Below are 72,089 nucleotides of genomic sequence, written 5' to 3' on the forward strand. Positions count from 1 at the left end.
GAGGTGCCTCCAGTCGAGAGCGCAACTCCCATCCCCAGACTAGGAAAGGCTTCCTGAAACCTGCAGGCCCAAAAAATGATATTTACTGTACAGTCCTGACCTGAAGGCTGTTACTCCTGTCCAAGCAGCTATGAAGAGATTTGAAGTATTCCTGCTCACACAGGCAAGTATCAGTAACTTTCACAATTAAATATCTAACAGATACCACTTGCAACCCTACTCACCTCCCTTATCCCGCCCGTGGATGAGGTTTATACTAAGGTCTCCTACCCACCTGCCCATTGCGCCCATGTGATGTCCTAAAGATCGCAATGGCCCTAAAAAATAGCAGACATTTGCTGCCTCAAGAGCCTTAACTAGCTGATTAATTAAAGGGGGGGGGGCGCACGTCTCAGAACATCGCAAGCCCGCCTACCTAAATATCGCGATGGCGCGCAGTCACAGCGCATCATTTTACACGTCACAGTGCAGGGCCTGCCCCTGCATGCAAATGAGAAAATTCTGGCCTTAAAAAAAAAATGCCCTCTGAACAAGAGCAAGTAGGGATGGGTAATAAATGCTGGCCTAGCCAGCAACGCCCACATCCCATGGATGAATAATAAAAAAAAAATTGAAAATGCCTAATCATTTTCTGCGTAAGGCCAGGATTTTCCCATCACCAACACATAAAATGACACGCAGTGATGTTGGGTGGAACTCCCAACATCACCCCGCCCCATTTAAATTTTCAGGTAGGTGGAGGCTTAGCAAAATCAGCTGTGCGCCCGCTGACCTGTCAATGAACAACTGAGGTCATTGACAGAGTCATTTAAGTAATTATTGGACCTGCCCGTCCAACCTTAAGGTCGGTGGGCAGGCCAGGATCCCTGGCGGGCATTAGAAAAAGCATAAAGCCTCATCCACAGGCGGGATGAGGTTTCTTGTAGGTTTTTAAAAATTTAATTAAAGTGTTTTTAGAAATTAAGGATATGTCCCAACTCATGTGTCAGTATCACATGAAGGGACATGCCGGGGAATTTTTTTCCTCTATTTTTAATATTTTTGACTGTAGAGGCGATCTCCCTGAGGCAGCACTTAGCCTCAGAGGGATGAGTACGCTCTTTTCTGTGCATGTGCGAAAGAGCGCATTCTCTGGTTTAGGGATTCCCCCTCCCACCCCCACAGGGAGCGCACAGCACTTCCCTGTGGATGTCACACTAGGCAGGCCTTAACTGACCCATCCATATAAAATGGCGGTGCGCCCAGTGTCTTTTACTGATCTTTAATTAATGAAACAAAGTCTTGTATTTATATAATGCCTTTCACAACCTTAGGAAGCCCCAAAATGCTTTACAGCTAATGAAGTATTTTTGAAGTGTAGTCACTGTTATATTATAGGAAACGATTGATTGCACAAATTAAATTATTAGAAGATTATAATTTCTGTCCATTTGCCTAGAAATTTGTTTGCATCTGTCTCAATGGGTATATCCAAGGTGCCCCTGATATTGGACCACATTTAAATGAGATGTGTGAGCTGTGGACGCCTGTTGGGCACTCTGAAGAGACCAGGGATTTCAGATTGCTGCATCGACAGCTGTAGCTTCAAGTAAGTGAAGGGAAAGGAAGGCAAATGGGAAGGCAGGCAATCAAGAGGGGAACAATCTAGAATGAAGGATAATAAGAGAGAGGTTATGGGGAGGCAATTGGGGGGTGGGGGGGCAACAATGTTCTGTGGGACTAGAGTAGAGCTGGGAGAAGCATTCCCGTAACTTCCACTCTAGAGGCAGGTACGTATTTTTTTATAAAGGTACCTTTTTAGTGGGATTTCCCAGTGGTCCTTTTAAGGTTTTCCTGAAAGCAGCTGGCCCCATGTTATTTGCATTCAGAGCAACCCAATTTTGCACAGGGAGCTTCAAACAGGTGTAAGACCCTCTAGTTACATCTGCAAAGGATTTATTGCCCATTTCAGGCAGAGACCCTTAATCCTATTCTTTTGCTTATATTCATAATCAACATGAGTTTTCCATATTAGAAGTTTAAGATTAGCGCCTGAAGCTAGCCAATAGACGCTGTACTCAATTGTGTGCCAGTAACTTGGTGTTGGTCTTCGTGGCTAGTTTAATGGGGGAATGTGGAAATTTTTGCCAAGGGCTCTTTGTGTGTAGGCCAGATCAGAAAGGAATGCCAGGTTGATTAGGGAATGAAAACAAAAAAACTGCAGATGCTGGAAATCCAAAACAAAAACAGGATTACCTGGAAAAACTCAGCAGTTCTGGCAGCATCGGTGGAGAAGAAAAGAGTTGACGTTTCGAGTCCTCATGACCCTTCGACAGAACGAGTTGTGTTTCAACTTTAACCCAGCAGCTTTCCTAATTGCTTTCTGGTACTACCAGAAGTTAATGCTGATATTTAGTAAAGTTTCCAAAAAGCTGACATGTTTCTTCACCACAAACTATGGTGCAAATTGATGTTGGGAAATTCCAGGCATTGACACAACAATGATGAAGGAATAATGATATAATTCAAAGTTAGGATAATGTGTGCTTTGGGGGGGAATTAAAAGGTGAAAGTGTTCTAATAACATTGCAATTTTGTCCTTTTTGCTCATAGAGGTCACAAGAAACTGAGATAATGTTGAAGTAATTTTGGTGAGTTGCTGCACCATGTTGTGTGGATCAGAAGTATTGCAGCCATAGTATATTGACAATGGAGGGAATGGGTATTGAGTCCAGCAATCTAATCTGTCCTTGGTAGTGATAAGCTTCTTGATCATTTTCATGGCAAATGATGATAAGTCCATCACACTCCTAACAAGCCTTAAAAATGGTGACACAAAAGCAAAATACCGTGGATGCTGGAAATCTGAAATAAAAACGTAAATACTCAGTAGGTTGGGCAACATCTGTGGAAAGAGAAACAGAGTTAACATTTCAGGTCTGTAGCCATTCATCAGAACTTGAAGATGGTGAAGCGGTTTTGCACTCAGGTGATGAGCTACTCCACAGATTACCCAAGCTTCTGCTCTACCCTTGTGGACACAGTATGATCATTGTCCAGTTAAGCTTCTCCTCCCCTACCTCCAATTATCCTCTTTAAATTCCTTCATCTAAAAACCACACTTTATATTGACTTCCTGTTCAAAATCACAGAGTTAGACCATAAAATATTAAAAGTCATAGGATCATAGAGTGATGCCATTTGGCCCAACTTGCCAGTGCCAACTTTTTAAATGAGCTATCCAAATAGTCCCGCTTCCTGCAAAGCCCTTCAATTTTCCTCTCTTCAAGTATTTATCAAATTCATATTGAAAGTCGTTATTGAATCAGCTTCCACCACCTTACAGGCAATATATTACAGATTTTGGCAACTAACTGCTTGAAAAATAGATCTTCATCTTGCCTCTGGGTTTTTTAGTATAGTTATAGAGTTATAGAGTTATACATCACAGAAACAGGACCTTCAGCCCATCATCTCTGTGCCGGCCATCAGGCACATATCTATTCTATTCCTGTTTTCCAGCACTTGGCCCTTAGCCCTGTATGCTGTGACATTTCAAGTGCTCATCTAAATACTTCTTAAATGTTGTGAGGGTTCCTGCCTCTACCACCCCCTCAGGCAGTGTGTTCCAGATTCCAACCACCCTCTGGGTGAAAAGATTTTTCCTCAAATCCCCTCTAAACCTCCTGCCCCTTACCTTAAATCTATGCCCCTGGTTATTGACACCTCTGCTAAGGGGAAAAGTTTCTTCCTATCTCCATATCTATGCCCCTCATAATTTTGTATACTCTATCAAGTCCCCCCTCAGCCTTCTCTACTCTAAGGAAAACAACCCTAGCCTATCCAGTCTCTCTTCACAGCTGAAACACTCCAGCCCAGGCAACATCCTGGTGAATGTCCTCTGCACCATCTCCAGTGCAATCATACCTTTCCTATAGTGTGGCGACCAGAACTGCACACAGTACTCCAGCTAGCATTTAATAACATAACCTCCCTGCTCTTTTATTCTATGCCTCAGCTAATAAAGGCAAGTATCCCATATGTCTTCTTAACCACCTTATCTACTTGTGCTGCTGCCTTCAGGGATCTATGGACATGTACACCCAGGTTTCTCTGATCCTCTGTACTTCCAAGGGTCCTACCATTCATTGTGTATTCCCTTGCCATTTTAGTCTTCCCAAAATGCATCATCTCACACTTCTCAAGATTAAATTCCATTTGTCACTGCTCTGCCCATCTTACCAGTCCATCTATATCGTCCTGTAATCTAAGGCTTTCCTCCTCACTATTGAGGAACCTTCAAAGAAAGCATCCCACCTTACTGCAGTAATTGCTTCCTTGATCAATAGTGCAATGCCACCTCTTCTTTTATACCCATTCACCTCCCCTGTCACACCTGAAGATTCTATACCCAAGAATAATGAGCAGCCAGTCCTGCCCTTCCCTCAACCATGTCTCTGTGACAGCAACAATATTATATTCCCATGTGTTAATCAACGTCCTCAATTCATCTGCTTACTTGTAAGACTCCTTGCATTAAAATAGATGCAATCAACCCTTGCATTATTCCCTTGTGCCTTAACAGGTCAATACTTGCTCTGCCTTCCAGACTAACTTAGTTTCTCTTCTATATTTGGCTGTGCATCACCCCCTACTGTACTTCCACTCTGTATCCCATCCCATTGCCAAATTAGTTTAAACCTCACCCCCAACTCAGCGGCACTAGCAAACCTTCCCGCAAGGATGTTGGTCCCATGCTGGTTCAGGTGCAACCCATCCGACTTGTACCTGTTTCGCCAGAAAAAGACACAGTGATCCAGGAAACTAAAGCCCTCCCTCCTGCACATCTCTTCAGCCACACATTCATCCACTCTATTCTCCTATTCCTACACTCACCAGTACGTGGCACAAGAAGTAATCTAGAGATTACAACCTTTGAGGTCCTGCTTTTTAATCTGCTAGCTGGCTCCCTAAATTCTTGTTGCAGGACCTGATTCTTCTTTCTACCTATGTCGTTAGTACTAATGTGAACCATGACCTTTCACTGTTCGCCCTCTTCCTTCAGAATGCCCTGCTGCCGTTCTGTGACATCTTGACCCTGGCACCAGAGAGGCAACACACCATCCTGGAGTCACGTCTACAGCCGCAAAAGCAGCTGTCAGCACCCCTCACTATTGAGTCTCCTACCACTATAGCTCTTGCACTCTTACTCCTCCCCACTTGTGCAGCTTAGCCACCCACAGTGCCACGAGATTGGCTCTGGCTGCAGTCTCCAGAGGAACCTTCACCCTCACAGTTTTCCAACACACAAAAATGATTCTTGAGTGAGATGCACTCTGGGGCTTTTCTGACTACCTGCCTGCCTCCCTTCTTCTGAATGATGGTCACCCATTCCCTCTCTGACTGCACCTCTGTACGCTGCAAAGTGACCACATCTAAAAACGCACTATCCACGTAACTCTCAGCCTCACGGAGGCACCACTGTGTCTCCAGCTGTTGCTCAAGTTCCAAAACCCGTTTCTCAGGCTGGTCAAGCCGGTGGCACTTTCTGCACATGTGGTCATCCAGGCTGCAAGGATTGTCTGAGAATTCCACATGCTGCAGGCCATACAACACACAGGACTGAGCTCCCTTGCAATACTTTTTGTTTGTTTTTAATTAAAAGACTGTTTCCTTAAATCTAAGCCAAGTAGAAAATTATTTAGATTTTCTTAAAAAAAACAAATGAGATTCTTACCTTCTGTAATGTCACTTTAAAGTGAGAAAAAAACAACTTACTCACTACCTACCAATCAGCTCTCTCCCTTGTCCTGATATCACTCCTTTTGAATTCCAGCACCACCGAATGTCTGGGTGAGAACCAGCTCCCTCACACATAAACTCCTGCTCTTTATACTGCCGCTCCGCTCCCGCTCCACCTCTTCTTAAACCTGTATCCTCTGGATACCAATTCTTCTACCACTGGAAACAGTTTCTCCTTATTTACTCTATCAAAACTGTTCATTATCTTGAACAACTCTATAAAGTTTCTCCTTAACATTCCTTAATCTAAGGAAAACAACTCCAGCTTCTCTAGTTTCTCTGCAACCTCTCCAAAACCTTGGCATCCTTCCCAAAATGTGATCCCCACTGGTGGGGAGGTGTAATTAAAATGTAAGTTTCCATAGCAACTTACAAGTAGAAAAATGGACAAAAGGAATTTTAATGGAAAACTTATTATAATGAAACAATGAAGAAACTAAACAATGTCTGCCTACTCCAGTTATAATTGTCCTGCATTCTCAAAATCCCACTTCATCTAAAGTACATACTTGGTCTTGCCTCCCTTGTGCAATGTCACTTAAGAATGTGAAGGCATTAGAAAGGCTACAGGAATGATCCACAAGAATAATTCTGGGATGAGTAGCTTCAGTTACATAGATAGCTTGGAGAACCTGGGGCAGTTGTCCTTGCAAAAGAAAAGATTTAGAGGAGATTTGATAGAGGTGTTCAAAATCATGAGGGTTCTGGACAGAATAGATAGGGAGAAGCTGTTCCCATTGGACATTGATTGAAGGAAGTTGGAAAGTCGTGGAGGCACAAAGTGCCCTAATTGACTACATCTGCAGGAAGTGTCACGAGCTGCAGAAACTTGAGCTCCGAGTTGTGGAGCTTGAGTGGTGGCTGGAGTCACTATGGTGCATTCACAAGGCTGAGGATTACGTGGATAGCATGTTTAGAGAGATGGTCAGACTGTGGCTAAGAAGTACACAGGTAGAGGGGGATTGGGTGACTGCCAGAGTATCTAAGAGAAAAAGGCAGGTAGTGCAGGAATCCCCTGAGGCTATCTCACTGTCTAACTGCTTTTCCATTTTGGAAACTGGTGAGCGAGATAGTTCCTCAGAGGACTGTAGCAAGAGCCAAGTTCCTGGCACCACAGATGGCTCAGCTGCATAGGAGGGGAGGAGGAAGAGTGGAAGTGCTATAGTGTTAGGAGATTCCATAGTTCAGGGAACAGGCAGATGTTTCTGTAGCCGTAGACGTGACTCCAGGATGGTATGTTGCCTCCTTGGTGCCAGGGTCAAGGATGTCACAGAGCGGCTGCAGGACATTCTTTTTGGGAAGGGTGAACAGCCAAGGTCGATGTCCACATTGGACCAATGACATAGGTAGGAAAAGGGGTGAAGTCCTGGAAGCAGATTTTAGGGAGTTAGGGAGGGAATTAAAAAGCAGGACTTCAAGAGCAGTAATCTCAGGATTACTCCCACTGCCATGTGTTAGGGAACGTAAGAATAGGAAGATTCAGCAGTTTAACAAGTGGCTGGAGAAATGGAGTAGAAGGGAGGGTTTTAGACTCCTGAGGCATTGGGGTCTGTTCTGGGGCAGGTGGGCCCTGTACAAGAAGGACTGGTTACACTTTAACAGGACTGGGACTAATGTCCTTGCGGGGAGGTTTGCTTGTGCAGTTGGGGAAGGTTTAAGTTAGATTGGCAGGTGTATTGGAACCTGAGGGGAAATCCAGAGTGCAGAGGAGAAAAACTGGCAGTGGGAAGTAGAGAAGTATCAACTGATAATGAGAATATATCAGAGAGTTCCATCAAGGTAGATAGAATACTTGAAGAGTTTAATAGAATTAGAGTAGGCAACACTAAGGCATTAGATGGGTTCAGAATAAGTGGGAAAGTAAAGCCTAAATCAGGGCTAATGTGCATCTAAGTGAATGCAAGGAGTGTAATTAATAAGATTGGTGAACTGCAGGCACAGGTTGACAAACGGAATTGTGATAATATTGCTATAACAGAGATCTGGCTCAAAGAAGGCCAGGAATGGGCATTAAATATTACTGGATACAAGGTATTTGGGAGAGACAGGAAAGGAAGAAAGTGTTGGGGGCTGGGGGGGCGGTGGTTGGAGACAGGGTGGCAATATTGGTTAAAGAGGGCATGACAGTACTGGAGAGAGAGGATGTTCCGGGGGGGTCAAGGACAGAATCTTTCTGGCTAGAGATAAGGAATGGAAAATGTGCAATAACATTGATTGGTGTAGTATATAGACCATCAACTAGTGGAAGGTTTTTGGAGAAACAAATTTGCAAAGAAATTACGGAGAGGTGCAAGAATTACCGAGAAATCATAATGGGGGACTTCAATTATCCAAATAGACTGAGATAGGAATAGTACAAAAAGACAAGAAGGGTGAGAGTTCCTGGAATGTGTTCAAGATAATTTTTTGCAGCAGTATATTTCCAGAGAGGACATGCACTTTTGGACCTGGTTCTGGGGAATGAGTTAATGTAAGTGGATCAAGTATCAATGGGAGAGCCTCTAGGGGACAGTGACCATTGTATCATAAGGTTTAGGTTAATCATGGTAAAGAAAAGAGAACAATACAGAGCAGGGATAATTAATTGGGGGAAAGCCAACTTCAATGGGATGAGAATGCATCTGAATCGAGTGAGTTGGAATCAAATGTTGGCAGAAAAGACAGTGGCTGAACAATGGGCCACCTTCAAAGAAAAAGTCAATGTCAAAATATATTCCCTTGAAGGGGAAAGGTAGGACAAACAAATCCAGAGCACCCTGGATGACGAGAGAGAGAGAGGTAAACATGAAAAGGAAGAAGTGTGCATACGACAGATGTTAGGCAGAAAATATTATGGACAATCAGGCTGAATATAGAAGGACAAGAGGGGAAATGAAGAAACTAATGAGAAAAGCAAGGGGAGAGCATGAAAAGAAGCTGGCAGCGAACATAAAAGGGAATCCCAAGGTCTTCTATAAGCATGTAAATAATAAAAGGGTGGTAAAAGAAAGAGTAGGGCTGATTAGGGACAAAAAAGGGTTCTTGCATGTGGAGGCTGGAGAAATAGCGGAGGTGTTGAACGGGTACTTTGCATCTGTCTTTACAAAGGAAGAACTTGCTACTCGGGCTGAGGTGAGAGAGGAGGTAACTGGTACACTCGAAGAACTTACAGTTGAGAGGAAGGAGGTGTTGGAAAGGCTATCCTTACTTAAAATAGATAAAGTGCCAGGGTGGATGAGATGCATCCAAGGGTACTGAGGGAAGTGAGAGTGGAAATTGCAGGGGCACTAATGATAATCTTCCAATCTTCCTTTGACACAGGGGAGGCACTAGACGACTGGGGAACTGCAAATGTCACACCCTTGTTCTAAAAGGTTTGCAAGGGTAAAGCTGGCAACTACAGGACAGTCAGTTTGACCTCAGCGCTAGGCAAACTTCTGGCAACTAAAGCACAGGATAAAATCAATAATCACTTAGACAAGTGTAGGATAATTAAGGAAATTCAGCATGGATTCATCAAGGGAAAATCATGTCAAACTAACTTGCTGGAGTTATTTGAGGAGATAACAGAGAAGGTTGATAAAGGAAACGTTGTTAATGTGGTGTATATGGATTTTCAAAAGGCATTTGATACTGTGCCACACAACAGACTTGTGAGCAAAATTCCAGGTCATGGAATAAAAGGGAAAGTAAGCGCTTGGATAAGAAATTGGCTGAATGACAGGAAACAGGGAGTGTTTTTCAGATTGGAGGAAGATTTGTGGTGGAGTTCCTCAGGGGTCAGTGTTGGGACCCTTGCTCTTCCTGATATATATTAATGACCTAGACGGTAGTGTGCATAGAATGATTTTAAAATTTGCAGATGACACGAAGATTGGAAATGTTGTCAACTGTGATAGGGATAGTCTTGAACTTCAAAAGGAAATAGACATATTGGTGGATTAGACAGATGAAGTTCAATGCAAAGAAGTGAGAGGTGATTCGTTTTGGCAGGAAAGATTTAGTGAGATGGTGTAAAATAAAGGGAAACCCCCTAAAGGAGGTGCAGGAACAGAGAGACCTTGTCGTATTGGTCATTGAAGATGCCAAGGCATGTTGAAAGAGCAGTTAATAAAGCATATAGTACCAAAGGCTTTATTATTAGGGACATTGAGTACAAGAGTAAGGAGGTCATGTTGGAACTTCTATAAAACACAAGTTAGGCCTCATCTGGAGTACTGCATCCAGTTCTGGGTGCCATACTTGAGGAAGGATGTGAAGGCATTGGAGATAGTACAGAGGAGATTCAACAAGAACAATTCCTGGGATGAAGAACTGTAGCTATGAGGATAGATTGGATAAGTTGGGATTGTTCTCCTTGGAGAAAAGAAGGCTGAAAGGAGACTTGACAGAGATATTCAAGATCCTGAAGGGTATGGACAGGGTAAATACTGAGAATCTGTTCTGACTCAAGAGAACATCAAGAACTAGCGGGCACAGATTCAAAATGATTGGCAAAAGGAAAAAATGTGATGATGAAAAAAATTTTCACCCAGAGTGTGGTTGGAGTCTGGAACAAATTTCCTGAAAGGGTGGTGGAGGCAATTCGAGCGAGGTATTCAAAAGGGAATTGGATTGCTACCTGAAAAGAGAGAATGTGCAAAGTTATGGGGATATGGCAGGAGAGCGGGACAAGGTGGAATGCTCTTTCAGAGGACCAGTGCAGACTAGATACGCCTAATGGCTTCATTCTGCACTGTAAAGATACTGTGATAGTGTGAGGTTGGCAAAGGAGGAAATTGTGACAAGAGGAAAATCTTTTTTACACAGCCAATAGCTAGGATCTGGAATGGACTGCCTACGAGTGTGATGGAGGCAAATTGAGTCTAGGCCTTCAAAGGAGAATTGGATAATTATCTGAAGAGAAAAAGAAGAGGGCTACGTGGAAAAGGTGGCGAGTGAGGCCACCTCAGCTGCTTTTGTGGAGAACTGGAACTGACACAACCGACCGAATGGCCTCCTGCGCTGTAACCATTCCACGAGTCCAACTGTTGCCAATGCTGGTTATAACAGTCTATTGATATTTTCACTTCTCCATTTTCTGCACGAAAAGAGAGCTGACGTGATACGTTGTCAGATTTTAAATTCACCCTAAAAAGTTAGCAGAGGGAAGTTGCTCTGAACCATCGGTAACTGGTTCCCCAGGCGCGCACACATAGAAACTTAAGTCTGGCACTGATCCTATCCGACAGCGGGATGGAATGGCGAAGGCGCGGGGGCGAGCCGCGCGGGCCGGGGGCGCGCATGGGCGCGCGCCGGGGGGCGGGGGCGCACGGGCACAGGCGCGGGCCGGCCCCTTTGCTGATTGGCTTTTGCTGAGCCGGCGGCGGCTGCGTGAGGTGAAGGGGAAGCTGCTCTGCCGTCAGTCGAGGCGGTTAGAATGGCTGCAGCAGCGGGTCAGTAATTCGGCCTTTCGCCATTTATTGTTTCAGAGGCGCGGGGAGGGGGACAGTGGCGGTCGCCGGTAATACCGTACCGTTAAAGCCCGGTTTGGAAGGCCTCTGTGAGCGGCTGGGTGCCGAAGGGCAGCCCTGAGAGGGAGGGAGGGAGGGAGGGAGAGAGGGAGTGGAGCAGAGCAGCCCTGGAAACAATGGGCCGCCGCTTAGGGAGGGGGTAGTTCAGGGTTAGGGGGAAGCTTGGTAGGCCCAGTGCCTGGGGGAACTGCCCTCTGCTGTTGCTCATTCTTGGCAACTTCTACCTTTTGTATTCTCTGTCCCTTCGAGGGGAGTTTGTTTTTTTGCTTTTGTTTGATCCTTCCCCCTGAGGTTTAGGTGAAGAGGATCTCTTCCTTGTCATGGTCTAAACAATTGTGATTGCTCGACTTTAAAACTCGTTCATTTAATTCCAAGAAAGAAGTAATTTCTTAGTGAACCGCAATAGCGTGATACTTTCAATATGCCTTCAGAAATGAAGAGGAATATGTTTTAATTGATTTGATTAGCTAACTACGAATACGAACAAAGGCTTTGATACGAGTATTTGTGGTTAAGATGTGTTCGACTACCTTATGAGGTTAAATTGGGTACTTTTGCTTGGGATAGTACTAAAGGCACTTTCCCATGGAATGTGTTTCTTAATTGCTGTGCTCTATATCTGTGTTTTTAAAATGAGGTTAAACATTTGGGGGGTACTTAATTGAAATGTAACAATGTAATTTCATGCATATTGTTGGGAAGACCAAGGAGTAATTTGAAAGGATCAGACTGATGTTTTCACTTGTATGAAATTTGAGAAGCAAGTTGTAGCTTTACTGTACTGTAGTCTAGATCATCAGTTTTTGGGACATCCACTTTAATTGATTTTTGGCAACCTAGCTGAATTCAAGATGTGTATTTTAACTCTAAGATTGGAGTTGGCTAGTTTGACCAGTTGTGAGACTAACTGAGCAAACTTTTCTTGAGCATTTGCTCATCTTATTTGCCATGTGTTGGATAGCATAAGATAAGAACTAGAAGCAGGAATAGGCCATTTGGCCTATTGAGCTTGCTCCACCATTCAGTAAGATCATGGCTGATCTGATTGTAGCTTTAACTCCACTTTCTTGTCTGCCCCATAACCCTTGATCCATGAGAGGAAACGTCTTCCCAGTACCTACCCTATCAAGCCCCCTCAGAATTTTGTATGTTTCAACAAGATCTCTCAATTTTTCTAAACTCCAATGAGTATAGACCCAACTTGCTCAACCTTTCCTTATAAGAAAACTCTTTAATCCCAGGAATCAGCCCAGTGAACCTTCACTGAACTGCTTCCAATACAAATATATCCTTAAGGAGACCAAAACTGTACATGGCACTCCAGGTGTGGTCTCAACAAAGTCATGGACGGTTGTAGCAAGACGTCCTGACTGCAATAAATGCCAATATTCTATTTGCCTTCCAATTACTCGCTGTACCTGCATGTTAACTTTGTGATTCATGTACCAGGACACTGAGATCCCTCTGTACTGGGCATTCTGCAATCTCCCACAATTTAAATAATCTGCTTTTCTGTTTTCCTTCCAAAGTGGACGTTCTCACATTTTCTCACATTATATGTCATCTGACACATTTTTGCTCTGTATCCCTTTGCAGACTCTTTGTACCCTCCTCACAACTTGCTTTTCTACCTATCTTTATATTATCAGCAAACTTGGCAACAATACACTCTGTCCCTTCATCCATATCATTAATATAGATTATAAATAGTTGAGGCCCCAGCACTGACCCCTATGGCACTTCACTAGTTACAGTTTGCCAGCCTGAAAATGATTAATTTATTTAGGGACTCTCTTTCCTGTTAGTTAACCAATCATCTTTGCATGCTAAAATATCACCCACAACACCTTGAGCTCTTCTCTTCTGTAGGCTTTTACGTGGCACTTCATAAATGCCTTTTGGAAATCCAAATACACATCGACTGGTTCTCCGTTATCCCTCTGCTTGTTACATCGTCATGGTGCTCTAATAATTTTTTCAATACTATTTCTCTTTCACAAAATGATGTTGACTGCATCATTGTATTGTGATTTTCTAAACATCCTCCTTAATAATAGATTCTGGCATTTTCCTATTTTTCTTTGTAAAGGGTAGTGTTGAGTGCTTGTTTCAGGCATTTTGGAAAGAATTGGGGTTTTCTTTGTAAAGCTGGAGAATATGTCTGCTGTCTAGTGCCTTCTATTTGTTGTCATTACTATTTGGCTATCTGATGGGAATTGCAACACTGAAGTAGGCTAACACAACCAGTTTTTGCTGGTTTTTATCTCATTTGCCTTTATCTCTATCTTCAAGCACTTAACTAATCTACTCTTAAATGTCTGTTACTGGGCTAGTAATCCAGAGGCTTGCACTAATGATCTGGAGACATGCATTCAAATCCCACTATGGCAGCTGAGGCATTTAACCCAGTTAATTAGACAAATCAGGAATAAAAAGTTGTTGTTAATACTAATGATCATAAAACTATTGGATTGTCATTAAAAAAGACTCATCAGGTTTACTAATATCCATTAGGGAATGAAGTCTGTCGCCCTTGCTTAATCTGGTTGACATGTAACTCCAGATCCACAGCAATATAGTTAACTCTTAACTGCCCTCTAATGAGGATAAAACTGGATGGACCACCTGGCATCTGTCTAGCAAAGTGGAAAATTTGTGCATGTTATGTTTTATCCACCAAAAGTGGATAAATCCAATCCAGCCTTTTACCACACCATCAGCAGCAAAGTGATGGAAGCTGCCACTGGCAGTGCTGTCATATGGCACTTACTAATAACTTTACTCGCTAATGTTCAGTTTGCATTTTGTCATGATCAGTCTGTTTCAGACCTCATTAGAGCCTTGGTCCAAATATGGTCAAATAAGCTAAACACCAGGTGAGACTGCCCTTGACATCAAGGCAGCATTTGACTCTGTGGCCTAAAATGGAAGTCAGTGGAAATCTTGGTAAAACTCCCCACTGGCTGGAGTAATATCTATCATAAAGCAGCAGTGTGTACCATCTACAAGATGCACTGTGGAAACTCTTCAAGGCTCCTTAGGCAGCACCTTCCAAGCCCACAGCTACCGTCTAGAAGGATAAGGGCAGCAGACACATGGGAATACCACCACCTGAAAGTTCCCCTTCAGGCCTCTCACCATCCTGACTTGGAAATATATCACCATTCCTTCACTGTCACTGGGTCAAAATCCTAGAACTCTCCCCCCTCTCCCCAGCACTCTAGCACCTACACCACAGGGACTGCAGCTGTTCAGGAAGGCAACTCACCACCACCTTCTCAAGGGCAAGATGGGCAATAGATGCTGGCCTAGCCAGCCACATCCCATAAATGAATAAAGAAAAAGGAAGTTGTGGTAGCTGAATACCAGTCATCCTGGGACATCGCTGCAGGAGTTCCTCAGAGTAGTGTCCTAGGCAGTAATCTTAACTTCTTCATCAATGACCTTCCATTTATCAGAAGTGGGGAAATTTGCTAATGATTACACTGTTCCATTCCATTTGCAAGTCTACAAAGAATGAAGCAGGAGCTTTGGGCTGCTAAGTGGTAAGTAACATTTGTGTCATACAGTGCCTGGCAATGACCAACCGTCTCCAACAAAAGGGTCTTAACCACTCCCATTACCATTGCTGAATTCCACCACCTCCCCTTGCGCATGCTCCCCCCATCAACATCCTGGGGTTATTGTTGACCAGAAACTTAATTGAACTAACCACATGAAAACTGTGACTGCAAAAGCAGGTTAAATGTTGAGAATCTTGCAGTGAGTGACTCCGCAAAGCCTTTCCATCATCAATAAGTCAGGAGCCTGGTGGAAAACTCTCAATTTGCTTGGATGAATGCTGCTCCAATGACACTAGCTCAACGCCATCCACGATAAAGCAGTCCGCATGATTGCACCCATCATCTACCTTCAGCATTCACTCCCTGCACCGAAAGTGCACAATGGCAGCAGTGCATACCTAGTACCAGATGCAGTGCAGCAACTCACCTTCGCTTCTTCAACAGCTCCTCCCAAACCTGCGGCTTCTACCATCTAGAAGTACAAGGGCAGGCACATGGGAAGCCCAACAGCTGCAAGTTCCCCTCAAAATTACACACCATCGTGACTTGGGAGTATATTGCCTTTTACTTCACTGTTGGGGAGTCAAAATCCAGGAACCCTTACCTAGCACCACTGAGAGTACCTACATCACACAGATTGAAAGGGTTCAAGAAAGCTACTCACCACCTCCTCAATAAATGCTGGCCTTGGCAACAATGTCCGCATTCCATGAAAAACGTTTCTGCTTCAGTTGCTAACTCAAATACTGCATCACATAGCTTTAAACAGGCTTGTGAAAGCTAAGTTTGGTTCTCCTGAAATCTTACACTTCATGTTGTATCAGGCTGTCCATTCCAAACTCCTCAGCTGCTGGAGTTCGCCTTTTTATCTATGCAGTTCATTCCTTTTTAATTCTATAATTTCTATTACTTCTCCCCATAATCTCTAGTGAACAGTCCCATTTCTTTCAAGTTTCCTGTTGTACATGTATTTCTACACTACTGTCTATGGCCTTAGCATGCTTCCTATAGAGAGCTGCACAAAAATTCAGTATTCAAATATGGGATTCTAGCTTTGAAAATCTCCAGGCTATTTTTTAGAAAAAAAATAGAAGTCATTACCTCAATGGTTCATTTCATATTAATATCTGGGATTTCTGGTTGTGAAGCCAACATTGATTTGTGCACAGTTCTTCAAGACAATAAGAGGTGAAAAGGATGCTTCAACCTTTCCTATCTTAATTAACTACAAGGTCCCAATGCAGGTCAATTGGGCATTAGCATGGAAGGTATGTAGTTTATAGCTTGAACTACTCAGCCCACAACAGAAGGGCTTCATTTGGCTCTTGAAATCCAGGGTCAAATTGTGGGGTGAATTTTTGGCAAGATGGTTGTGGAAAAGAAAGGCTTATCTCTCTGCATTCATTTGGGGGGAGTTGGCCTCATGGTTGGCACATCCTTGCCCAAACCTCTACATGAGCAAATGGTAATAAGCATGTTAGTGTGCAATGTTGAACTTGCTATGTCCAGGGTATTAAGATGACTAGAATTTCATAAACTGTCTTGAATATATTCTTTCACAAATGTAAAAGCATATGCTGTAGTCAAAGGTTTGAGATGAAGTTGCTGGAAATCGATGCCTAAAGGTCAAATGACTGCACACCACCATTATATTCAGTGCCTGTCTTGATTAAGATGCATAGAGTTGCTGATCAACACATCCACCTGCTGTTACAATCTCTTTAGAGACTGATAACTTTGAGGGGAAAAAATGATTTGAGCTTCCCGTTAATAGCTGAAAAGGATAATATGGCAAGATTTCACGTTTTATGACTTTTACTGTAACAAATGATTAAAACACTGTTGACTAAATACCCTTTTTGTAGGCAGCTTATACTTACAAATACAGAAAGGACTGTTCTCCTTTTATACTTGGCACACATTGCACACTCTATGGAATTACTGTCCTTATAGCAAACAGTCCACAGTCAATCCCAGCTAACAATGGGTTCGTGTTTCCATGTTTCGCCAAGTAGTAACTTTGGATGACCATCTGCAGGCACTTAGTTTTTGGTGAGTTTCCTAAATCTACTACCAGCAGTAAAGCCTGTTGCGATGATTCTTTCCCTCTGGCCACACCAGGTTGAATTTCCTGGCATCCTTACATGGCTGTAGGATGCATCTCTTTGAATAAAGATGGTCTTCCTCCCTCATCTGGCTGTGGTAGCTTGCAAAGCCAAGCATCCTCTTCTCCCTACTGACCACATGACTGCTGTCTGTCTGTGATATTCATTGATTTGTTGGGAAGTCTGTAACCTGATCTCAAAAGTGACATCCTCTGCACTCTTCGCTATGCAATGTGAAATGCATTAGCCTTGCATTCAGGCAGAAATGCTGAGTAGCTATGCTTGACCCCAACACCCTTTCATCTTAAGTGGACAGCTTACAGCACAATGGTTTACAACCCAATACTTTTAGCACCTTTCTGGGACTTTGGGAGACTGAGTCTCCACTCTTAACACACAGGCCACTGCCATCGTCTCCAAGCAAACACCCTGCATCTTCTTCCCAAGATAAAACAATCTAAGCCTTCCTTTGATCTCTACCAATCAAACAACCCAGGCTTACTGCCAGGCAGACTGCAGAGCAGATCACATGACACCTGACAACAACACCCCCCCCCCTTTCATTTTACCCTAACTATAAAAATACTGTCCCAAAACATCACCTTCAACTTTCATAATTGTAATGGTCCAATGTAGAGAGGGTGCATGTCACCTGAGGACCAGACATAGTATGGTGCAATTTGTTTCCATTCTGCTGCCATCCGTATTTTTAAAAACATTTAGGCCCCACCATAACCAAATTTTCTTTCTCACCCTGAAGGTACTGTTAAGATCATGTTTTTGGGGGCTTTCAACTGTCTAAGATTTCACTGAATTAGTTATTCATATTTGCATTTACAGTCAGTAACCGTAGCTAGTGGTAGTCCAATCCAGTCCCCATGTACAGTGCATATTCATGAATCGCTGCAACCCAGGTTGATTATTTTTTAACCTATGTAGCCAGATGAATCGAGTCCAAAAGAAACCAAGAACTTGCGTTTATGTAGTGCCTCTCATGATTGTGGGATGTCTCAAAGGAGTTTATAGCTGATAGATGTTGCATCCTTGTCTCTTGTGTGGCTGATACTGCCTAACCCAGCACAAGGGCCAGCACTGTGATTTTCCTTATCTGTACAACCTGTTAACACACTGACCACAAGTATACTTTAGGCTTAATGTAATTGATTTAAAATTTTGCAAAATTAATTTGATAACAAAGGACACTTCCTAGATTAACAAGAGACCAGTGCATCTTGTAAAATCCCATTAATTAAAACTTCTTTCCAACTCAAAATCAGTCCCCCATGAAATTGGTGCTTTGAATTTTAATGTTGATATAGATTATTGAGGTTTTTTTTCTCTAATTTGGTGTTGATGCATCTAATAGAATCAGAAATAAGACAGTACACGTGGCTGTTTTTATTTGAATATATTAATAGACATTCTTTGGTTAATTAGCATGGAGTAGGAGTCCTGTTGGTGAATGTTAAGCCCACTAATGTGGAAGTCTACTTTGGTCTTCAGTAAATTGTTGACATGCACAATATTTTAAAAGGTCAAACATAAATTTATACTTTTGCATGATCTCCAAGTTCAGGCGAAGCCAACCCAACTTGCAATATGGTGGCCACAGATGTGGGAAATAGTCAATCATAAAGTTCCCAAATTTGATTTTAAAATTCAGGTGTCTGACGGTAATAAAGTGGAATTTGACCTCCGTTATTGTAAACCAGTGACTCTTGTTGTAATGTTTGAAATCATGGGCAGGATTTTCTGCAGTCTGAAAGGATGGTTAAGCAGTAGCGGGTGATTAGATTTTCTGTTGGAATATTTGGAAGATGACTGATTGAGTTGAGGGAGGAAAAACAATCCAAAAGGAAATGATTTTCCTTCCTACTCTTTCAGCTTCTGCCTCATTTTTAATCAGTTTTGGTTCAACTTCGTACCAATGTGTAATAATTGGAATGTGAATTACTTTTTATCCTGTGCTAGCCAGAGTGAAATATGTTGTAAATCCTGAAATTCTGCTTGTACCATTTAAGTTAATTAGCTGTGGTTTGGAGAGTCACGAGGAAGAAATTGTACAAGCCCACTTTTGCTTCTGTTTTTCAAATTGTTAAATGTTTGCTTACTGTGTTCAGTATGGCAGTTTTTTTTAAAAACAAAATACTTCCTGATATCCAATAAGTCAAACTAGTTTTTGAACTGAAGTGTATTGAATCTTGAATTGAGATAAATAGTATAAACATAATTGAGAGTTTCTGTCAGATTTGAAAAGCACTTGATTAACCATTGATTATACAGGTACATGCAAAGTATACCTGAAGATAAAAGTTAGTATTCAAACTGGAACCTTTAACCATTTAATCCTGGAAAGCTCAGATTCAGTCCAATAAAAGAGTTCATTTTTGTGTCGCAAGCAGAAATGAACAAGTCTTTAGGATAGCATTAACAATGTCTCAAAATAGTGTAATTGGATGTGGATGTATTTGTGCACTTGGAATCCAAGTGTGTCAGGACACAGAGATGGCAGGGAAGATTTCTCTAGTTGCAGGAACTGCAAATAGCAATAGTGGGAAGTTGAGGGGCTGACCCTGGAGATCACAGATCATGAGAGTATTAGGTGGTTGCATGCATGGAAAATTTGGGAGCACTTTAAAGGCTGATTAGTGTTGAGGACATTAAAATTTTTGGAGTATGTGAACATGGTGCCAGGAGACCTGGGGAATTAAATAGGTGTGGGAGTACTTGATCCAGGAAAGAATAGCACTACCTTGGTATGTCTCATGTGAGTAATGAACTGCTAACTGGAGGAATCAAGTATAGTAAACGTAATGGGTATGTTTAAAAATGTAATGTTTTATCTGACAAACATAAAAGTGCTTGCAAGATGTCCTCTTGAAGTCAGGAAATTATCTCAGAAACCCTTGAAGAAGGATGCGACTCAGCAAGGTGCATCCTGCAAAAGAATGAATTTTATTTAATTTGACCTTTGTTGTATAAAGTACTCTAATGCCATCTAGGTCTGTCATTACCACCTCACTTAATCCATCCACTATCTTTTGTGTTGTCAGCTGCTTAATCATGGACGAGCTGCCATTCCCTCTAATTAAAACATTGGGATAACAAAAGCCAATGTCTTTAGGTCTCGTCATCAATTTCATTTCCTTGGGCGGTGTCTCAGGCTAAACTCAGCTGCTTGCAACCTCAGTGACACATTGAACCCAAAGCTGAGTTTCTTAACCCACATCCTGTTATTAGAGACTGCCTTCTTCTGCCTCTGACATGGTTCGCCTCCGTTACTGTCTAAGCCCAGCTGCTGTTGGAACCCCCAGCTGCTGTTGGAACCCCCAGCTGCTGTTGGAACCCCCAGCTGCTGTTGGAACCCCCAGCTGCTGTTGGAACCCCCAGCTGCTGTTGGAACCCCCAGCTGCTGTTGGAACCCCCAGCTGCTGTTGGAACCCCCAGCTGCTGTTGGAACCCCCAGCTGCTGTTGGAACCCCCAGCTGCTGTTGGAACCCCCAGCTGCTGTTGGAACCCCCAGCTGCTGTTGGAACCCCCAGCTGCTGTTGGAACCCCCAGCTGCTGTTGGAACCCCCAGCTGCTGTTGGAACCCCCAGCTGCTGTTGGAACCCCCAGCTGCTGTTGGAACCCCCAGCTGCTGTTGGAACCCCCAGCTGCTGTTGGAACCCCCAGCTGCTGTTGGAACCCCCAGCTGCTGTTGGAACCCCCAGCTGCTGTTGGAACCCCCAGCTGCTGTTGGAACCCCCAGCTGCTGTTGGAACCCCCAGCTGCTGTTGGAACCCCCAGCTGCTGTTGGAACCCCCAGCTGCTGTTGGAACCCCCAGCTGCTGTTGGAACCCCCAGCTGCTGTTGGAACCCCCAGCTGCTGTTGGAACCCCCAGCTGCTGTTGGAACCCCCAGCTGCTGTTGGAACCCCCAGCTGCTGTTGGAACCCCCAGCTGCTGTTGGAACCCCCAGCTGCTGTTGGAACCCCCAGCTGCTGTTGGAACCCCCAGCTGCTGTTGGAACCCCCAGCTGCTGTTGGAACCCCCAGCTGCTGTTGGAACCCCCAGCTGCTGTTGGAACCCCCAGCTGCTGTTGGAACCCCCAGCTGCTGTTGGAACCCCCAGCTGCTGTTGGAACCCCCAGCTGCTGTTGGAACCCCCAGCTGCTGTTGGAACCCCCAGCTGCTGTTGGAACCCCCAGCTGCTGTTGGAACCCCCAGCTGCTGTTGGAACCCCCAGCTGCTGTTGGAACCCCCAGCTGCTGTTGGAACCCCCAGCTGCTGTTGGAACCCCCAGCTGCTGTTGGAACCCCCAGCTGCTGTTGGAACCCCCAGCTGCTGTTGGAACCCCCAGCTGCTGTTGGAACCCCCAGCTGCTGTTGGAACCCCCAGCTGCTGTTGGAACCCCCAGCTGCTGTTGGAACCCCCAGCTGCTGTTGGAACCCCCAGCTGCTGTTGGAACCCCCAGCTGCTGTTGGAACCCCCAGCTGCTGTTGGAACCCCCAGCTGCTGTTGGAACCCCCAGCTGCTGTTGGAACCCCCAGCTGCTGTTGGAACCCCCAGCTGCTGTTGGAACCCCCAGCTGCTGTTGGAACCCCCAGCTGCTGTTGGAACCCCCAGCTGCTGTTGGAACCCCCAGCTGCTGTTGGAACCCCCAGCTGCTGTTGGAACCCCCAGCTGCTGTTGGAACCCCCAGCTGCTGTTGGAACCCCCAGCTGCTGTTGGAACCCCCAGCTGCTGTTGGAACCCCCAGCTGCTGTTGGAACCCCCAGCTGCTGTTGGAACCCCCAGCTGCTGTTGGAACCCCCAGCTGCTGTTGGAACCCCCAGCTGCTGTTGGAACCCCCAGCTGCTGTTGGAACCCCCAGCTGCTGTTGGAACCCCCAGCTGCTGTTGGAACCCCCAGCTGCTGTTGGAACCCCCAGCTGCTGTTGGAACCCCCAGCTGCTGTTGGAACCCCCAGCTGCACTATTCCAATCACAAAAACAAAAATACCTGGAAAAACTCAGCACCTGCGGAGAGAAACACAGTTAATGTTTCAAGTCCATATGACTCTTCATCAGAGCTAAGAAATATAGAAATGAGGTGGAATATAAGCTGGTTGAAGGGGGTTGGGACAGGTAGAGCTAGATAGAGGGCCAGTGATAGGTGGAGGCAAAGAAGAGATTGCCAAAGATGTCATCGACAGAAGGACAAAGGGGTGTTGACGGTGGTGATATTAGCTGAGGAATGTGTTAATGATGACCATTCCAATGCCCTCTTATTAGGCCTCATCTTCCACCCTCCATAGCTCATCCAAATTCTGCTGCTCAATCCTAACCTGCAGCAAATTTCTATCACAGTGTGCCTCACATGTGAAATTCTCATGTTTGGATTTAAATCCCTCCATGGGACTGCTCCTCCCTATGTAACCACCTGCAACCCACTTCGAACTCTACCTTTCTGAAGCTCCGGCCTCTTGTGCAGCCATCCCCTGCTCGACACAGTGCCCCCTCCCCCTCCCAACAAGCTCCTCTTGACTCAGTATTGAAGGTCATGACTTCAGCTGTGTTGACCCTAAGTCGGAACTCCCTCCTCTAAACTTCTCTGCCTCTCTCCTTGAAGATTCTCCTTAAAACTTACCTCTTTGATGAGGATTTTAGTCATCTGCCCTAATAGCCTGATATCTCCTTTGATTGCAAGAGCCCAAGATGAATCTCATCAAACCATATTGGGATGTTTACTTTTAGGCAAGGCACTATATAAATCAAGTTTTTGAGTTAACAAGAAGCATATAATTGGTACCTGCTGTATTTGTGTCTAAACCAAAAAAAGCTAACTTTGCGAAAGACGTATAACTGCATATCACAAACTTTTGTTTTTTTTGTACATTGATACCCCATTGACTTGAATAGTGAGCACTGTTGTGGAATTTTGTGCAATACAGCTTGGCCTCTTAATTATGTATAGTTTTGTGTTTGCTTCAGATCAGTTTTGGGGGATGTGTTATGTGCATAATATCCTGTACAATCCATATAGTTCTATATCTCTGCACAGAAGTCTATATTTCATGATTAAACTAATTTTAGTGTGATCATACTAAACAATCAACAAGCAACTTCACTGAAGAGTGACAATAATTAGTTGGATTTTGTCATTTGCTTTGCATATTGTTTCTACCTCGACTACAGCTCCTCACACCCCGCTTCCTGTAAGGACTCCATCCCATTCTCTCAGTTCCTTCGCCTCCGTCGCATCTGTTCCGATGATGCTACCTTCAAAAACAGTTCCTCTGACATGTCCTCCTTCTTCCTTAACCAAGGTTTTCCACCCACGGTCGTTGACAGGGCCCTCAACCGTGTCTGGCCCATCTCCCGCGCATCCGCCCTCACGCCTTCTCCTCCCTCCCAGGAACATGATAGGGTCCCCCTTGTCCTCACTTATCACCCCACCAGCCTCCGCATTCAAAGGATCATCCTCCGCTATTTCCGCCAACTCCAGCATGATGCCACCACCAAACACATCTTCCCTTCACCCCCACTATCGGCATATAGAAAAATCTATATAATTTATTGGAAAAAAACAAAAGGAAGGGGGAAACAGAAAGGGGGTGGGGATGGAGGGGGGAGCTCAAGACCTAAAGTTGTTGAATTCAATATTCAGTCTGGAAGGCTGTAAAGTGCCTAGTCGGAAGATGAGGTGTTGTTCCTCCAGTTGTCCCTCTGGGACACCGTGGTCCACTCCTCCATCACCCCCTACTCCTCAACCCCCTCCTATGGCACCACCCCATGCCCACGCAAAAGATGCAACACCTGCCCCTTCACTTCCTCTCTCCTCACTGTCCAAGGGCCCAAACACTCTTTTCAAGTGAAGCAGCATTTCACTTGCATTTCCCCCAACTTAGTCTACTGCATTCGTTGCTCCCAATGTGGTCTCCTCTACATTGGAGAGACCAAACATAAACTGGGCGACCGCTTTGCAGAACACCTGCGGTCTGTCCGCAAGAATGACCCAAACCTCCCTGTCGCTTGCCATTTTAACGTTCCACCCTGTTCTCTTGCCCACATGTCTGTCCTTGGCTTGCTGCATTGTTCCAGTGAAGCCCAATGCAAACTGGAGGAACAACACCTCATCTTCCGACTAGGCACCTTACAGCCTTCTGGACTGAATATTGAATTCAACAACTTTAGGTCTTGAGCTCCCCCCTCCATCCCCACCCCTTTTCTGTTTCCCCCTTCCTTTTGTTTTTTTCCAATAAATTATATAGATTTTTCTTTTCCCACCTATTTCCATTATTTTTAAATATTTTTAAATCTTTTATGCTCTCCCCACCCCCACTAGAACTATACCTTGAGTGCCCTACCATCTATTCTTAATTAGCACATTCGTTTAGATAATATCACCAACTTTAACACCTATGTGTTCTTTTGTCCCGTTGTTTGTGACATCTTTTGATCTGCTTCTATCACTGCTTATGCCTACAACCACACCACCCCCCTCCACTTCTCTCTCTCTCTCTCTCTCTCTCTCTCTCTCTCCCTCTTCTCCCCACCCACCCACCCACCCACCCACCCACACACACACACACACACACACACACACACACACACACACCTTAAACCAGCTTATATTTCAATTCTTTCTTGGACTTGAACTCAAGTTCTGTTGAAGGGTCATGAGGACTCGAAACGTCAACTCTTTTCTTCTCTGCCGATGCTGCCAGACCTGCTGAGTTTTTCCAGGTAATTCTGTTTTTGTTTTGTTTCTTCATTGTTGCACTTTAAACTTGTACTTTTGTATTGTTATTCAAGAAATGTGAGTTTCATTTTAAACTAGAAATTAAATTGAAGGTCATTGGCCAGATTGTAATTTGGTCATATTTCTTCATGGCAGTGACTAATTTACCCAATAATAGACCAGCATTTATTTCAGGTAAGAGAATCTGTGCAGGATGCTGGTTTTCGTTCATGGTATTTTTAAAACCTTTAGGTGTACAGATGTTTGCACTCCCAATATTATTGTATTTTAGTTTGACAAAAAATACCCATTCATTTGCTCAGTGCATTGTAAGGGACATATCTTTTTATTTCTGTTGGACTGTGTATTAAAATTACCATGGCTGTAACTTGAAAAACATGTCCACTGGAACAGGATGAGAGAAATAGACAATGTTGCAGTCCTGGAACGAGGTGTACCATGAAAGACAGGATGATGCTGGAAAGGAGTCCTGGACCAAGACAGTTACCTGGCAACAACATTTTAATTGGCTCCTGACCAGGTGACTAGGTTTTGTGCGAGAGCAGTAAGCTAAATTGCCCCTAGCCTGAAAGGAAAATGACCTAAAACCTCTGTCTCCTGTGTGTGGAAGATTCCAGTAATTCCACAATAATAGCTGGCTCTTTTTCTCCTCGTATTTCTATAACCTGCTCTCTCTGAAAACCCTTGTCAAGAGGCAAAAGGGAAAGTCACTGGAGACATTGAAAGGCAAGTGCTTAACCAGCGAGCTAAATACAAAGTACTGAAAGACCATCTTGTATCATCAACAAGATCTGAAAGGAATTTGGAAGACATCGATCAAAATCAACCCATCGAATCCTGTACTCTGGGATTGGTGCTATTGAACTGTTTTATCCCAACTTTAAGACACACAAAAGCCATGGATTTTATGTGTCTTGTGTGTGTATAGGGATTTAAGGGGTAGAGTTTAGGTTATAGAGTTAGACATTAGTAATTCATAGTCCTTTTTGCCTCTGGTTAACAACTTGTTCAATAAATAGCTATTTACCTACTAAATTTACAAACCTGGTGCTCATGTTCTGCTCACCTAAATTAAAGTTAGGTAGAATTGGGGCAATCTGGTGTTTTAATCAATTTTTTTCACATTTGTCACACCTCGGGGAACAGTGGGGCTTGATATTACAGCGCACTATCCCCACTGAGTCGTGACAAAGTTTGGGGGCTCGGGTCTGGGATATTTTGGAACAAAAGACAGCCACAATTTGGGTGCAGATTTACTAAGTATCAAAGCTAAATGGAAACACCAGGTTTGTACTGTCAAAAATAAGATGGCATTGGAAACTGCTAAAACTTTCCTGCAAGTGGAAGAGATATCCTTGACAATTTTACAAGAAATCCCAAAAGCCAGGTTAATTGAATTGGCAAGTAAATTAAGAGTAGGATTGCCTGCCAAAGCTAGGAAGGCAGAGATAATCAAAGATGGCATAGCATTTGAAATTAGAAGGAATATCAGAGACTCATTTCTCAAAGGGGTGGTTCATTGGAATGGGCTCAAATTCAGTTACAAATAAAAAAAATTGGAACTAGGGACAGCAGAAAAAGAAAGGGCAGAGAAAGGAAAAGAGAGTGTATTCCAAAGGGAAGGCAGAAAAGGAAAGAAAAAACATTTCAAAGCGAGTTAGAAATGGCGAAGTTAGAAAAGGAGGAAAGAGAAAAAGAGAGAATTCCAGCTTAAAATGCTGACTGTTTAAAAAAAGAGACGCCAGTAGGTGAGACAGGACTTCTTTCCAGATCAGAACCCAGTGAGAAGATGTTTACATATGTACAAACTATTCCAAAATTTGAGGAAAGGGATGTTGAAGCATTCTTCATTTCATTTGAGAAGATAGCTAAACAGATGAACTGGCCGAAGGAAAACTAGACATTGCCTATGCAGAGTAAATTGACAGGTAGAGCATGGCAAATTTATGCTTCACTGTCAAGAGGAGGTTTCTAAGGATTATGATGTGGTGAATATGAGTTGGTCCCTGTAGCATACAGACAAAAGTTTTGAAATTTAAGGAAACAGCCTGGGCAAATTTACGTTGAATTTGAAAGGATTAAGCAAAGTAATTTTGACAGGTGAATATGAGCATTAGGAGTTGAAACTATGTAGTTCTCAGACCATTCTCTTAGAATTTAAAAAGCCTCTACCTTCTGTTATAATCCATGTTGAAGACCAAAGGGTTGCATCTGCTGGACAGGCAGCAGTAATAGTGGATGACTGAGTTGATCGATAAAACTAAACTTTTTTTTCCATCAACCCCATAAATTTGAAAAGGATAGAAAGTGGGAGAGTGAAAGGAAGGCAAGTAGCCAATGTAAAGAATGGATAGCTGGGAATACCTTGAGATCTCCTCCCCAGATCAGGAAAGTATTGAGGGTGAAGGTGAAACTTGAAGGCCTAAGTGTTTCCATTCTAATGAAGTGGGACACATTCGTTCAGACTGCTAGAAATTGCGAGGGAAGCCCATGGGACTTATTGGAATTTGTAAGAGAGAGTCCGGAAAGGGAACTCAAAGAAGATCCCAAGGATCAAATTGTAGCTTTAACTGCAAATAAAGGTCTGGAGGTAAACACTGCTGTAAATGAAGGTGAAATGAATAAAGTAGATGAGAAATATAAATGTTTTTTGTCTAAAGGAAAGATAACCCCTTTTTCATCAAATGATGCAGCTAAACCCATAACTATATTAAGGGTCACAGGAGCTACTCAAACTCTTGCTGGAGAAGGACCTAGTTTTCTCTCCAGAGTGTTCAAATGAAAGCTGAAGTATCGGTAAATGGGATAAGTGGAAAATATATCCCGGTTCCATTGTACAAAGTGCAATTGGAGTGTGAATTTTTTTGTCTGGATCAGTGGTTGTAGGAGTGGCTTAAGAAATTACCAGTGGATGTAGTTGATTTGGCTCCTGGGGGATGATATGGCAGGAGTGAATGTTACAGCTTCACCCATAATTAAGGAATGTCCAAGAGAGGCTAAAGAGACGGAGCAGTTTTAAGAACAAGTTCCTGGTATTTTTCCATTGTGTATGGTGACCAGAGCAATGGCTAAACAATGTCCATCATCAGGTGCCAAAGTAATACCACGAGCAGATGTAGAGTACCTGAAACTTTCTTTAAGGATGAGGATAATTCAAAGGAAGTGTTTGGCATATCTTCATTAATTGAGGCTCAAAAAGCAGATCCAGTATTAAACAAGTTAGCACAGTTGGCTGAAGATGAGGTGGAAGGAAGTCCAAAGTGCTATTACATTAAAAATGGAGTTCTGGTGAGGAAGTGGAGACACCCTCACAGACCTGCGGATGAGGAATGGATGGTTGGTCATATAGTGATACTGCCCAAATATCGTAAGGAGATATTGAGCAGCCAACAAAATCCTTATGGCAGGAAATGTAGGAGTACGGAAAAGCTAAGCATCGATTAAACAGGCATTTTACCTGGCCAAGGCTTCATAAAGACGTAATGCAATTTTGTAAAACGTGTCATGCATGTCAGGTGATAAACTGCAAAATGTAATCAAACCAGCACCTTTAGTACCCATACCAATTTTTGAAGAACCGCTCAGTTGAGTATTAGTAGATTGTGTAGGACCATTGCCCAAAACAAAAGCAAGACATCAGTATATCCTTATAATCATGGATACGATGACCCAGTTTCCAGAAGCTATTCCTTTAAGGACAATTACAGCTAAAGAGTTAGTGGAAAAGTTAACTCGGTTTTTCACTCGTTATGGCCTATCAATTGAAATGCAATCTGACCAAGGTTCTAACGTCATGTGTAAAATTTTCCAGGACGTAATCAACAGTTAAGGAATCAGACAGCTAAAGTCTACCACCTGTCGCCCACAGACACGGGAAACTTTAGAGAGACACCATCAGACTCAAAACCATTATTAAGACCTATTACAATGAACACCCAAAAAATTGGGACAAAGGATTAGATTTCTTAGTATTTTCTGCCAGAGATTCTCCAAGTGAATCTACTGGATTTAGTCCATTCAAATTGACCTGTGGTCATGAAATAAAAGGTCCATTAAAAGTGATCAAGGAAAAGTTCCGAAAGGAGAAAGATGAATCCTCCATGTTGGGATACCTGTGCATCTTTATAGAAAGACCCTCAGGAGCATGTGAAGTAGCATAAAAGTTCTTCAAAATTTCCCAAGCCAAAATGAGAGAATGGACAGACAAACATGCTACAACTGGAACGTTCCAAGCAGTAGATGAAGCATTGGTGTTATTACCTTTGCAGGGTGAACCCCTGAAAGTGAAATTGTGGCCCTTGTAAGATAGTTAGGTGAGTTAGTAAAATGACTTACCTGATAGATATCCCTCCTGAGTGTAGGAAGAAGAAATGGTTATGTCACATAGAGATGTGAAGCAATATCATCGCAGAGAAGATAAGACAGAGCAAGTGTGCCAGGTGATAGGAGTAGTGAAGGATGACAGAGACAGTAAGGGCAAGGTAGAAGGAGAAATAGACAGTGCCCAAAGTGAACCTCCTACAATTCAACTAGCCAATACAACAGTACTGGGACAATTAGACACCATGTAGTCATATTTAGAGGAAGGACCAAGGAAATATCTAATAAGGTTACTTAGGAAGCATAAGGGAAATTTGTAGGGATACACCTGGATGTGCCACGTTAGATAAATATGACATGGACGTAGGAGACTCAGTGCCGATAGAGCAACGTCATTATCGACTGAATCCAAAAAACAAGCTCCGTTAGAAACAGAGATCCAATATATGCTGAAAAATCAATTGATTGAGCCCAGCCGAAGCAGTTCACCAATAGTGCTTCACCAGTTCCTAAACCCTGTGGATCCACTAGATTTTGTCTAGACTACTGGAAAGTGAATGTTGTAGTGAGGACAGATTTGTACCTAATTCTTCGATTAGAAGATTCCATTAATAGGGTTGGCAGTATCCCATTTCTTTCTGAAATTAACCTATTGAAGGGGTACAGGCAAGTGCCATTAACATCAAGGGCTAAAGAAATTTGTTACACTAAGTGGGTTGTATCAATGTCTAGTCATGCCGCTTGGGTTTAAAAACGCCCCAGCTACATTTCAGAGACTTATGAATCAAGTCGCAGCTGAACACCTAACTGTGTCGTTCATTTAGACGATGGCATAATATATAGTAACACATGGGAAGGACCTGTAAAGCAATTAGAGAACCTGTTTAAGCAATTGGCTGCCTTAGTCATAAATTTGGCCAAGAGCAAATTTGCAAAAACAAGGGTAACTTACCTAGGTCACGTTGTAGGACAAGGGCAAGTGTTGCCAAGAACAGCAAAAGTGAGCTCTCTAATAGAATTCCCCATTCCTAAAACCACACGAGAAACTGAGGTTTTTGGGAATGTGTGGGTTTTATTGAAAGTTTGTGCCTAACTTCACAATAGCTGTACCTCTCCCCAATTTGTTAAGAAAACAGGCAAAAGTATCATGGTCAGCAGAATGCCAAGCAGCCTTTGAAAAGCTGAAGACAATCTTAATAAATGAACCAGTGTTGGCCATCCTGACTTTACCAAACCTTTTAAAATGGGAATTGATGCTAGCGACTTGGGGATAGGTGCAGTCCTATTACACAATGATAAATTAGGGATAGAGAAGCTGGTGGGTGCTTTTCCAAGAAACTAAATCAATATCAGAGGAAGTATTCGGCAGTAGAAAAAGAAATGCTAGATTGTTGTCTCTTCAACACTTTGAAATTTATGTCCGAGACGATAACAAACACTAACCTACCCTGACCATAATCCGTTGGTATTCATTGAAAAGTTTAAAACTCAATATGAAACTGTTTAATGGAGTATTGTTTTAACCTTTCAAAATAAAGATTGTTCACGTTACCGGTAAAGATAATTGTGATTGTGAATGCATTGTGCCAGCGATGCTCAAATCCAATGAATAATAAAAAAAACACTCAGCATTGCCCATCCCTAATTGCCCTTGCTCATAGGGCATTTAAGAGTCAGAGTCAGCCACATTGCTGTGGATCTGGAGTCACCTGTAGACCAGACCAGGTAAGGATTGCAGATTTCCTTCCCTAAAGGACATTAGTGAACCAGGTGGGTTTTTACAACAGGCAGCAATGGTTTCATGGTTGTTATCAGACTTTGAATTCCAGATTTTTTTTTATTGATTTCAAATTTCACCATCTGCTGTGGTGGGATTGAAAACCAGGCCCCCAGAGCATTACCCTGGGTCTCTGGAATACTAGTTAGTGACTATACCACTATGCCACACTTCCCCTTAAAATAATAAAATAAGTTAAAGGGGTAAGAAATACTGATGATTGTATAGGGGGATGAAGGATGAGTGTAAGTCTTGTTTTGTTGTCCGTGTGTCACATACCTTGTGATGAAAAGTATTTTTGAAATGGTGTTTCATCTTTTAAGGACGGAGGCATGTAAGAAACATATCTTTTTATTTTCTGTTGGACTGTGTATTAAAATGACAATGGCTCAGTTTGAAAGACATGTCCACTGGAACAGGATGAGAGATATATACAATGTTGCAGTCCTGGAACAGTGTGTGCCATGAAAGACAGGATGGTGCTTGAAATGAGTCCTGGACCAAGGGAGCTGCCTAGTAACAATGTTTTAATTGGCTCCTGACCAGGTGACCAGGTTTTGTGTGAGAGCAGTGAGCTGAATAGGTCCTAGCCTGAAAGGCAAAAGACATAAAACCTCTATCTCCTGTGTGTGGAATATTTCAGTAATTCCACACTAATAGCTAGCTGCCTTTTTTCTCCTCATATCTCTATAACCTGCTCTCTGGAAACCCCTGTCAAGAGGTAAAGGGGAAAGTCACTGTTAGAGACATTGAAAGGCAAGTACTCAACCAGTGAACTCAATACTGAGCGTGGGAAGACCACCTCGTGTCATCAACAAGAATGGAAAGGGATTTGGAAGACATTAATCAAAATCAACCCATTGAATCCTGTACTCCGGAATTTGTGCTACTGAACTATTTATTCCCACCCTTAAAATCCATATTCTTTTGTGTGTTTTATGTGCCTTGTATGTGTGTGTATAGGGATTTAAGGAGGGGTAGAGTTTAGTTAGAGTTAGAAATTAGCAGTTCATTTTTTTTTTTGACACTGGTTAACAGTTTGTTCATTAAACAGTTAGTTACCTATTAAGTTTACAAACCTGGTGCTTGTATTCTGTTAATCTAAATTAAACAGGTAGAATCGGGGCAGTCTGGTGGTTTGATCAAACTTTTCACATTTGGCACGGCTCGGAACAGTGGGGCTTGATGTTACAGCGCACTATCTACACTGAGCCATGACAGAATAATCAAATCTTTTTAACACTGTAGATTAGAGTTGTTTTCTAGAGAAGTAAAAAGGTTGATTTCTGTATGAATTTTCAAATGTTTTTTGACAAAGTATCGCACGATGCACTTGTTAAGCAAATTTAAAGCCCATGGTATTAAAGGGACAGTGACTGCATTGATACAAAATTGGTTAAGGGATAGAAAGCCGAAGGTAGTGGTGAGCAATTATTTCAAACTGTAGAGAGCTAGACAGTGGTGCTCCCCAAGGATCAGCATTAGGATCAATGTTCTTAATGCCATATTAATGACCTGACCTTGGATGTCATTTCAAAGTTTACAAATGGCACAATGTAGTCAACAATGAGGAGAATAAAAGACTTCAGGAGAATCTAGACAGGTGAAACAGGCAGAAACTTTAACACAGTGATGTGTGAAGTAATACATTGTGGTAGGAAGAACAAGAAATGGTTCAATTTTATAGAGTGTAGGCTCAAAGATCTACAGGTGCATGTACATAAACCTTTGACCGTGACGAGGCAAATTGAGAAAGTTATTAAAGCATATGGAATTCTTGGGTTATGCATGGATGTTATGCTAAATATTTGTTTAAAAAAATGGTTAGGCCATAGCTGGAGTATTGTGTTCAATTCCAGGTCCCATACTTTTGGAAGGTTGGACCTTGGGGAGGGTTATTATGACACAGCCAATAGTAAAAGCTGAGTTGTTCAAATCCCAGAGGGAAACTTGAAATAACTGTTATAACCTAAAAATTGCAAAAAATTGGTTTCAAGATGCAGGCTTTGAATCCGGTAGTAATAAAACCACCGAGTCTCAATGTTTTTAATCAAACTGAATTAAACATTTATTAATACAAAGATTGTAGGCACAAACAGATGTCTTCAAAACTTTTGCTATAATAACTACAAACATCCCCTAATTAGTCTGACTCTGTTAGACCCCTGGTAAAGCAACAGTAAAACACAGATTTAAACAGACCCCTGGCAAAGCACACCCTGGACAGTCACATTCAAAATGAGTTTCTTTCAGCCCTGAGTCTTTGCGGACAGACTTGAGGCTTACAGGCTGGAGGCTTTAGATCTTAGAATCCCTCCTCCTTTTACCAACAGCCTTCTCTTCCTTTATAGATCTTTTCCCCTTTGAAAATTCTTATTGTTACTAGGATTTTTTTTTAGACTTTCAATCTTTTAACAAAACCCTTTCCTAATACCCACTTTACTAGTAAGCTTTAAAAAATAAACACATTGTTTCTAAGCTTCACCTGATTAGATGTAATACTTTACCTGCTCTTTTGCATTTTTAAATAGACCATTCAAATTTCCCCCTTTATACCTCACCACCTATTCCCTGATGCTTATCTAATTACTTTTTCAAATCTACTTCTCTGTACATCACAGCCTCTAGGCCAGCTGGCTTTAATCCAATTAAGACACACACACACACAAAACTCTATTTTAAAATAACTTGCTGTAGCATTATAGACATTATTATATAATCTTGACATGGAGAAGAGATTTACTAAAATGGTCCCAAAAATGAGGGACTTTGTTTTGTGGAGGGACTAAGGAAGCTGGGTTTGTTCTCCTTAGAACAGAGAAGGTTTGCTGATAGAATAAAGAGAACTGTTTGCAGTGGCAAAAGGGTCAGTAACCAGAGGATACAGATTTAAGGTGAATTGCCAAAGAACATGATATAATATGAGGGAAGAATACTTAACAGTGAGTTGTGATCTGGTATGCACTGCCTGAAAAAGTGGCGGAAGCAGATTTAATAGTCACATTGAATAAGAATTGGGTAATGAGCTATGGGGAAAGAGCCGACGAGTTGGATGGATGGCTCTGCCAAGAGCCATAACAGGCAGAATGATTTGAATGGCAGCTTCTTTGCTGCACCATTCTATGATTCCAATTCTATAATTTCCCCCCACAATTTATTCAATATTTTTTGACTTTTTACAGTTGGCTGTGTGCACAGTTTAATTTCAATGAATGGTGCCAGCCTGAGTAACTGCCACTTATATATTAAAGAAAAAGTTAGATATGGATTGCCAAGTAGTTTGTGAAAATGACATGTGTATCGGTATGTAGTTAAGCTCTTTGGTACCTAAAATTCTGTGATAAGTACTGATTAAAAATGAGTGGGCAAGCTGGGAATGGATTTGGATTCATACTCTGGGTGGGGAGAGGAACTTGAATATTGGTGAATTGGTCCGATGTTAGTTATTTTCGATATGACATACTTACAATCCCTGTCTCCATCCTGGCTAATTACAGAAGCAGTAATGGTGTGAATGATATAAACAGTAACAGATGGAGTCACTGTTGCAACTGTACTTCTGATTGGCCTGCTAATCCAAAGTGTGAATAAGACTTTAATACATAATGTTGATATTTTACAATCAAATTCTGTGATGGATGTGAAAACTAAATGAATGGCCCTTGTTATCTGTACATTAGAAAAGGTGCCAGCCGTACCCTAGTGACTGAAAGTTATTAAAACCCATTGGCTATTGGTTATTCTGAATATCTATCTGCTATGAAAAAGCAAGCTACCATTATACATGTTTAATGACTGGCTCCTTGAGCCTGTGGACATCTTTTAACCAAAGTTTGTATCAAATTATCTAGTACTATTCAGGCACTTATTTTTGCCAGCGTATCTGCTTTTAAAGACTACTATACTAAATGTCATTTGAATCTGTTTATCCGAGAGCCTGTTAATTCATTTGGGGTGGTGAGATCTAATTTGTTTGCAGCAAAATCTAAATAAAATCATTTTGCTCCAGGGCATCACAAGTGCTTCCAGAAGGGTGGCTCCGGTAAATACAGAATGTTCATTCCTGACTGTAAACAACTCAAATCATCGCTGTACTTTGTATTTTCATGTCTTACTCCTTGCCTTCCCTTGCTCTTTTCATTTTTAACTTCATCCCATTCCCCTTTGCCAAAAGGTAGAAGAAAGGGAAGCACAGTAACCCCAGGCTGCTTTTTGTCGCTCTGAGCCTTGCTGTTAACTTTCTTTAAAATAAAGCACTCGTAGCTGTTAATGTATCAGAAATAATTCTTACTGAATGGATGCTTTTAAAATATTATGAGTGCTTTAAGAGGCTGATTTTCCTAGCAGCAAAGAACATTCAAGCTCAAGAATCGTCAAGATAAGACAGCTGGTGTTGGCAATATCAGCCCTTTGTATCAAAAGGTGATGAGAGGAAGAAAAGGTAGTTCCTGCTGACTCGAACCATCCTTCTGCACTGCTGCCATGTGGATATTCTCTTCTTTCACTGCTACTCTAAATCTGCCTCTCCAGTTCTGTCTGAACTCAGCCTTGTTTAAATTTCTAAGCCTTTAGGCTAGGGCAGTTCTATTTTCCTACTAGCGGATTTAGACTTTGCTTCTCCCTTAAGTATTCTGGCTTAATGCAGAGGAAACAAAATCATATGTCCACTCGTGAGTCATTCTGCTTGCTTTCTTGGCCTTTGTCTCATGCAGTGTCCTTATTACAAAATATGAGGGTCAATAACTGACAAGTCCCTTTAGGCTTCGCTCAATTCTAAAATTTGATTTTGAAATATTTATATGAAAAGAAAATTACTCCCAGCTTCATGTAATATTTCTAGTGAAATTGCCAGGTAGATATAGCTTCTCCCAAAGATGAAACTTCATAACTTATGCAGTTACTGTTGAAAGTTTGAATCTCCTTCTCTCCTCTCCCCTCCGTCCCCCCCCCCCCCCCACCACTCCACAAATCCCCATCCCCTCACAACTGCAAAGAAAAAAGAGGTGGGGAGTTAAGAAATAGAGAACTTGTTGAAGTGTGGTGGGAAACAAGTGCAAGTTTAGATGGTTTGAAGCCAGAGCACAGTAACCTGACTAGGTGAATTTATAAGCTTGTTATTGAGAGCTGGGTCATCACAGCTGGAAATTTGGCCACCACTAGCTGAGCAGAAATGGCAAATGAGAATCTGTCTAGAATCTGGAGCACAGGATTTGGCTTGAAATATGACTAGTGAAGGCTTCATCTTTGCTTCACTGTTGGTCCTCTCTCTTCGAGTCAGAAAATTGTAGTCTGGAGTTTGCTTTCAGCAAATGAACCCAGATCACTCCAGAACAGTATTGAGAAAATGCTAAATTTTAGGGTCTGGTTTGGGAGCGTGAGTGGCACGGGGTGGGGGTTGGGTGTGTCAGATGTACAAGGGATTTCTCCCCTTGTTCTGGTCAACATTCCTCCTTTAACACCTTTTCTGATATTTGTAAGACCTTGTGTGCAAAATTGCTTATGTAAGTCTCTGCACTTCAAAGTAATTTATTACATGTGAAGCTCTTTTGCAATGTCTTGATGTAGTAATGTACTATATAAATGCAAATCTCTCATCCCCATTTATGGATCCGGGGGTGATAAGATTAATTCAGTAATAAAGTCCCGTTTCCATTTTACTTCAGTGCTGCAATATTTTTGGGCCACAATTTAGCTGAATTATGAATTGTAAATAAGTAATTTTGAACATATTACTATAATTATTTTTGGGCTTTGCTCGTATTTTCTTGTGTTTAGCTCCGAAGACTATTCCCATTAGCAAGATCTCACTCTCCTACAAAGTGAAGGGTGACTTCAAATGCATGATATCTGGAGTTATTGCCAATGATTTAGTTGAAAATCCTTTAAAATGACTTGTGCATCAAACAAAGCAGATTAAGATTTATGTGACTCCTTTTAAGTATTGTGCTTGCAAATTCTGCTTAATTCAGGACGAGTAAAAGAGGGAGATTCCTTAATGTCTGAATTTTGTTCCTAATGTTACTTGGAATGAAGTACATCAACCGCATCTGTACAATGTTAGCTTTGTCATTAAAGGGCCTTGAAATCTAGTATAAGTACAGTTATATCTAATTAAAACTGTTAGTTTATTGCTGTAAAAATGTACATGAATCCCTTTCACCTCAGAGCATTTCCCTCACAGCTGGTGACATGTCATACTGGCAGCACTATCCTAGAGGTCACTAGGTCACATTTCTGCTTTTCACCCAGAGTTGTTTGTAGTTTTGAGTTGCATCAACGGGAGCTGGGGTGAGACTGACTAACCTTTTATTTTTACTTGGGCTGAGCATTTCCCCTCTGCTGTTGGTCTTGTTGGTTCAGAATTGAGTTTGATTTAATGTACTAGGAATAGAGGAATTGTTCTCATCCCTGAATTTTACTTTGTTCTCAGTGTCCTGATATTGGTACTACTGGAATAAAAATGCCTGAAATAGACCTCGAGCAAACCCCATCTGCATCTGGGATATCTGTGGTATGGGGTTAAAAGGGTTAAATGTTGTCTTAGAGCAGAGAAGACTGAGGGGGTAGATAAAGGTAGACAAAATTATGAGCATGGGGAAATAGGAAGAAACTTTTCCTCTTAGCAGAGGTGTCAATAACCAGGGGGTATAAGTTTAAGCTAAGGGGCAGGAGGTTTAGAGGTGATTTGAGGAAAAATCTTTTCACCCAGAGGGTGGTTAGAATTTGGAACACACTGCTTCAGGGGGTGGCAGAGGCAGGAACCCTCAACATTTAAGTAGTATTTAGATGAGCACTTTAAACACCATAGCGTACAGGGCTATGGGCCAAAAATTGGAAAATGGGATTAGAATAGATAGGTGCTTGATGGCTGGCATGGATATGATGGGCCAAAGGGCCTGTTTTTGTGATGAATAACTGAAAACACAGGTTAATATTTTAAATAGACTCATCAAGACTCATACTTCTGATAGACAAACTTTGAAGTTAATCTTCTCTTGTTAGCCAGGTAAGGTATTGGAGATGTGTATAAAATTGTAATCAGTTAATATTTTGAGCCTCAATGTTTCCCTTTGAGGCCTAAAAGTAATCTATGTGTAATATATTTATGACTGTTGCACATTTTTTTGTATGAGATAAACGATGATTGTTACTGTCTTGTCTTTCCACAGAATTGAATAAATTTTCACTGGGACACAATGGAGTTTCAAGTACAAGTCAGAATATCGGGATGGATCCTGCACATGCATGTAGCATTCTGCAGCAGCTTAAATGTATGTACGATGAACAGCAGCTGACAGACATTGTGGTGGAGGTAGATCATGGAAAAACGTTTTCCTGTCACCGAAATGTACTCGCTGCAATTAGTCCTTACTTTAGGTATGCTTTTGCTGTTTTGGTAGCTAGTCACATATTAATATTACAAACCAGCTAATGGCATATCAAAGTGGTGGGAATGGAGTCAATCGATGTGAACTGAAACAGCCATTTTATCTTTGAATTTAAGTTTTGAAGGATTTGAAATTCTAGTCCTTTCAGTTACACTACCATGTACAATGGCATGTAGTTGAATAAATAGTCTAATTTCTGCTTTGAAAAGAAATCTCATGATGTTTAAGATGACTTTGTTATAAAGAATGAGAGTCTACAATATAATTCCAGTTTAATTCTTAACCCTGTCAGCCACTGTAAATAAGTTAAAATGTGTTTCATAATTTGCTTTTGATGAGAATTTATTTTCAGTAGAAGAGAATAGCAAGTTGACCAGACAGCTGGTTTATTGGGATTAAATCTATGAAAAGCTATTTCTTCAATTCTTGTTGGATTAGTGTGTTTGATTTGAGTTTTCTCCATGTTAAGATGTAGTTTCACAAAACTTTTGAGTAAAATAGTGTAATGTTGAGTTTTCAGGAAATTTGGTTTTCCATTTGTTTCAATTGGTAGGTAGCATTTCCTCTAAACTGAGAAGTTAGGAATTTAAACCCCATTCTAGGGCATGAGTGGATAATTTAGGCTGATTCCCCAAGGCAGCACCAAGGGAGTTTTCTTTTAGGTAAGAATTTTGAGGTCCCAGTTGTTTGTTTTTGAACTACTGGAACATTCAAGATCAGTCGCTTTATTCAAATAATTGAATTTTCCCAGTGCACTGACCAATATCCCTTTAACCAATATAATCAAAAAAAAATTGATCAGTCACTCTTCCCATTGCTGTTTGTAGTTTCTTGCTGTGCAGCAATAACTCATGTTCGCCTGTTTGCCTATACCTGCAAAATAATCAACTGTGTGCTAACATGCTTTTGTGATGTGTCATTATATGGATGAAAATCTTTTATTCCAGAATGGGTTCAGTTCATTAAGCTTTTTTATTTCATAGGTCTATGTTCACAAGTGGCCTTACAGAGAGCACGCAGAAAAAAGTGCGAATTGTGGGAGTGGAGGATGATGCAATGCGGCTTGTGTTAGACTATGCATATACATCCAGAGTATCACTGACAGAGGTCAATGTGCAGGCTCTTTTCACAGCTGCTAGTCTCTTCCAGATTCCATCCTTGCAGGACCAGTGTGCCCAGTATATGATCAGCCGACTGGATCCACAGAACTCCATTGGGGTTTTCATGTTTGCTGATGCTTATGGACACCAGGAATTGAAGGAGAAATCTCAAGATTATATTAGAAAGAAAATTTTGTGTGTTGCCAAAGAGCAGGAGTTCCTCCATTTGACTAAAGACCAGCTCACGAGCATTCTAAACAGTGATGACTTAAATGTGGAAAAGGAAGAGTGTGTTTATGAAAGCATAATTCAGTGGCTTGAGCATAGCAGAGACAAAAGGGAGCCACATCTTGCAGACATTTTTGCCAAATGTATACGTGTACCTCTGATGGAAAAGACCTTTTTACAGAAAATTCCTTGCACTTTTGCACAGGCTATGGCTAGAAACTCCTCAGAAGATAGAAACAATGAAGGGGCTGATGGCTGTAGGCCAAGACTTGGTATGACTGCTTCACAGATGATTATCTGCTTTGAGGCTGCCAACAAACACTCAGGAAAGAAACAAACTGTGCCTTGTTTAGATACTGTCACAGGAGAAGTCTTCAAATTATGCAAGCCTCCCAATGATTTAAGGGAGGTGGGAATCTTGGTGTCACCTGATAATGACATTTATATTGCAGGAGGTTACAGGCCAAGTAACAGTGATGTTTCTATAGATCATAAAGCAGAGAGCGATTTCTGGATGCATGACCATGCAACAAACAGGTGGCTGCCCAGAGCTCCATTGCTGAGGGCACGAATAGGGTGTAAACTAGTTTATTGTTGTAGCAAAATTTATGCAATTGGAGGTCGGGTGTATGAAGGTGATGGACGGAATGCACTAAAATCAGTGGAGTGCTATGATGCCAGGGACAATTGCTGGATAGCTGTGTGTCCGATGCCTGTTGCTATGGAGTTTCATGCTGCTGTGGAGTATCAGGATAATATCTATGTGTTACAAGGTAAGGGTGTGGATGCCAGTGTACCCATTGTTGTGTTGCATTCATTTTCATCGGTTGGTATGCAATGTTGTAACAATGATACACCCCAAATGAAAAGCAGCTTGAATTAGATTAGAGCTGAATCTGCATATAGTCATACAAATGCAGGGATAAGAAGTTGGGGTAGCATAGTGGTTATACTATTGGGTGAGTGATGCCGAGGCCTGTACTAATTTTCTGGAGACATGCATTCAAATCCCACCAAAGCAGCTAGGGAAATTTAAATCTAATTAAATATTGTAAATCTGGAATAAAAAGTTGTCAATAATGTTAACCTTGAAATTATCATTGTGAAAAATTCCATTTGGTTCACTCACGTCCTTTAGGAAAGGAAACCTGGCCTGTGTGTGACTCCAGATCCACAGTGGCTGGCTCTTAACTGCCCTCTGAAATAGCCTAGCAAGTCCCTCAGTTGTGCTAGAGATGGGTAATAAATGCTGGCCTTGCCAGTGATACCCATATCCCAAGAATGAAGAAAACAAAAATTTCTTGCAATTCTCTAATCCTGATTTGAGGAAATATTGCTTTAGGGAGTCCTCTTGACTTATCTAATCACTGCACTGCTGTGTTTTAGCCAGCTAATGGTGGAAGAATGTCTTCTAAAATTTGAGCTAAATTCAATGCCGGATTCACAGTATGAGTTTGCTGGCCCAATGCGAATAAGGGCTCTGTTGCAATGCCATATCGCTTCATGAATGTTAGAGCTGGTCAGTAGGTGTCTGTGTGTTTGATAGCAGGACAAGTAGTGTTTTTTATTTAGAAAATACTTTTAATTACAATGCCAATAAATAAGGTACTTGATTGGCAAGAGTACTATTTATTATCCCTATGTTTGCATGGTTGTACAAGGATTCAGCTCTGACCTCACCTAAAGCTGCTTTTTAACTTGAGGTGTGATAATTGTCAAAGGTTTTGCTTCTAACTTGTACAAAACAAAAAGGAGCTCTAAAATTGATGCTCAGACCTGAACTGGAAAATCACAGTTGCTTTCTTTTTAATATGGAACCTAAAGCCTTTCCTTGCAATGGTTATCGTGGCTCTTGCCTGTTGATGCTCTGAGGATCTAGTTCTATTGTGGGATACAGAATTCTCACCCCAGAGCCACAACATCTGTCACGAGCCAGGACTGTCGGCGGTGAGATACAAATTGAATGAGTTTGGCTGAGTTATATGAACTTGGGCTAAGGGGAAGGGATTAATAATGTTAATAAATCAAGATAATATACTTTATAGCCTTGTACCAATATGTATCCATAACAGCCTGCAATTTCTCTGTATTTGACCTTGGTTATCAAGAATAGTTGTTTTATTGTTTCTACCTTTTTTTATATCCCACACTTTTTTCTCCACCCCCAACTCCCAAAAGAAAAATGTTTAAAGTTCAATTTTCAGTTTCAAATGTGTGCTACACGGTCTGAGAGAAATATTAGAAGCAGCTGTTCTTTGCACACAATGGCCTTGATATTGAAGGCTACTGATTGCATGGGGACAGAAGCAATTTTAGCCGGAGGGTGCTTATGTTTATTTATTTAACTTTTTTTTATATGGAAAATGTTCTGCCCTATTTTAAATCTTATGTTTTTTTTCTCAAATACCCTGATGCAGATTATTATTCCCTGACCCGAGAGGCTGGAGAAGCGGCCTATTCCCTGCTGCTGTCGGGCTCTAAGTTGTATTGGAATGAGATTGCTTCCTCCCCCTTCCTCCCCCTGCCACCCCCAGCTGAGAATACAGAATCTAGCATTTCTTGGTAAATTAAGGATAACTGAAGTGGGGTGTATTTCAAGGCTGTGATCAATTAAAAGATTCAGATGGAACAGTAAAACAAAATGAACTTAATGTTATCAACTCTGATGTTGTATGAAATGCTGCAGTATACATGATTCTGTTAGTTAAGCTTGTGATACCAGATGAATAGTAATGGAAAAAACTTGCTCCTGTAATCAAATTGCATGATTTGCACTGACACCTGGTTCGAGCTGGAGTGATCTATTATGTTATGCTTTAGTAGCACTTTATGTACTGTGCTTTCAACCTGCTTTCAAGTACAGGTCGAGTATCCATTATCCAAAATCCTCGTTCCCGATCGCGTTTTGAATTTCAGATCATTTTGATTTTCGGATACCGCATGTAGGACTGGGCCTTACTTACACTTCAGTGGTGTAAGCCTAGGCTAGCTATAGTCTAAATTAAATAAAATGGCTAGAAAAATAAGATATATCACTGAATAATAAATACAGGGTACCTGTAATAAGTTCCCACCCATGACGCCATCTGTGACCCTACTTGTAGGTGACAATTCAGAGTGTTGATGTGCAGACAAACAACTAGACTTCATGTGTTAAAGGTCAGGTGCAGGTGGCTCAGGTTCGGTCAGAGACCTCTGCGCTAAATGTCTGATGCGGTCGACGAAGCTCGTGTTGGATCGGGTCAGGGACTTGCTGCGCAAAACCTTGGGTGCAGTTGGCTCGGGTGCTAAAGGTGGATGAGGTTCAAAAAAGTGCGGTTTTTAGGTTTATGGATAAAGGATACTCAACCTGTAATGGGTAATTTATTTTGAAGACCTATAAAAGATCAGTTGATTAATCATTTGCTTGAATTGATCATCTTGATCATCTGTATGATGAATGTCTTGGCAGGAGACCACATTCAAATATTTGATCACTCCTTTAGTTTTAAGACTTTTTCAACGTTGTCAATGCCTTATACTTTGCTTTGGCATGCATTTTTCTGATTGCATTGAACCACCTAGCATGGTACTTCTGTATGATTTTGTTTACTCGTCCACGTGATGTGGCTGTTGCTGGCAAGGCCAGCATATATTGTCCATCCCTAATTTTCCTCGAAGGTGGTGGTGAGCTGCGGCCTTGACCTGCTGCTGCCCATGTGGTTTAGGTACATATGCTGTTGGGTAGGGAGTTCCAGGATTTTGACCCAGCAACAGTGAAGGAATGGCGATATATTTCTAAGTCAGGATGGTATGTGACTTCGAAGGGAACTTGCAGGCGGTTGTGCTCCCATAAGGTAAGGTGTGCCTGAAATGCTAGTTATTTTGTACTCATTTTAAATTCTAAATTATCTTTTATGGCACTAATTTTCCACTTCACTGTACACTGAATAGTGAACTTTTAGTGCAAAAAGATTTGGAATTTAGTCGCAGAAACTGAAATATTGATGTCATCACAACTGGTAATGCAAAAGAAGAATTAACAGCAGAGAAAATTTAGTATTTGAACAGCTTTAAAAGCAAACTTTATACCATTTAAAACTAAATATTTTTCTTGCAATTCATCTTTCACATGGACATTAACAAAGTTCAGTAAACTAACTAGCTAATTGTCATCAAAACCAAAAAGTTGAAAATCAAAGCATGACTGTATGACAGCAGATGAGGGGAGGGGGTAGTTGTGCACACCCCTTTGCTGCTGCTATAGTTCATTTGCAGCCTATTTGTTTTATATTTGACACTTGGAAAAATTAACTTGACCTCTGGTTCAAGCTCCAGAATGCCTTTAATGCCATTTTCCTGGATTCTTAAACGTTTTGTTTTGTATTGGAATTGTAAAAATTTATTTACAGGGTAGCTCCTGAAGAAAGCCGCTGGATAAGTGTTGAAAGCTATTTAATTAGAATGGCTTTATGCCCTCGTCATGGGATGAGTACCAAAAATAAATCTCAATGCAGTGTATTAGCTGACAATATATATTTTAAACATGACTGTCTAGATGGAACTTAGCTGGTCATCAATGGGTTTTGTGTGCCAGGGGTTTTGTAGTATATTAACTTGAGTAAATTGCACTCCATTGCAATGTTTTTAAAACTAGCTAATGGAACAGTCTACCAACCAGTCTACCAATGAACTACCAACAGTTTTCTGCAAACATTGAATATTTTATTGCTGATGATATTATCTGGTGCTAATATACATACATTAACGAATTCCAACAGTGGTGTCCCACTAAATAGCTTTTTTTATTCTTAAATGGGATTTGGGTGTTGCTGACAAGGCCAGCATTTGTTACCACTACACCAGCATCTCCCCTCAGCTGGAAAGCTGGCCATTAAATGTTGGATGAATGTCACTATTGACCAACCAAATGCATGTCTTCCATTACTATGATCCTGAAATTGAAAATGAAAACCAAGTGTGACATTAATAAAAACAAACTCTACTAGTAAAGAGCTGTGATTAAAAATTTAAATTAAATGTAGAATGCCACAGATTAAATGCCATATCCAACACAACTGGTTTTTTTTTTTTTGCAACTCTTTTCCCCCCCTCACCCCCATCAAAAAAAAAAGAAAAACTAAGCCTTTCTTTGCACTTTGTCACACAAAGGATGAGTCAGCTTGGTGAACTGTTTTTTAAAAAGTGTAAAATAATTTGAGTTACAAAGTTTGGATCACTCTCCCATGTCCTGCATCTGGGGTCAGATAGGTGGCCAGTTCCCATGTCTTGTCTCAAATGTTCTGAACCAGGTATGAGGAAATGACTAGGAATGTCCCGTGGTGATGTAGTTGAAATCGGGAGCAGTTGCTTGGTGATCCAGTACATATGGTAAGTTCTTTGGTTAGTGAACTAATTAGCTTATAGCATCTAGATTAATGAATTGGTCAACAGAATGACAGTTTCAATCATTTTGAGTTGGACAAAGCCTAAATTATTACTTCCTTTTGTTTAGGTGAATTTTTCCTGTGCTACGACCCTCACAAAGACTACTGGGGCTGTTTGACACCAATGAGCGTGCCTAGATCCCAGGGGCTGTCAGCTGTCTGTAAAAGTTCTATCTACTATGTAGCCGGAATTTGTAAAGCACATCAACGGATGCTTACAGTAGAGACTTATGACATCCAACTTAATAAATGGGTGCGGAAGAAGGACCTTCCACTGGATCAGTCCACAAACCCCTATATTAAACTCTTCTTGCTCCTTAACAAACTGCACCTTTTTGTGCGAGCAACACAAGTGGTGGTGGAGGAACACGTTTTCCGTACAAGCCGTAAGAACTCTTTGTACCAATATGATGAGGAATCTGATCAGTGGAAGAAAGTGTATGAGTCACCAGACAAGTTATGGGACCTTGGCCGCCATTTTGAATGTGTTGTTGCCAAACTTTATCCACAATGTCTTCAGAAAGTGTTTTGATTTTCTTCTGGCAACTTGCATGAACTAATGGTGTGACATGGGCTAACAGTATTTTGTGTAATCAAAATGGCTGTTTTAAAAGCACTAATGAAAACGGATAGGTGCTTTTGAAAGTAGCAGTGTTTTTGAACTTGTTCAGATGTTTAGTTTTATAGTCAAATTTTACTAACTTTTCACTGGTGCTGGGGAATATAAAAGTGCAATTACTTACATGGATTATAGCTTTTTTATTTTTAGCTGGCTCCTTCAATGGCATTTCTTGAATTGTATAGCAGTTGTCCAATGCCTGGCAATCTTAAAACTATGCAGACTAGCAGGCAAAATTCAGCTTGGCAGTAAGAAATTGTTTTGCCCAATGATATGGAAAAACTAAAGCCTTTAATGAGACATACGGGTATAAATATGTTCAAAATTAATAGCATCTGTATTTTTTAAGTGTCTGTATTTGAAAATTGACCATTTTACATTTAGTGACCTGATTCAAATGTGAAGGTATTTTGATGGCTAGATCTTAATGGGAAGCAAGCGAATTGAATGGTTTCTACATCACCTGGAATAACCAGCGAGTCAATAATTGAAATGTTGTACCAGGATCAAGCCTTGGAATTAGTACACACTGCATAGAGTAGCTGTTATGTAAAATTATTTCACTTTGTCTTTTCATTGCTTAAAAATTTGAGTAAATCTTTCAGTTTTAATTACACAGCTTTGAAAGACTGAAAATATGCAATTAACAAGTGACAAACCTTTAACTGGTTAATGAATATAACAGCTACTTGGGGTGCATCTACCTACTGTTGTAACAGGGTATATAGTTTTAGAATGAAGCAGAGTTTGGAAAAATAACTGATTTATCCACTTTGCAAACTAAATTAATCTTTTTTTTGCAAGAAATGACTTCCAGAAGTATTGTGATCAGTTCTGGTTTTACTGCAGTACCAATAACTTTACCAGTTGACAACTTTGTGGACAGCATTCAATGTCGTCTCCACTTAATTTGAACAGATTAGAATTGCTGTGATGATTCTGGCATTTTGTAACTTGAGAATGAAGTGGATAATGGTGTTATGAACATTTTCCCCTTGAATACATCTCTATCTGCTGCAGAAGTTGAAAACTTTGATTGCCTTCCTTCTGAAGCAGTCAATTTTTGTTCATTTTACATGAAGTAAGTCTTATTTTCATATCTAGTGTTTACTTCATTCATTTTGAACTTGCTGCATAATCCACCTAAAATATAAATTGACACACCTGCAAAACATCCCTATCTCAGATTGAGTTTGTTAGCACCAATTTTTCCTAATATTGGTGTAATCTAGTAAATTAAAATTATTGATTGCCCAATTTTAATTGTCATCGACATTCTGCTGACTGAGGATATGAATTTTCAATATAAAAATCCCTGTTTTGCCAAATACAGCTAAAGCAAACTAAATCATAATATTTCCAAATGCTAACAGTTCCATGAGCTGTTCTTATGTGACTTATTAAAACTGCATTTCTTTGTATGATTTTAAAATCACTAAAAAAACTTACATTTGGTTTTTGACAATACAACATTTTGTTTAAATTCAATATGCATGCAACAGATGTTTTATGTACTACACAAAGTTGGCTAGCTCTTTAAAATTGAGTGGAAATGATGAGCAGAAAATAGTTTGCATTCACTAGATGGCACCAAATCATCTTTCTTTGCATTAACATACAGACTTCCCAGGGAAAAAAAGTTATATAAACAGCAGAATCCCATCTGTGGAGAATTGGTATCTACAACTGGATGGAAGTACTATATTGCCTTTTGATCCTAATTCCATCATTGCCCATTGGCAAGAATCGATCCTAATTCTTTCCAAGTTTTTACATTACCTCTTGAATAATTTGAGATAAGCTACACTGATGTGAACTTTCCTAATCTGCAACCAGTAGATTTGATTGTGTTCTACATCTTGTAAATTGCTTTATTGTAATTTCATCCAATAATTTCTAATGGACTGGACACCTTGGCAGAAAGTTTTAGTGAATTAAAACCTAATTGTAGAATTTGCAATGTTCAATCCATGCAAGTGTCATTGCATTTCATTCAAGGTGAAGATAAATTTAAGATTCTCAATATCCATAATACAATGCAAAAATTATATTGAAAAATAACCTAAAATAGAATGACAATCTGAGGCTAGATAAATCAGTGTAATCCAAGCAGAACTAGTCAGTCAAACTATCAGTGAATATTTAAATCACTATATTGATCTTTATCTAGTAGTTCCACCCTACTTGTAGCGCAGATAGTTTCATAACTTTGCATTGTATACTTTCAACCAGTTGAGCAGTGGACAGCATTGATTTTGAGTATGGTGTTTGCCACTTTTCTAAGCTCCTACAATACAGTCAATTGTTATTAGTTGGTTTTAACTCATCTTGGAGCTGACCATCTTCAGGAATATTGCTTATGAAAGTACGTGTATGAGTTAGATTGTTGCCTTTAGGCATTGGTTGATGTGGGTTTAGTTACACTGTTAGTTATAGAACTAAACTCTAGTTGACACTGGGAGCTTTCTTTGGTTATAAAGGTACAAGAAATGACTGTGGGAACCTAGGCCTTGGCCAATGTACAGAACTACCCACAAATTAGATTCAGACCTTGAAAAAAAATGCACTACTCTCATAGGGGGTAACTCATCTGAATACCAGATTAGGCCGCAATTTTACACTAGAGGCTTTATATGAGTTCCATAGGTGAATTGGAGATGTTTGATACTGGAAGTTCATATAGCTGAATGTTCCATCTCCAGTCTTGAATTTATTGTTCCAGTCATTACAAGATGGCACTAAATCATTTTGCTCTGCATTAATATGCAAAATCTTCCCAGGCAAAAAGAAATTGAGTTATACAAGCAGTACAATTGCATCTCTAGAGAACTGGTATCTACAACTGGTTGCAAGTACCACACTGCCTTTTGGCCCCGATTCCATATTTGCCTAGGGATTTATTTGTGACTTTCCTGCATCAGGTATTTACCGCTTTGAATTCCAGAGACCCACATTACCTTTGGCATGCCACTGTATCTTGTGGCAAATATCAGAAGCCCTCTAATTGTGTAGTAGTACATACTACAATATTCTGATGAGCATTCATAGTCAGTTCCAGTTATATTGGCTAATGATTAGAAGATCTGAAGCATTCAGTACCTCGAGTGAACTGGTAAGTAAGCCACTAGCTAATAAGAGTAGACTTGATCTCTTTTCACTTTCAGTTGTTGCTTCAAACTATCACAGAACCCTAACATAGCATATGACTAACTGCAATGTAGGTAGCCTTTATTTATAAGCTGGTGCATCTTAAATGAGGTTGATGCCTTTGTTCTAGCTGGCATTGTGCATTCTCCAATTTTACACAGTTCCAAAATATCTTGTCTTAGTTTTTTTGTCCTATAAATGCTTGAAGGGAGAGTTCTGCCCACAAACTTTATTCATATTTTATCCACACATTAAGAGGAATGGAGGAAATCTGAAATAAACATTCACTAGTTTCTGCCTGGAGAAGTGTTAATGGCAGCTATATTTTATGAAATTTAAATCGAAAAACTTGGTTTTCCTTCCATGCTGAATTCAGGAGTATCCTGAGTGTTGTGTATTAGGTTAAAAGCAATAATGAAGGTCCAGATAAATGTTTATGGGTGGCATTGTTCTACAGCAGTTAGCTATAACAACTTTTTGATTGCAACACTTTTTGGTTAACAGTGCACCTCAAAGATATCCCCTAATAGTTCAAACTGATTTATTTTTAGCTTTATTTTTCATTATGAAGTACTTCAGTTTCAATCTTTGTATTTTTAACCACTTACAACTTTGCAACTGCAAACTTTTTGAAGCACCTTTCCACATATAGTGTTGCATTAACTAGTGTAAGAAGCTATACTATGAAAGAGTGTAATGCTTAATTTTCAAAAATCCTGTCATTTTCTTAATTAGACAACATTGCTGCTGTTTAGGACAATCTTTTTATTTATAGAGTATATATTGACTTTCGGGGGAAAAATGATTTGGCCTGAAAATTAAATATATAAAATAGAATTGGGTTAGCAAATGAATCCTCATTGCACCATGTGATATTCAACTTGAATTGTACAAATACAAAAGCTGGTTTCTGATTTGTGAAATTGAATCTGCATTTTTGTAAAAGAATTTGTAGAATTTAGATATATTTGCACTGTAGATTTGCTGAATTATTTGTTCTTTGCTTCAGCTATCAAAGCTGCTCATTCCATTGTGTGCAAAGACTTGGCTATAGTTAACATGTTTGATGTGACTTGAAATGTATGTTCAGGTTTATATGTAATCACTTGAATTTTTTGAGAAATGTAAAAAGACATCTAGCTGTACTTGCACATGATTTGAATTGGATGCTTCAGAATTGGTGTTCAGATGGGATAAGCTGGTTTACTTGATATGTGATGTAGTTTAAAGTACTGTGTGACCTGTAACAAAATGAGACTATATTCTTGAAATAAATTGATTAAAAGAAGGATGGTTCATTTTCTGAACTCTAGACAGTAATTATTTTGGCTATTCTTTTTAACATCTTTCACACACCCCATAAAGGAAGGCCAATGGGCATAGTGTGGGACATGACATTAAACTTTTAGCACCTTTTTAGAAGCACTGCATCTGAAATGTTTATGGGAGCCTCTCCTCAGCATCAATTTGCAGTACCTGATTTTACTGCAAAAAGAAAAGTTGGTTAGTCTCTTAATTTCAAGCTTTAGACGATTATCATGTCTGCCATTTAAGTACAGCATAGGCACATAGCTCCTCTGCTGAAGGCATCTACTTCATTTGCTGGTGAATAAATTGTAAAGTGACATCAAGCTATACTTCAATATTGATTTGAATGACTAAGCATCCTGAGAAAATCGTAGGTTAGCATCCTGCAAAAGGCTTTTAAAAAGCTCAATTGATTTATAAAACTCATCCCAACCATTGGCTAAGTTGTTGAATTGACAGTGCCATAAAGGAATGTGCCTTTGGTGTTTCTTTTTTTCACATGAATGACTTGTTCATTGCTGCCTAAAATTGCAACATTGGTACCAAGCAATGTTCTGCTACAATCTTTGGTGAAGAGCAAATTTCTTGGTGTAGTTTGCTTTAAAAAGCCCGGATGCCTTACCACCTTTATGACCTTTGAATTTATGTTTCTTAACTAAGTTCAGTGTGGAGAAACTGACAATTTGCCTAAGTAGTTTAGAGCAGGAATTCTCAACTCGGTTTCTGCACGAAGGTTTCATGGGTTTTGCGAGTGTGTAGGCAAAAGTAATATATTTGCCCTAATGAAATAGGGTGGCAACCATTCTGAAATCTGCACAGTTCTGTGTGCATGTGGTATAGTGATGTCACTGGAAAGTGGACAAGATTGGAAGCTATCAGCAGCAATGCCATGTTTGAAAAAGGTGAGTTCTAAACCATGGAGGTGAAGAATGTACTGGGAGACAGCACACCTAGGAATAGTACTAGCAGCTCTCCTGGAGACAGGCTTTAATTTCTAATTAAGCCCAAATTCCCCTAGGGTGAGGGAGGAATTGATTACAATTAACCAGATGATTTGCAGCCAGCCCTTCCCCTGTCAACATGCCATGGACCTGGCATCTGCCACAGGCCCTGCTTTCCTCTGCCCACATTCTGGCACTGCTGGTGTCAATATTTAGGCATCTATATTCGAGTAAACTGGGAGGCAGGTGGTCAGGTCCAGCTTCTCATGTTGTGCTTCCATAGGAGAAGGAATGAGTTAATGTGATGCAGGTTCATAATATGACTTGACAAAATGTCTTTTAAGTGGAGGTAAAAGCAACTTAATGCAACACATACTGGAAAGCAGCTGGTCAGTCAATGCCTCCCGGAAGAGCAAAGAACATCTCTCCTGAAGAGGTTGTTAGAATTCAGCCAGGCAATGAAAGATAGAGCACTGGAGTCTCGTCTTTATATACTTAAACCTTTTACTTGCAGATCATACACCTCCAATCAACAGCCATACGTTCAGTCTGTTCTCATTTGAGCGCAGATGACCCCCCAATTAATATGTATCTAGTCTAGTTAAGAGGCCAATTTCTCAATTAGGTTAGGAAGACATCCTTATGTGGGGCTTCTGTGCTGATGTCTTGGTAGCAATAGAATCAATACATTTTGGATGCGGATATGAAATCAAAATTTGACCAGTTTTCTCAAATTATTAATTGGGATGCAGTAGCTTTTCAGTGTGCTGCCCTTGGCATTCTACATGTTTTGAAATAAGGAAACTTGACTGATACCTTTTATGATCCATCGTAGTTGGGCATTGTCTACTGGTATTTACTGCCAAGCAAGATTGAGATGAAATAGAATTTTAATGTAGATTAAATGTGAGGGGGTGTATTTCAGTAGACTATATGGGAAATAAGTCTAAATGGGACACCAGAGCAAAAGGAAACATTCCTGAATGTCATGACATAGGTTCATAAGAGATTAATATTTACAGTAATAGAACTGAAAAGCAGAAGTTGTTCAAATTTGAATGAACCTTGGTTAGACCAGAGTTCAATGCACCTTTATAAAAAGATAGAGGCACTGGAGAAGGTGCAAAACATGTTTGCAAGAATACTACCAAAACAGCTCACTTATCAGGAAGAATGGAGAGCAAGCTAGGGCTTTTTTCTCTTAAGGATGCTGAGAGATGATCTGGTGAGAAGCTGTTAAGATTATCAAAGGGTTTAGTAGAATAAAGGTAGAGATGTTTCCACGGTGGGCGGGCGGCAGTCAAAACTAGGAGCCATAAATATAAGATATTGACTTAGAACAACAAAAATAAATGTAGGAATTTTAATTCATGTGAATGTTAGAGTTCAGAGAATCAGTCCACTGAGGGTTCCTTCATGTAGGACTTAAAGTTCAGGTGGCTTCAGCTAGCTGAAAGCAGGAGTTGTTGAATTCCTTCAAAGCTGGTGATGCTACCAGATGAGGTTGGTATACAGAGACATGGTCCACTACACAGGCAATAGCAGGAATCTTCCAGAGAACCAGGCTTTGAGGAGGTTTAGACCTGAGGCAGGATTTGTTGTCAGCCTGGAGTCCCGCTTTGGTGTTGACAGGCTGGATGTTAACAGCAGACTGCCCTGGGTGTCCAAGAATGTAACGTTAAAATTTTCCAAAGGTGAAAGGAGCTTAGGTCATGTGGTGTTACCTATTGCTAAGTCAATTTCAGGTTAACAATCAGTTTGTATATCTCTGACAAAATTGATTGTTCACCTTGGGAGATACATGGTGGCTATTAGTACCTCCACAGGTATAAAGAGTTTCAATGGCTCTGTCTTTGTCAGGCTGGGGTGACAGACCATCTTCTCCCTTGTTTCTTTAATTGTAATGGGTCCATGCAATGACAGGTGTGAGATTCGACAAGAATGAGGGTTGAGCTTCCTGTAATCACCGCTGGAAGTTTCCAGGGCTGTGACCAGCTTTCAAATTATATGACCTGTAGCAGCCATGTTTTTGGTCCAGCAAAGCCCATTTTTAAATAAGCAGAGAATAAGGTTTGATTTAAACAGTGCATGATCTCTTTCATGTCTTGTGGACATGACAAGTTAAGACGGCTGGCATAGGTGCATTGAAGTGGAAGTAAGATGAGAAAAATGTTATTAAAATAGAAGCTAGTAGTATTTAGGGTGAGGCTTTTGAAGAGTTGGTAACAAGTTCAGTTACAAGAAAACCTTGATTTCTGTTGCTAGACTTTAGTTGTCTTCTAGCACTTAAGCTCGAGCTTGTGACTTCTTAGTGATGGTTAAAAACTAGTATATTATTCAGTTTTGATGTTGGAATCTATCCTTGGCACCTGTGTAAAAGTGAAATGGCGTTCTGTATTACCAGATACGATCAATGCCTGTGGTATTGCCCATAATGAGCTAATTAATGAGTTAATATGCAAGTTGGTGACTAAAGCAACCTTACATTTATATAGAACCTTTCATAACACAAGTGCTTTACTTTTGAAGTGTATTCACTGGCTATGTAAGGAAATGCTGCAGACAATTTGCATACATTAGGAATACTGTTTTGGAAAAGTGTGTTTAGTCTAACGTTTTAGTGGGTGCCTCGCAAATTTGTCCCAGCGAGGATGATCATATGCCAGTTGAGTTCCTTTGGCACTAACCACTGAGGACCTTGGAGGAGGTCTAAAGTTACCTGAGTAGGAACATCAAGGTAAAGGAATAACATTTCCCTATTTTAATATAATGAACATGTAAGCAAGTGAAGCAGTCAACATTTCAAAGATTGCAAATGAAATAAAGGTAATATTAAACTCACACTGCAATGTTTAAATGCACATTTGCACAGACCAGAGTATTAAGGGGTGAGATAGCTAGTGGATCCTTACAGGTAACTTTTTAACTGCATCAAACCTAAATAATCCAATAAAAACAAAATGCTGGAAAAACTCAGCAGATCTGACAGCATCTGAGGAGAGAGAAACAGAGTTAACCTTTTGAGTCTGTAAGAGCCACCTTCAGAGCTAGATGGTCAATCTATTTAGGTAAACAAAACAAAAATAGCTGGAAAAACTCAGCAGGTCTGACAGCATCTGTGGAGAGGGATACAGTTGACATTTCAAGTCCATATGACCCTTCATCAGAACTAAGACATATAGAAATGAGATGAAATATAAGCTGGTAGAAGGGGGTGGGACAGGAGAGCTCAATAGGGGGCCAGTGATAGGTGGAGACCAAAAGAAACTGTCAAAGAAGTCATAGACAAAAGGACAAAGAGATGATGATGTGTTTAGATATAGAAAGCATAGATAATATAAAAGCCTTGTGTCCCTCAACCTCCTGAGTACTGGATTCTACCCAGGTTTTCCTTTGGCCTTTAAAAAGGACTTGATCCCTAATAAACAATATTTTGGAATAATCTTTATAAACACAGTTTATCAGTGGGTCAAAACTCAATTAGTAAAATGGGGAAAAATCTATTGCTGTTTTCTACTAGTTTTATTCCCCTCTTCACTCCTGATTACTGTACTCATTAATTCTCCATAAAAGCTAAGACACAAAGAAAAACAAAGTTCCTAGGCTTCAACTTAAATTGCCACACCAGTGAAGTTCACATAATTGAGACCATTGGAAATGGTACTTCCTAGGTTTTTATTTAGAATTTGATGATGCTGATTAAATTTTACATAAGATACCCATGAAGTTCAAGTGTCAGCTGCATTAGGCGATTACTGCACATTTAAAATTAAATGAGAAAGATAAGTGATTTGACCCAATGTTTTCAAGTGAAATAAAGCTATTTACAAAAGTTAAAATTTTATAAAGGAATGGGAACAACATGTCTTCTGCTTTTACAATAAAATAGATTATTGAAATGCAATCTAAGTACATCTGGAATGGGACTGATGCTGCAGATGGAAGTACAACCTGTTAGAAGTTGGGACAAGATTCCAAACACATTTCATATGATATGCCCTGCTCTTGTTGACAGCAGCATATATATCATGTAAAAGCTTAAATAGCCATTGCAAATGATTATATATGATGTGACAAAATTTGGACTGCTCATTGCTTACACTGACAGCAAACTGCATAGATTTGGACATGCAGTCCAGTTTCATGATCTTCATAACATTCCAACATTTTGTTTGTCAAAGCTGATTTGCTAAACTACAATGGCATGAAAAGAGAAAGGGCTTGTATTGTGCAAGAAATCTTTGAACCTCAATGCGGTCTTGATTCTAATAAAAGATCATATTAAAAACATAAACACACAGGAGATAAAAGTAACCCATAAATCAATGTGTTCAAAATATAAGTAATAAAATACTGGCATGTAATAGGATAATAAACATAGTGCACAATTTAGAATTATATAAAGAGCAGACTAACTCTTAAATTATACCTCTCTAGAATGATAAACCATTTTCCTGTGCCCATATACTTTATGATACATTGGGTCAGAATTACCTTGAACTTTGATGTATCAGCGGTATATTTTTCTTTTTTTTCATTTTTAAATCCAACAACTGCTTAATACATGGGTTCACAACAGCAACCTAAATCAAATCTGTTTACAAATCAAGGGACATCATCTGAATTTGAGATTGGGGGAAGTTCTTTTGTACTGTGTCAAAGGAATCTGTCGAGGGGAAGAAGGGGTGGGAAGTTGAGGGTCCAATACAATATCATAGAAGGAAATTACATTTTTTGTGACAGTTTCATGCAAACAATAGCATGCCATATGTCTGGAAAACAGTTTTAATGCAGATTGCTCCCTTTTAAATTGTAGCTTTAGGGAAAAAAAAGGCTGGATTTCAACAGAAATTTACATCTTAAAGGGACTTATGACATAATTGAAAGACAGGATAGCCAACAAGACTAGGGTGATATCAATAGCTCACTGAAACTCATGTTTTGATTTTTAAAAGACGTGTTTATTTCAATTTCACATACCAGATAAGACTTTTTAAAGTCTTATTTAAGTAATACTTCAATGCTACAACTTTTCAGTGAACTTTTTCATGTCAGGCCCAAATATTTCATAAATATGCTGCTGAGCCAGTCACATTCTGTTTTTGGTTTCTCTAAAATTCAATTTATTGTGGTAAGTTAAATTATTCAAACAAATTTTAGTTGAAATTATTCAAATTTACAGATATAAATGAACAAAATGGGGAAATCAATGTGTATTTGAAAGTGGCTTAAGATGAAACTAAAAAGATGCACAAGAAAAGATTTCAATGAGAGTTATTTGTAATAACCAGTAGAAAAAAAATTAAGCATGCTGTAATATCTTTTGCAGGGCAGAAAAGAGATAGTGTGCCACATGTAAAATCAAGTAGCAACTGAAATGAGTTTATTCCAGTTTGACTACATATACATACATACACAAATGGCCACAAGAGGGTTCTATTACACTCTTCCCTTCTTAATGAGGAAGTACACAATGTTCAAGTTCTAAACAATTCATATAGCTTTCTTTCTTGTTTTTCATTCAATTACAAACCCAACATAACCACTGGTTTCCTATTCCTAAAAGGATACCTCCTTTCTTGATCCAAATCCCAGAGCCTGGGGAAGGACCTGGACCCATCTGGGCCTGAGTCTGAGGAGAAATTTTATCCTATAAGAATTGATTTTTCCCTTGACCTTCAATAGAAATTTCCACTTCATAAGGCATGATACCTGGAATGAGTGGGTTGTCTTATGAGGAAAGGTTGGACAGACTGCGCTTGTTTCCACTGAAGTTTAGAAGAGTGAGGGGTGATTTGAATGAAGTATACAAGATCCTGAACGGCCTTGACAAATTAGACATTGAAATGATGTTTCTCGTGTGGGAGAGTCCAAAACAAGGGGACACTGTTTTAAAATTAGGGGTTGCCCTTTTAGGATAGAGATGAGGAGAATTTTTTTCTCTCAGAGGGTTGTGCGACTTTGGAACTCTCTGCCTCAGAAGGTGGTGGAGGTGGGTTCACTGAATATTTTTAAGGCATAGATAGATTCTTGGTAGGCAAGGGAATCAAAGGTTATCGGGTGTAGATGGGAATGTGGAAATCAAAACACAAGAAAATCAGCCATGATCTTATTGAATGGTGAAGCAGGCTCGAGGGACCGAATGGTCTACTCGTGTTCCTATTTCTAATGTTCTTATGTCTGAACTAGGTTCAGGCACAACTTGTGCTGGAGGAACTATTGGCATGCTACTCATATATCAACTATCCATTTCATCAGATATATCAACTATCCAATTCATCAGACTCATCTGATTTTTCCCAACTTCCTTTTTCTTCATGAACCTCGGAAGGTAAAACATGATCTATGTACAAACTAACCTTCGCACTACCAAACCTCTTGACCAAATATGTGCAAGGACCACATTTTCAAGGCTCTACCTGGCAACCACATGATAATGTTATTTCATCTTATCTTCTGGTTCAACTTCAGACTTCGTTCCCTCATTCTACTCCTACTGTGACTTTCTTTCTGCCTGGTTTGTTTCTCTTCTACTGACTGCGCTAAATGTGGCTTCAGCAATGAAAACCTTGTTCAAGTCTCTCTTCTTAGAAACAATTCAGCTGGTGTTCTGCCAGTAGGAGTGTGAGGTGTGTTACAATACATAAAACAAAACAGTTGCCAGTTTGTGATTCATTGACAACTGATATTTTTTCCAATTTGTATCTAGCATTTTCTTAACAAAAACATGCTTAACAACTTTTACTGTGTGCTCGGCTGCTCCATTGGAAGCAGGATGATACAGTGGAACTCTAATGTGTTCTATCCCATTCATTCTCATGAAATTTGCTAACCCCTTTAAACAAAACTGAGGTCAGTTGTCAGACACAATTTCTGCCGGGAACCCATAAGCAGCAAACAAACTACACAAAATATCAAGAATTTTGCTAGTTGTTCGATTCATTGGGAATAAGACCATAAGACATAGGAGCAGAAATTAGGCCATTTGGCCCATCGAGTCTGCTCTGCCATTCAATCATGGCTGATAAGTTTCTCAACCCCATTCTCCTGCCTTCTCCCCGTAACTTTTGATCCCCTTACCAATCAAGAACCTATCTATCAGGTCTTAAATACACTCAATGACCTGGCCTCCACAGCCTTCTGTGGCAATGAATTCCATAGATTCACCACTCTCTGGCTAAAGAAGTTTCTCCTCATCTCTGTTCTAAAAGGTCTTCCCTTCACTCTAAGGCTGTGCCCTCGGGTCCTAGTCTCTCCTACTAATGGAAACATCTTCCCCATGTCCACTATCCAGGCCTTTCAGTATTCTGTAAGTTTCAATCAGATCCCCCCTCATCCTTCTAAACTCCATCGAGTATAGACCCAGAGTCCTCAAACGTTCCTCATATGTTAAGCCTTTCATTCCTGGGATTGTTCCTCCTCTCCAGTACCAGAACATCTTTCCTGAGATACGGGGCCCAAAATTGCTTACAATATTCTAAATGTGGTCTGACCAGAGCCTTATAAAGCCTCAGCAGCACATCCCTGCTTTTATATTCTAGTCCTCTCAAAATAAATGCCAACATTACATTTGCCTTCCTAATTACCAACTCAACCTGCAAGTTAACCTTAAGAGAATCCTGGACTAGGACTCCCAAGTCCCTTTGCACTCCAGATTTCTGAATTCTCTCCCCATTTAGAAAATAGTCTATGCTCTATTCTTCCTGCCAAAGTGCATGACCTCATACTTCCCCACATTGTATCAATCTGCCACTTCCTTGCCCATTCTCCTAACCTGTCCAAATCCTTCTGCAGCCTCCCCGCCTCTTCAATACTAACTGTCCCTCCACCTATCTTTGTATCATCTGCAAACTTAGCCAGATGCCCTCAGTACCTTCATCTAGATCATTAATGTATAAAGTGAAAAGTTGTGGTTCTAATACGGACCCCTGCGGAACCCCACTAGTCACTGGCCGCCATCCTGAGAAGGACCCCCTTATCCCCACTTTCTGCCTCCTGCCAGACAGCCAATCTTCTATCCATGCTACTAAATTGCCTCTAACACCATGGTCTCTTATCTTACTAAGAAGCCTCCTGTGCGGCACCTTGTCAAAGGCCTTTTGGAAGTCCAAGTAGATAACATCCATTGGCTCTCCTTTGTCTAACCTACTCGTTACTTCCTCAAAGGATTCTAACAGATTTTTCAGGCATGTCCGCCCCTTGATGAAACCATGCTGACTTTGCCCTATTTTACCATGCACTTCCAAGTATTCTGAAATCTCATCATTAATAATGGTCTCTAAAATCTTACCAATGACCGAGGTCAGGCTAATCGGCCTGTAATTTCCCATCTTTTGCTTCACTCCCTTCTTAAACAGGGGGGGTTACATTAGCGATTTTCCAGTTCTCTGGGACCCTCCCTGATTCGAGTGATTCCTGAAAGATCACCACTAACGCCTCCACTATCTCTTCAGCTAACTCCTTCAGAACTCTGGGGTGTAATCCATCTGGCCCAGGTGATTTATCCACCTTCAGACCTTTCAGTTTTCCTAGCAACTTCTCCTTGGTAATGGCCACCATACTCACCTCTGCCCCCCGACGCACTTGAACTTTGGGGATGTTACACGTCTCTTCCACCATGAAGACGGACACAAAGTACCTATTCAGTTCCTCCACCATTTCTTTGTTCCCCACTACTACTTCTCCAGTGTCATTTTCCAGTGGCCCGTGCCCACTTTTGCCTCTCTCTTACCCTTTATATATCTAAAAAACCTCTTGCAACCTTCTTTTATATGACTGGCTAGTTTACGCTCATATTTAATCTTCTCCCTCCTTATTTCTTTTTTCATTGTCCTCTGTTGGTCTTTGTAGGCTTCCCAATCCCCTGGTTTCCCACTGCTCTTCACCGCTTTGTAAGCTTTCTCTTTAGCTTTTATGTTGTCCCTGACTTCCCTTGTCAGCCATGGTTGCCTCGTCCTCCCTTTAGTATGCTTCTTCTTCCTAGGGATGAATTCTTGCTGTGTCTCCCAAATTACTCCCAGAAACTCCTGCCATTGCTGTTCCATTGTCTTACCTGCTAGGCTCATCTCTCAGTCAATTCTGGCCAGCTCCTCTCTCATGCCTCTGTAGTTGCCTTTATTCAACTGTAATACCGTTACATCTGATTCCAGCTTTTTACTCTCAAATTGCAGGGTAATTTCTATCATATTATGGTCACTTTCTCCTAAGGATTCCTTCACCTTAAGCTCCCTTATCAAATCTAACTCATTATATATCACTAAATCTAGAATTGCCTATTCCCTAGTGGGCTCCATCACAAGCTACCCCAAAAAGCCATCTCGTAGACATTCGACAAATTCCTTTTCTTGGGATCCACTACCAACCTGATTTTCCCAGTCTACCTGCACATTGAAATGTCCCATGATCACTGTAACTTTGCCTTTCTTTTCTATCTCCTAGTGTATCTTGTGCCCCACATCCTGACTACTGTTTGGAGGCCTGTACATAATCCCATTATGGTTTTTTTTACCTTTGCAGTTCCTCAACTCTACCCACACAGATTCTACATCATCTGACCCTGCGTCATTTCTTGCTATCGATTTAATTTCATTTCTTACTAACAAAGCAACCCCACCCCCTCTGCCAACCTGCCTATCTTTTCAATAGGATGTATATCGTTGGATATTTAGCTCCCAGTCCTGATCCCTTTGCAGCCAAGTCTCCGTGATGCCCACCACATCATACCTGCCAATTTCAATCTGCGCCACAAGTTCATTTACCTTATTTCGTATACTGCGTGCTTTCAGATACAACACCTTCAGTCCTGTATTTCCCATCCCCTTTCTCATTGTCGTCCCTTTATCTGATGTTCTTGAAGTTAGATTCCTAGCCCTTTCCAAACAATCTATCCTATTTTGTGTTCTGGAGACTTTAATAGCCTGACCTGGGCTCTCCAGTCTTTTCAGTTTTTTCCTAATTTTCCATGAAGTTGAATCCAAACCCCACACGCAAACATGCTGCTTTGTTTCCCATTAGTCATACTTCTTGGAGCTTTATCCTACTCTCCCCCCTCCCCTGTACCCCCCCACCCCCTCACTCTCTAGTTTAAAGTCCTGTTGACCACCTAAATTTACCCTTTATGCTAGAACATTGATCCCAGATCGGTTCAGGTGGAGACCGTGCCAACGGCACAGATCCCTCCTGTTCCAATACTGATGCCAGTGCCCCACAAAATGGAACCTTTCCCGCACTTTCCCGCACCACTCTTTTAGCCACATGTTTACTTCCCTTATTCTCACGTCCCTGGCACGGGTAGTAATCAGGAGATTATAACCCTTGAGGACCTGTTCTTTAATTTAGTTCCTAGTTCCTGATAATCCCCAAACAGGTCCTCTTTCCTAGTCTTACCTATGTTATTTGACCCAACGTGGACCACAACAACTGGATCCTCCCCCTCCCTCTCCAATATCCTTTCAAGCCGGTCAGAGATGTCCCTCACCCTGGCACCGGGCAGGCAACAAATCATGCGGGACTCTTGATCCTGCTTACAAAGGATGCTATTAATTCCCCTAATTATACAATCCCCTAGAACTAGCATTTGTCTTTTTGCTCCCCCCTCTTGAATGGCCTCCTGTGCCACGGTGCCATGGTCAGCTGGCTCATCCTCCCTACAGCCCTGTTCCTCATCCAAACAGGGAGCAAGTACCTCGTACCTGTTGGACAAGGTCAAGAGCTGAGGCTCCTCTGTTCCTGAATACAGGATCCCTCTACCTGCCTCACTTGCAATCACACCCTGCTGATCCTGACCACTGACCGAACTTGAGGTACTTAATCTACCGGGTGTGACCACCTCCTGAAACAAAGCGTCCAAGTAACCCTCCTGCTCCGGATGTGCCACAGTGTCCAGTGCTCGGACTCCAGCTCATCAATTCTGAGCCGGAGTTCCTCCAGCAACCAACACTTGCTGCAGATGTGGTCACTGTGGCTGGCAATGGGATCTGCCAGCTCCCCACATCATACAGCTACAGCACATCACCTGCCCAGTCATCTCGACTTAGATAATTTTTTTCAAATTTGATGCAGATTTCCTACCAACCAATCAGGTCACAGTTTTCCTGTGTTGTCAGTTTTTCAGTTTTGGCTTCAGTTACTCTGTGCCCTGAGGTCACCGCTCCAGTGCTCCTCCCTCCATGTCTGCTCCCAGGATTTACTCACCAATCAGCTACGTTTTCTTTAAAATCCACTTTCAGAAGAGTGTCCCTTGCAGGTCTGGTGCACTCCTAAAGCCACTGCCTCTTCCCCTCTCTATTTGTTTTTTAGGTTTGAGGAGGAGGGAGGGATGGAAACACTACAGCAATGTAATTTTTGGGGCTATTCCGTTCTTTGACAGTGGGTCCTCCTCAATTCCATCCTGAGTCGTGGTGTCTGTAGTGACTTCTCCCAGAATGCTTCAGTCACTTCTCACCAGCACCCTCTGTTGGATGCTCTTACTCCTGTTGAGTGCAAGAGTCCTTCTCCTTGATTCCCTCCTGAGTCCGATGGCTTTGGTGACTTCTCCCAGAATGCTTCAGTCATTTCTCACCAGCACCCTCTGTTGGATCAATCCATCAACTCACTTTGAATAGTTATCTATCACAATGAACAGCTGTTGCTCTTCAAATTCTGTGAAATCTATGTGTAGCGTCTGCCACACTCTAGCTGGCTGTTTCCATGGTTGCAGAAGTACCGATGGCAGCAGTTTGACACACTCTACACCCTTTCACTGTGTATGTCCTTATCAAGCCCTGGCCACCAAAGGTAGCTCCTTGCTAGATTCTTTGTCAAACTCATCCCTAAGTGATTATGAACATCACAAAATATCTGTGTCTGTACTTTTCAGGAATTACAACTCTGGCTTCCCACATAACACAACCTTTAACAGGTGACAACTCATTCTTATGCGCGAAAAATATGGCCTGATTTCTAAATCCAGTATCTGTGTTGGCCACCTATTTGCGAGATAGGTAGACACCCTTGCCCATACAGGGTCCCTGCAACTTTTTCTACTGTTGTCATCTGCTGTGACTAGCAAATCATCTACATGTGAAAAGAAAAATACATTTTCCTTGTTGGGTTCTACCTCTGAGGAGGATGGTAATGTAGACATCACATCAGCATTACAATGACATTCCGATCATCTGTATTTAACATTCCACAGACCAAATCAAAGCCCACCTCTGCATTCGGACTGCTGCTAAAGTGGGTACTGGAGAATTTGGCTTCAAGATAGCCATCAGTTATTTATGATCATGAAATTACAACCATATAAATATTTATGAAATCTTCTTACTCCAAAAATCAAAGATTATGCTCACGTTCTATCTGAACATAATTCTATTCACTGGCATCGAGGCTGCATGAGGCAAGTGCGATCAGCCTCTCCTCACCAAATGAGAGATCACAGCACCAACTCACAAGGAGTTGGTGCAACTTAATCTTTTGGGATACATTGTAATGTACAAGCATTGTACCATATACCAACTTACTTTTATACAACTGGAACACTCAAAATCAGGAATCAGTTGCTACAAGTAGTCTGTTATCTAGGCAAATAATGCAGCTACTTTGTCCAATACAATTCCACAAGCAGCAAAGAAAATGTCCCAGAGATCAATAGCATGAGACAAGAATCCTGAAATATGGGAGCACCAGAGTCACATGCATTGTTGAGTACAGGAGGAGTCTTTATCTCGCATTCTGGCAGCAGTGGATGGAGGTGGGATTAGACACTGTCATTCTCGACCTCTACGTTTGCCCCAACTTGTTTCTGGCCTCTCAGGCTTTTACCTACTTAGTTCTGGGGGCAGGAGAGGTCAGGGATTCATTTTTTAAATGTATTCTTTCACAGGATGTGGGCATTGCTGTCATGGTGGAAGACCACCCTGCAATGAAAGCACAAGTGCAAACAGCATTGAGGAGGAATTGCAGATCCTTTACATTTGGCTGCAAGTGAGGAAGAGGTTTGCAGGTATCAGAAAGAATTGATGCACGTGTCATCCTCATTGTATTTCTTATGGGCTCATTTGCATAATCCTATAGTAAGACCTCCCACACACTGTGATACCATTTTAAGTTATATATAAATAGCCATTGCCTTTTTGAACACATTAATTGCACCAAAGCTGCACAGCACATTTTGCATGTGGAGGTCGTGGATATGGACAGCAAGCAGGTGCTCGGGTTTTCAGCATAACCCTTATCATTGCTGTTGGTTTTGTCAGTGGGGTAAATCACCATGGATATAGAAATAAAAACAAAAAAACTGCGGATGCTGGAAATCCAAAACAAAAACAGAATTACCTGGAAAAACTCAGCAGGTCTGGCAGCATCGGCGGAGAAGAAAAGAGTTGACGTTTCGAGTCCTCATGACCCTTCGACAGAACGGTTCTGTCGAAGGGTCATGAGGACTCGAAACGTCAACTCTTTTCTTCTCCGCCGATGCTGCCAGACCTGCTGAGTTTTTCCAGGTAATTCTGTTTTTGTTATGGATATAGAAATGTTCTAAGCTAAGGTATTCCAAGAGCCAATGTCTTTTTCTCTTTCCAAAAATACAGCCACCATGGTTTGAAGGTTACTGATGATATAAAGGCCCATAACTTCTGATCTCTGGAGGATCGTAACCTGGAGGTACCTCAGAAGATGAGCTGGGGGATACCCCTGAAGTCTCCATGCAAGGACTGTATGGGAATTGCCCAGGAAGTTTAAACTTCCAGTGGGCAATTACCCTGCACTAGGAACCATCTGATACTGAGATTAAAATTGGAGACTTTGGCTGGTTCCAACTATCTTACCAGAATAGTTACCCAGGAAAGGTTAGAAGAATTAAAACCACTTCTAATTTCTGTGCAACTACAATACTGACCCCACCCAATCCCCAATGACCCCCGACTAACCGCCCAGCCCTCCCCACCCATCCTATCACCCCCGCTGAGCACCTGATGCCTCCCAACCCATCCAATCCTACCCTGACCAGCTACACCCCCACCATCGGACCCCGCACCCCCCTCCAATAACCCATCCTTACACACTTACCTTCTCCCTGCCTTCTCAAAGTGGCTGCACCTTTAAATTTACTTGCTTTACGGCAGCTAGCATCATAAAAAAAGGGTTTTGCAGCTTTCTTTCCTCAGACTCTGCTACTGAAAACCTCAGGAATCTGCTGCACCTTTCTAACATGGCCTGAGTCATAAGGTCAAGCGAGAAAGGTGCAGCTGCATTCCAGTTTAAGTAAAAAGGAGCGGAGTAGCTATCCAACTGCAACTGCCACTCCTTGGAAGTTCAAGCCCAATGACTTACACAGAATCACAGAATTGTTACGGTGTAGAAGGAGGCCATTCGGCCCATCATGTCTGCACTGGCTCTCTGAGCATTTTAACTTGGTGCCAATCTCCTGCCTTTTCCCCATAACCCTGCACATTGTTTCTGTTTCTGTTTAAATAATCATCCAATGCCCTCTTGAATGCCTCAGTTGAACCTGCCTCCTCTTCTTCCTGAGTAATGACCATTGATGTGTACAATGACATTTCTGTGGTATAACACCTCTTGAACATTGAGTAAAAACCCTTACTTTAGACACAGGCTGGAAAGATGACACAAGAAACCCTGAAGTCCAATGGATGCCATCTTGCAGTCAAGGGAATTGTATCATATAGTGAAGACATATACATGTGGAGAGTCATAAGGTAATGACAGGTGCAAACACAATTCTTCAAGGGTTACTGCAGACTCACTTAGAAACCCTTCATGAGTTTGTTTTCCCCATTAGAAGCATTCAGCCGGTTTGGAGACCAGACAGTGCTCAGCACTTTGCAAAATGCCATTTAAATCTTTGCAGCATCTGAGAATAATGAAAAAAACATTGTTCTCAAAAGAAAACATAAAATGACAATGGCAACCACATCATCCTCCTGGAATGTGACCTGTATTGTCTAAACATTTGAGCCAAGCCAACACAAAGGATTCGTATATGACCTATCTGCATTAGCCAGCTCTGGACACAGGCAGAACTGTTTGGGACTCATCATATCCAGCATTGTACTAATGGCTCTTCAGTTACCTGCTCAAAACACAATGGGTTTTAAAAAGGGTGCCTTGTTAGCTGCATAGATTGACCTGAAACCATCCTGTCACATGACCAAGACTTGACCTGTTTGAATCGCTTTAATTAAACAGTTTTGAGTTTTATCTTTAGTTGCAGCTTAACCTCAGAAGAGAACCAGACTCCAGGCTAACAGTCAGCCTTTAACATCCATCATGCTCCAAGTCTGAATTGCAGATAGAGCCCTGTATCTCACCCATGGAATGAACTAATACCCAAGATACAAGAATACTTTGCTGCATCTTCAATGGACTCGACCTACAACCAATTTCTAGTACACTCAATTCGACAGGCAAACAGCAAACAAATAAGTAACCCTTTCCCATAGTTGCAAGTTCAGATGAGGGACCTGATTTACCAAATTATTCAATTTAATTAAGGCCCAGGTATGATAGCCGCACAGTCTAATTTGCACTGAAGGCAAATGGACATCAAAAAATTGGGTGCGCTGCCAACTGGACATGTAGAACCATGGGCCTATAAAACCAGAATAGGATCATAAGACATAGGAGCAGAAGTAGGCCATTCGGTCCATCAGGTCTGCTCCACCAGGCAATGAGATCATGGCTGATCTGATAATCTTCAACTCCACTTTCCTATCTTTTCCCCATAACCCTTGATTCCCTTACTGATTAAAAATCTGTCCATCTCAGCCTTGAATATACTTAATGACCCAGTCTCTGCTGCCCTCTGCGGTAAAGAATTCCACAGATTCACTACCGTCTGAGAGAAGAAATTCCTCCTCATCTCTGTCTTAAGTGGGTGACCCCTTACTCTGCGATTATGCCCTCTGGTCCTAGACTCTCCCACGAGGGGAAACAACCTCTCAGCATCTATCCCGTCAAGCCCCCTAAGAATCTTATATGTTTTTAATAAGGTCACCACTCATTCTCCTAAACTCCAGTAAGTACATGACCAACCTTCTCAACCACTCTTCATAAGAAAATCCATCCATATCCAGGATTAAGCTAGTGAACCTTCTCTGAACTGCCTCCAACGCCAGTATATCTTTCCTTAGATAAGGGGCCCAAAACTGTTCACAGTATTCTAGATGTGGTCTAAATAGTGCCTTGTTTAGTTTAAGCAAGACTTCCCTATTTTTATACTCCATTCCCTTTGAAATAAAGGCCAGCATTCCATTTGTCTTACCTATTACCTGCTGAACTTATATGCTAGCTTTTTGTGATTCATGTCAGGGGGCCCCCAAATCCGTCTGTGCAGCAGCATTCTGCAGCCTTTCTCCATTTGAATAATATTCAGCTCCTCTCTTCTTCCTGTCAAACCTCACATTTTCCCACATTATATTCCATCTGCCAAGTTTTTGCCCACTCACTTAACCTGTCTATATCCCTCTGTAGACTCCTTGTGTCATCCTCACCATTTGCCTTGCCATCTATTTCTGTGTCATCCGCAAACTTGTCAATTGTACATTCACTTCCCTCATCCAAGTCATTAGTATATATTGCAAATAATTGTGGCCCCAGCACTGATCCCTGTGGCACTCCATTAGTTACAGGTTGCCATCCTGAAAATACCCCTTTTATGCCAACTCTATGTCTTCTATTGGTTAGCCAATCCTCTATCCATGCTAATATACTACCCCCAATACCATGGACTTTTATCTTATTAAGCATCCTTATTTGTGGTACCTTATCGGACGCCTTTTGGAAATCCAAATAAATTACATCTACTGGTTCCCCTTTATCTATCCTGCTTGTTACCTCCTCAAAGAATTCTAATAAATTTGTCAGGCATGATTCCCCCTTCATGAAGCCATGCTGACTCGGCTTAATTATATTATGTATTCTAAATGCTCTGCTATTACAACCTTTATAATAGACTCTAACATTTTCCCATTGACAGGTATTAAGCTAACTGACCTATTTTTGTCTCTCTCCTTTTTGAATAAGGGTGTTACATTGGCAGTTTTCCAATCCTCTAGGGCTTTTCCAGAATCTAAGGATTCTTGGAAGATTGCTACTAGTGCATCCACCATCTCTGTAGCTACTTCCTTTAATATCCTAGGATGCAACCAATCAGGGCCATGGGACTCATCGGCCTTTAGCCCCATTAGTTTCCCTAGTACGTTTTCTCTAGTGATAGTTACTGTATTTATCAGCCCCTGCTCCCACGCCCACCCCCCGCCAGCCCTTTGCCCCTTAATTATTTAGTATTTTTGGAATCCTATTAGTGTCTTCTACCGTGAAGACTGAAACAAATTATTTATTCAACTCCTTTGCCTTTTCCTGGTTCCCCATTATTATTTTCCCAGCCTCATTCTCTAAGGGGCCGAAGATCACTTTTGCCTTTCTCTTCCTTTTTACACATTGAAAGAAGCTCTTAATGTCCGTTTTAATGTTACTTGCTAGTTTACCCTCAAAGTTTTATTTTCTCTTTCTTTATTATTTGTTTGGTAATCATTTTTTGGCTTTTAAAACTTTCCCAGCTTCTGGCTTATCACTAATCTTTGCCACATTGTATGTTTTTTCATTCAATTTTATACTATCCTTAACTTCCTTGGTTAACCATGGTTGGTTTATCCCCTTTCAAGAATCCTTCTTCCTCACTGGGATATATCTTTGTTGTGAGTCATGAACTATTTTTTAAATGACTGCCATTGTTCATCAACCGTCTTTTCTGCTAAACTTCTTTCCCAGTTCTCTCCAGCCATCTCTGCCCTTATTCCTTTGTAATTACTCTTATTTAAGTTTAGCACTGTGGACCAGTGTCCTGGTGAATCGAATAACTAGGGCTGTAAAGCGGGCTTTAATCTAAATAGAGTGGGGGAAGGTTCTGGAGAGGGGATACTTAGGCTTCCAAAGCAAAAGGATATGGTAGCATTGCAGGGCAGCTACTTAGGTAATGATTCCCAGAGTGTGATGGGAAGGGGCAGAGTGTACAAATAAAAAAAAACAGCAGCAAGTACGATCAAAGGGGGGAAAAAATGGTAAAAAGGCAAAAATTAATGGCTCTTTACTTAAATGCACCAAGTTTATTACACTCAAACTGAATGTTAAATTATACCATGCTATGGGCACTGTTTTCTAGGGGATCTTTTACTCTGAGATCATTTATCAAACCTGCCTCATTACACATTACCAGATCCAAAGTAGTCTGATCCCTGGTGGATCCACATTGTTCTCGGAAACTGTCCTGGCTACCTCTGCTAATTTGATTTTCCCAATCTACATGAAGATTAAATTTATCCATGATTAATGTACTGCCTTTTTTTTTTACATACTCTCATTATCTCCTGATTTATTCCCTGTCCTACAGTATAGCTACTGTTAGGGGGCCAATAGATTACTCCCACCAGTGTCTGCCTCCCCTTGTTATTTCTTACCTCCACCCATATGGATTCTACATCTTCCGATCCAAGGTAATTTCTTGCTGGCATATTTATCCCATCTTGTACTAACAAAGCTACCTCACCATCCTTTCCTTCCTGCCTGTCCTTTAGATAAGTCGCATACCCCTGAATATTTAGTTCCCAGCTTTGATCTCCTTGTAACCGTGTCTCCGTAATGGCTATAAGATCATAGCCATTAACCTCACTTTGTGCCATTAATTCATTTATTTTGTTCCAAATACTACGTGCATTTAAGTAAAGAGCCATTAATTTTTGCCTTTTTTCCCCCCTTTGATCCTACTTGCTGCTGTTCTTTTTATATTTATACACTCTGCCCCTTCCCGTCACACTCTGGGTATCATTACCTAAGTAGCTGCCCTGCAACGCTACCATATCATTTTGCTTTGGAAGCCTAAGTATCCCCTCTCCAGAACCCTCCCCCACTCTACTTAGATTAAAGCCCGCTTTACAGCCCTGGTTATTCGAATCGCCAGGACACTGGTCCCAGCATGGTTCAAGTGAAGCCCGTCCCATCAGAACAATTCCCTTCTACCCCAGTACTGGTGCCAGTGCCCCATGAACTGAAACCCATTTCTCCCATACCAATCTTTGTGCCATGCCTTTAACTCCTTGACTTTATTTACCCTATGCCAGTTTGTCTGTGGCTCAGCGAGTAATCCTGAGATTATTACTTTGGAGGTTTTGCTTTTTAATTTAGTTCCTAACTGTTCAAATTCTTTCAACAGAACCTCCTTTCTAATCCTATCAATGTCTTTGGTAACAATGTGGATAATGACAACTGGATCCCTCCCCTCCCACTCCAAGTTCCTCTCCAGCCCTGAGGAGATATTATTAACCTTGGCACCGGGCAAGCAAGACAGCCTTTGGGACTCACGTCACTGCTGCAGAGAGCAGTATCCATCCCCCTAATTATACTGTCCCCCACCACTACTACTTTCCTATTCCTCCCACGACTTGAATGGATCTCTGTACCACCATGTCATGGTCATTTTGCTCATCCTCCCTGCAGTCCCCGCTCTTGTCCACACAGCTTGCAAGAATCTCATAACTGTTGGAAAATTGCAGGGGCCGAGACTCCTGGTATGGGTCCCCATACCTGCCTCACCTGCAGTCACACCCTCCTGTCCCTGATCACAGGCCAAATTTCAATGACCTAATCTGGGGGGTGTGACCGCCTCCTGGAGCAAAGTGTCCAGGTAACTTTCCCTTTCCCTGATGTGGCACAATGTCTACAGATCAGATTCCAGCTCCTGAACTTGGATCCAAAGTTCCTTGAGCTGCAAAGACTTACTACAGATGAGTTCGCTCTGGATCACCTTGGTGTCCTGCAGCACCCACATGCTGCAACAGCAACACATCACCTGTCCTGCCATCACTACCATATTTAATTTAATAATTAATTACTCTAGTTGCTCTTTACGCTTCATTGTGTTTTTTTTTTAAACACCAATATTGATCTTATATTTAACAAGCCATTTTTAAGAAAAAGAGAGGACAAAAATACTTCATTTTATTCATTCATGGGATGTTGGCTTCACTGGCTGGGGCAGCATTTATTGCCCATCTCTAGTTACCCTTCAGAAGGTGGTGGTGAGCTGCCTTCTTGAACTATTGCAGTCTATGTGGTGTAAGTATATCCACAGTGCTGTTAGGAATGGAGTTCCAGGATTTTGATCCAGCGACAGTGAAGGAACGGTGATATATTTCCAAGCCAGGATGGTGAGTGGCTTGGAGAAGAACTTCCAATTGGTGGTATTCCCATCTATTGGCTGCCCTTGTCCTTCTAGATAGTAGTGGTCATGGGTTTGGAAGGTGCTGTCGAAGGAGCCTTGGGGAATTCCTGCAGTGCATCTTGTAGATGGTGCACACTGCTGCTACTGTGCCTCGGTGGTGGTGGAAGTGAATGTTTGTGGATGTTGTGCCAATCAAGTGGGCTGCTTTGTCCTGGATGGTGTCAAGCTCCTTGAGTGTTGTGGGAGCTGCACTCATCCAGGCAAGTGGGAAGTGTTCTATCACACTCCTGACTTGTGCCTTGTAGATGGTAGACAGGCTTTGTGGAGTCAGGAGGTGAGTTACTCATCACATGATTCATAACATTTGACCTACTCTTGTAGCCACAGTATTTATATGGCTAGTCCAGTTCAGTTTCTGGTCAATGGTAACTCCCAGCATATTGATAGTTGGGTATTTAGCAATGGTAATGCCATTGAACATCAGTGGACAATGGTTAGATTCTCTTTTGTTGGAGATAGTCATTATCTGACACTTGTCTGGCATGAATATGACTTGTCACTTCTCAGCCCAAGATTGTATATTATCCAGCTCTTGCTGCATTTGGACATGGACTGCTTCAGTATCTGAGGAATCACAAATGGTGCTGAATGTTGTGCAATCATCAGTGAACACCCCCACTTCTGACATTATGATGGAAGGAGGGCCATTAATGAAGCAGCTGAAGATGGTTGGGCTGAGGATGCTACTCTGAGGAACTCTTACAGTGATGTTCTGGAGCTGAGATGACTGACCTCCAACAACCACAACCATCTTCTTTTGTGCTAGGTATGACTCCAATCAGGGTAGAGTTTTCTCCCTGATTCCCATTGACTCCAGCTTTGCTAGGGCTCCTTGATGCCAACTCGGTCAAATGCAGCCTTGACATCAAGAACAGTCACCCTCACCTCACTTCG

The 72,089-nt window shown here is 41.3% G+C and overlaps 1 protein-coding gene across 2 annotated transcripts; it reads left to right on the plus strand.

The window, feature by feature from the left end:
• Nucleotides 1–11,095: 11,095 nt before the first annotated feature.
• On the plus strand, nt 11,096–49,956 carry kbtbd8 (kelch repeat and BTB (POZ) domain containing 8). Of its 2 annotated transcripts, none has more exons than XM_041191462.1 (4): nt 11,096–11,195; nt 37,930–38,137; nt 39,132–40,249; nt 44,971–49,956. In XM_041191462.1, the coding sequence occupies exons 1-4, from the start codon at nt 11,180–11,182 to the stop codon at nt 45,432–45,434; spliced, it is 1,806 nt and encodes a 601-aa protein (XP_041047396.1). In that variant the 5' UTR covers nt 11,096–11,179; the 3' UTR covers nt 45,435–49,956. The 2 variants fall into 2 exon arrangements, with proteins under 2 accessions (XP_041047396.1, XP_041047397.1); XM_041191463.1 differs by having other exon boundaries at nt 11,165–11,195; nt 37,930–38,031.
• Nucleotides 49,957–72,089: the final 22,133 nt, after the last annotated feature.

The sequence above is a fragment of the Carcharodon carcharias genome, chromosome 7 (assembly GCF_017639515.1).
Source record: "Carcharodon carcharias isolate sCarCar2 chromosome 7, sCarCar2.pri, whole genome shotgun sequence".
Classification (NCBI taxonomy): Eukaryota; Metazoa; Chordata; class Chondrichthyes; order Lamniformes; family Lamnidae; genus Carcharodon; species Carcharodon carcharias.

Excerpts from the sequence above, each read along its gene's own strand:
- kbtbd8 (XM_041191462.1), top strand. Across the intron at positions 38,138-39,131 it reads GCAATTAGTCCTTACTTTAG|GTCTATGTTCACAAGTGGCC; the intron begins GTATGCTTTTGC and ends TTTATTTCATAG. Across the intron at positions 40,250-44,970 it reads TAATATCTATGTGTTACAAG|GTGAATTTTTCCTGTGCTAC; the intron begins GTAAGGGTGTGG and ends CCTTTTGTTTAG.